This window comes from Seriola dumerili, unplaced genomic scaffold, assembly GCF_002260705.1.
Source record: "Seriola dumerili isolate Sdu_G_001 unplaced genomic scaffold, Sdu_1.0 BDQW01000110.1, whole genome shotgun sequence".
In the NCBI taxonomy this organism is placed as follows: Eukaryota; Metazoa; Chordata; class Actinopteri; order Carangiformes; family Carangidae; genus Seriola; species Seriola dumerili.
Genome location: NW_019174365.1, coordinates 8,811,510 through 8,872,457, shown reverse-complemented (window position 1 = coordinate 8,872,457; position 60,948 = coordinate 8,811,510). Strand labels below are relative to the sequence as shown.

The 60,948-nt window shown below is 39.3% G+C and overlaps 5 protein-coding genes and 1 long non-coding RNA gene across 8 annotated transcripts; 4 read left to right on the top strand and 2 right to left on the bottom strand.

Moving 5' to 3' along the window:
- Window positions 1-530: 530 nt before the first annotated feature.
- On the top strand, window positions 531-8,626 carry cndp2 (carnosine dipeptidase 2). 3 transcript variants are annotated; one of them, XM_022747602.1, is made up of 12 exons: window positions 531-570; window positions 1,761-1,841; window positions 2,222-2,365; window positions 2,624-2,786; window positions 4,465-4,553; window positions 5,971-6,171; window positions 6,348-6,432; window positions 6,571-6,731; window positions 6,839-7,003; window positions 7,510-7,651; window positions 8,006-8,153; window positions 8,426-8,626. In XM_022747602.1, the coding sequence occupies exons 2-12, from the start codon at window positions 1,782-1,784 to the stop codon at window positions 8,490-8,492; spliced, it is 1,425 nt and encodes a 474-aa protein (XP_022603323.1). In that variant the 5' UTR covers window positions 531-570; window positions 1,761-1,781; the 3' UTR covers window positions 8,493-8,626. The 3 variants fall into 3 exon arrangements, with proteins under 3 accessions (XP_022603323.1, XP_022603321.1, XP_022603322.1); XM_022747600.1 differs by having other exon boundaries at window positions 532-668; XM_022747601.1 differs by having other exon boundaries at window positions 532-713.
- Window positions 8,627-10,100: 1,474 nt separating this feature from the next.
- recql4 (RecQ like helicase 4) lies at window positions 10,101-22,876 on the top strand. Its single transcript, XM_022747150.1, has 28 exons — window positions 10,101-10,184; window positions 10,929-10,962; window positions 11,093-11,190; window positions 11,295-11,438; window positions 11,555-11,712; window positions 12,366-13,434; window positions 13,565-13,647; window positions 13,748-13,844; window positions 14,133-14,298; window positions 14,806-14,916; window positions 15,031-15,195; window positions 15,298-15,390; window positions 15,513-15,649; window positions 15,802-15,885; window positions 16,291-16,479; window positions 16,700-16,882; window positions 16,992-17,193; window positions 17,391-17,584; window positions 17,953-18,036; window positions 18,449-18,586; window positions 18,729-18,830; window positions 19,071-19,344; window positions 19,721-19,850; window positions 20,035-20,213; window positions 20,410-20,587; window positions 20,996-21,149; window positions 21,258-21,366; window positions 22,569-22,876. The coding sequence occupies exons 1-28, from the start codon at window positions 10,101-10,103 to the stop codon at window positions 22,688-22,690; spliced, it is 4,761 nt and encodes a 1,586-aa protein (XP_022602871.1). The 3' UTR covers window positions 22,691-22,876.
- Window positions 22,877-27,292: 4,416 nt separating this feature from the next.
- LOC111223283 (zinc transporter ZIP4-like) lies at window positions 27,293-30,361 on the bottom strand. Its single transcript, XM_022747371.1, has 7 exons — window positions 30,036-30,361; window positions 29,669-29,863; window positions 29,260-29,358; window positions 28,999-29,053; window positions 28,725-28,877; window positions 28,442-28,629; window positions 27,293-28,346 (listed from the first exon to the last, which is right to left on the bottom strand). The coding sequence occupies exons 1-7, from the start codon at window positions 30,180-30,182 to the stop codon at window positions 28,218-28,220; spliced, it is 966 nt and encodes a 321-aa protein (XP_022603092.1). The 5' UTR covers window positions 30,183-30,361; the 3' UTR covers window positions 27,293-28,217.
- Window positions 28,253-30,083, top strand: LOC111223284. The gene is made up of 3 exons (XR_002665165.1): window positions 28,253-28,363; window positions 29,263-29,463; window positions 30,018-30,083. It is a non-coding gene; the product is annotated as an uncharacterized LOC111223284 (long non-coding RNA).
- An 862-nt stretch (window positions 30,362-31,223) lies between the features above and the next one.
- LOC111223121 (zinc transporter ZIP4-like) lies at window positions 31,224-36,091 on the bottom strand. The gene is made up of 4 exons (XM_022747149.1): window positions 35,882-36,091; window positions 33,470-33,826; window positions 31,883-32,084; window positions 31,224-31,465 (listed from the first exon to the last, which is right to left on the bottom strand). Exons 1-4 carry the CDS (start codon window positions 36,089-36,091, stop codon window positions 31,224-31,226), a joined length of 1,011 nt encoding a protein of 336 aa, XP_022602870.1.
- Window positions 36,092-48,816: 12,725 nt separating this feature from the next.
- On the top strand, window positions 48,817-50,993 carry LOC111223363 (CD59 glycoprotein-like). Its single transcript, XM_022747470.1, has 3 exons — window positions 48,817-48,921; window positions 50,258-50,365; window positions 50,709-50,993. Exons 1-3 carry the CDS (start codon window positions 48,867-48,869, stop codon window positions 50,870-50,872), a joined length of 327 nt encoding a protein of 108 aa, XP_022603191.1. The 5' UTR covers window positions 48,817-48,866; the 3' UTR covers window positions 50,873-50,993.
- The last annotated feature ends 9,955 nt before the right edge of the window (window positions 50,994-60,948 follow it).

Genomic DNA, 60,948 nt, shown 5'->3' with positions numbered 1-60,948 from the left:
GCATTCAAAATCTTCTTGAATGAATCATTGAAATCATTAGCAGCAATATATACTTACAGTCCCAAAAGTAAAAGTACTAATTTTTCAGATTGGCCCATTTCAAATTAATATGAAATGTAGATTTTATTGTTTTACAATTTTTGATGCAATAACGTGTTCGTCGCTTTAATGTTGTTAAAGTTAATTATATATTCTGCTTGTGCATTTCCCTTGTGGATCAATCAAATATTTTCTCATCTACAATGATACAAATTCATGTGTGAATTGTCAAATAAATGTAGTGGAGTAAGAATGACAGTAATTGGAAATACTTAATATAATATATGAAAAAACTCAAAGTAGGCTACAAGTATGTGAATATTTTACTTAGTACAGTGTTTGGTTACTTTTCATTACTGCCTGACGGAACAGCTTCCTCCTCATCGGTAAATGTAGGGTAATTTTCCAGAGACGACAGCTCTCCTCCGTAAAACGTCTCTGAACCACATAATATGGATCAACGTGACGAGGCAGTTACCGCTGACCCACAATTCTTTGCGCCTAAGCATCCACTGTGTATGCGCTGGCTAGGTGAGTCGTCGGTTCAATAACAGTTTCAATAAAGGATTGTGTCAAAGTTTAAGAAACAGCGCTGTCCGTCGGTAACAAACACAGGAGCCGTGTGTCAGGTGAGTGGAGTCACATGTGGTCAGCTGTGCGGGGACAATTAGGAAGTGAGTCCTGACAACTGAACATGCAGTTTCAATGATTGTTCATGCGTTTCAGAATATAGCCGGAAAGGCCAGTTCTCACTTAATGAAATCTTAAGTTACACAGCTTCTGTTATACAGTTGCCTGCCAGCTAATATCACATGTCTGCTTTCTGCTTTGCCTTCTCAGTTAGGTCGAGATTTGTTGATCTAGGCCTGTTTTTTAAAGCTTTGTGTTAGTACGGTATGTACGGTATGTACCAGCAAACAGAAACTACTTATGTGTTATGATGTGAAGGTTTACAAACAAATGACTCTCACAGTTAAAATGCAACTTTCATTTCATCTAACCTGAAACTACTTCAATTTAAGTTTAAAATTGTTGTGATCCATGCTTGCCTCATTAAATAAGGAGCTCCACACCCTAGAAAACGTCAGCTGTATGTCCACATCTGTGATTTTATGTGCTTTTTACTGATTGATTAATTACGGGGGAAGTTTGCCTTAAGGTCTCTCTGACAGAGAGCCTTGCTGGCTGCAAGACTGTTCGGCTTTCACAACTTTAACCAGTGCAAAGACTTTCAAGTTTCTTCAATGTGTGGTCATGCAAACTCCAGTATTTCAAGGCATGATATACATTAAATATGTAAATGAGTAATGGTCTCTTAACAGAAGTATGAATAATATCAAAGGTGTGCACAAATTTGTAGGCTATATTTATGTTCTAAATATATATATATGTTGTAAATATACAGTATTATTCTTATTCTATTGAACCTGACATTTACACTTTCTGGTGTTCATTTAAAAAACCTACAATATCGAAATTGCAAGATGCACAAAGTAGCTAGGGCCAGTCAGCTGTGTTTATAGTGTTGCAAAATTACATCAGCACAACTTCCTGATCTGAATCTCTCTCTTCTGTCACCCGCATAGCTCATGTGCATGAGAGAAGAGCTGTGCATACAGCAGCAGTCAGCAGTTAGCAGGAGGGTGTGCTCTTTGTCCTTCCATAAAATAGCAGAGAGTTTGAAGTAGACTCTCACACCATTCTGCCTGTTAAACCCTCAGCTCCTCCTGTCACTGGCAAAGATGGCTCATCTCACAGCGCTTTTCAAGTATGTGGACGAACACCAGGATCTGTATGTGGAGGTAAGATCATTCTGGCAGAGGATTTGACATAATAATTCAATGTAGGATAACTCCCTGTAAGACTTCTTGCTGTTTTGATCAGCTAATCATTGCAGTGATTAGACTGCAGCCAAATACCTCTCTTGACTTGATCAAATGGTGTTCTGTTGTCTTTAATACTGATGAGTAACTCATTCATTTGAGTTACAGTGTGTGCCAAATGTCATAAATGCTGAGCCAGTGGACGTCATGAAATCACAGCAGATTCAGTGGCATGTTAACTGTAGCTATAGTTTAACGTAATGGAAACCCTAAGAAACACTCACTCTGGCTCCATTTTACTGGTTTGAATGAAACCTGGACAATATTAAAAATGAATGTGAATTTTTCTTGTTTCTTAGCGTCTCGCTGAATGGGTGGGAGTCCAGAGTGTTTCTGCTTGGCCAGAGAAGCGTGGGGAGATCAAGAAGATGATGGAGATGGCAGCCAAGGACATTGAGAGGCTGGGGGGCACAGTAGAGATGGTGGACATTGGCAACCAGACGGTAAGACCGCGTGAGGGGGTGCTGTTGAGCTGTTAGTTTCAGTAATTTGTTACTTGCTGTGCCAGTTAGCTCGTATGTCAAAGTGAGTAATGGATAACTTTTATGTTGATTTTATCATATAATCTGTGTTTAGGGGATCATGCTGCTTTTGAATAAGTCACTTTTTTTTTAGAAACCTGGACCTTTCCTCAGATCTACACCATTTCTCTACAGCTATTGCATTTTATAGTCATTATATTGAACATTTTGTTCATACAGCTTCCCTCCGGAGAGGAGATCCCCCTGCCTCCTATCGTCCTGGGGCGTCTGGGGTCAGATCCGGGTAAGAAGACTGTGTGCATCTACGGCCACCTTGATGTCCAGCCAGCCAATATTGATGACGGCTGGGATACAGAGCCTTTCACTCTGGTGGAGAAAGATGGTAAGAGCCGAACATATGCAGCAACATTTGGTATAAAATTACCATTAAGCTGTTTTGTTAGTGTCTGTAAAGTTTGAAAAATTAAACCACTTAAATGGAAGTTATTGGAGGAGACTTGAATGCAAGTTGAAACATGATCATAGTCTCTGTTCCCAGTCTGCTATGTCATGATTACACCACTTTCGTTTTTGGCTTTGCAAACTTATGACATCAAAACTGAATTACATGACTAACATTTCCTTTTGACAAGTGAAGTGGAGAGTAGAATTAATAAAATGTGGTAAAAAAGGTAGTTTGGCATCAGAACCATTTATCATAAGCTGCGTAATGTCATTTACACCCCAGCATCACATAATAATATCATCAAATTCCTTCTTTGGTGAGCAGAGAAGTTCTTTTCATCATAATAACTTAAAAGTAACTTTGTTCTTTGAGCTTTTATCAGCTTTGTACTTGTGAGCGTATCACCGCTGGCTACATATTTCCAAAGTCCATCCTAGCTACGATAGAGCCGTGTTCTTAATCAAACCTTATCTGCAAACCTCACTTGTCAAATTGAACCAGTGCTGTTGTTTTTATGAAGAATCAGTGATAACCTCAGCTTTTCAAAGGGCTCAAGTGAAACATTTATATAGTAAATACAGTATATTGTTCAATGATAGATGTTGGTATTTGGTACTTTTTGTGTATACTTATTTTCCATATTTATTATTTAAGCACCTTCTACTTCACTTGACACAGTCTGGAGTGTGACTTAACAAATCCCTTGTTTTGTTTTTGCATGACTAACACTGTGAGACACATGAATGCAAATGCTGTAGTGGAATGTCTTGCCGTTTATCACGTGTTCAGCAACGCCCACTGACTTGACTCTACTGTGTGTGAACTATAAAAGATGTAACCAAGTGTATTAGCACAAATTGACCTTCACCTTCCTTTTTCCCCGTTGTTCTTCCTCGATAGATAGAGCAGTACAGATTAGGACTGTCACATTATTAATCCACTTTTATTGGAAGTTTATTTCTAACAGATATTGGGACAGCGTTTTACCCCCTTCCTTCTTCTGTTTGTTGGATTTTTTTGTGCTGCTAATACCAATACCCAAATGGTCTTGTGTATTTTCTGGTGATAGTCAGCTGACAGAAAGCACCACATCCACTTCCTCTTGTCTCATTCCTGTCTGTTCAGCTCTATTCTTGCTTATGTCATGTCTTGGGATAGTTGCTAAAGTCTTTGACTCAGATGCTGACAGACACCATAGAGCTGCCTTCCATGTTTTATCATGTGGGAGCATTCTTTAACTTTGCATGTATCACTATCTAGTCAGTAGCTAAATCACCCAAGTGAGTGTTTTATTTGATGATAATAAGAGTTTTATTACACACCAGAGAACAAAGTTGTTGGATTGAGTAAAAAAAAAAGAAAAGATGGATGGATAGATAACTTTTGTCATGTCTAAGAAGAGTAGGGTGGCACATGAGGAAAAAAATGACATGTTACCTGAAGTTTCTCTTGGACAGTGGTTCTCAGATCTCAGACTGAGCTTGTCAGGCTCAGCTCTGTGTGATCACACCTGTTTTCAGTGTAAACTTGAACTGAACTGAAAGAAAGACGCTTAGATCACAAGCAAATTCTTCTCACGTGAGCTTTAAACGAAAACATCGTTCTCTCTTTGCAGGTAAGCTCTATGGAAGAGGTTCAACTGACGACAAGGGTCCAGTGTTGGCCTGGTTTAACTGCATTGAGGCCTACCAGAAGATCCAGCAGGTGAAGTTACTGTCACAGTTTGGCTTTTACTCCTGTTTTAATGAGAATCTGAAACTCTCTGCACTAGAGACTCCACAGTGATACGCTGTGCAACAAGTAAATCAGACCTTTCACTTTGAGCCCGACAGCACCTCTTTCAGTGTCTGGGTAGTTGCCTGTGCTTACCCATCCATACACTCACAAACCATGCTTTGTCTCTTCTATATGCCAAGACAAATGGCTTAAATGATCAGAAATAATGCACTGATGTGAGAGTCAGAGCTTGCAAACATGACTGTGTGTCATCTTGATGTCCAGCCAGCCAGTAACTATAATGGCAGTGTTTCACAGCCTTTTTACTCTGGGGATGGTGAGAGCAAACCTATTGTGGTTTCTGTTTATTTTTTGTTTTTGTTTTTTTGCCCAAAAATAACCTGAAGCTGCTTATGTATGACTGTGGTTTGACAGTGATGTGATGGGAAACATCAACAATGATCAGAATTCACTGATTGGAATGCTGTTTGAATTGCGAGGTGGAGATATACAAAGGTGTGTTGATTTATTTCAGTGTTATTATTGTTTGGTCCCTATACAAAGTGAATGGAATGATAATTACATCCATTACATCCATCTCTTGGGTGCTTTCCTTTTCAAAGATGCATTTTGAAGAGCTTGCATTGTTGTAGATAGTCATTTCAGGTTTTTGGGTTTAATACTGTTCTATATGTGCTTTTTTTGTGCATATAAAAGTGATAATTTATTGTGGCGAACATGCATTTTTTTTAAAGTGTTGTGGCAAATAGTGGTTTCCTTGTGATTAGGTAGTTTCAGTATAAGGATCAGACAACACAGTCTGGTATTGATATTAAAGAAAAAACTATAGACAAGGAATATTCGGATACAGCACAGTGGATCTGAGGGACCGCTTTTCCAGAGTGACTCTGCATCACTCTGAGAAATGAATTATCTCCGTTTTAAAGTACAGAGCTGATTTGTAAATTACCTGTTGATCACTTTAGAGCCGTCAGCAGGATAAGAAGTCAAAGGTCTCTGAATGAAATGGTTAATAGTGTTGCGTGTTTTATCAATCCATGACTTAATGATTAAACCAAGTCAAGTTTTTTGGAATCACTTGTCCCTGAAACAGTATTTGACAAGTGAAATAGTTTGTCTCAGGAAAAAAATCACAATGATATGGGATATATTGTACATGAATTAAGATGCTCCAGTCAACCCAGCAAAGATCTATTCTATGATTAGAAATTAAAGGGTTACTTTCCACATGAAAATCAACTCTAGAAAGAGAGGATATGTTGTTTGAACAGCCTCAAAACGATCGACTTAAACTGGTCTTTCATCCGTCTGATCTTTATTGTTGTGCACAGCGATGCCTGGTGATGATGTTTTAACAGAGTTTTCTTTTTTTTTCATGTTGCAGGAGCTTCCCATCAACATCAAGTTCTGCTTCGAGGGGATGGAGGAGTCTGGATCTGAGGGCCTGGATGAACTGGTGTTTTCTCGAAAAGACACCTTCTTAAAAGACGTGGACTATGTCTGCATCTCTGACAACTACTGGCTGGGCAAGACCAAACCCTGCATCACCTACGGGCTGAGAGGAATCTGCTACTTCTTCATTGAGGTGGAGTCGGATTGTAGTGACTCCATTTTTTGCATAATCAGTTAAACTGTTGGGAAAAGGAACCTAGTCCTACTGTATTGCAGTGTTTCAGTATTAACACCAGTGTACTCCAGCATTTTGTGAAATTGTGTTTTGATGCAGCACATTAAAATGACGGTTTATTCTTAACTTTAAAGGTGGAGTGCTGTGAGAAGGACCTACACTCAGGGGTGTTTGGTGGCTCTGTTCATGAGGCCATGACTGACCTTATTGCACTTATGGGTAAGCGAAGCTGATTACTGAATATAAATTGAATATAAAACCCATTTCAGTGCAGTTTTAGAGGCAAACTCTGGTCACAAATGTGTGCTTCTCTGAACTGTAGGAGTTTTAATCTCTTGTTTGTCATTTCCCAAACAGGCTCCCTGGTAGACAGGAAGGGGAAGATTTTGGTCCCTGGGTTGTACGACGACGTGGCCCCTCTGACAGAAGAGGAGAAGAAGCTGTATGAGAAAATTGAGTTTGACTTGGATGAGTACTGCAAAGATGTTGGAGTTAAACATCTGCTGCATGACACCAAGGCAAGGAACTGATTTCTGCTCTTTACATCACTGCTGCACTACTCTGAGTTTCCTAATGGCAGTTCATCCTAATTTAAGCTGTCCTGTTCTTCATTTTTGCCGTGCAGGAGCAAATCCTAATGCACCGCTGGAGGTACCCATCTCTTTCTCTTCATGGCATTGAGGGGGCTTTCGCTGAAGCAGGAGCCAAGACTGTTATCCCCCGCAAGGTCATCGGCAAGTTCTCCATCCGCCTCGTCCCTGACATGGACCCCAAAGATGTGGAGAAGCAGGTAACCCTGACTCTGATTATATCATCTGGGGGTGTTCATGTGACTAGAATCCTGTAAAGGTCATTGTGTGGAAAATATTAAAGTCTCTGCAAGTGAAATTTATTTGCTTGAAGACTTTGCAAACCACTTCCTCATTCCTGGTTGTGTGTCACACAGATGAGTCGCTCAGTCATGCTGCTTTGGAAAGAATATCGCATCTACAGCTACATTTGTGCCAGTAAAGCAGATTTACAGAGCAACCTAAATTGTTGTTTAGATTTTGATTAAATGTATAAAATTAAAAAATGTTGACAAATGAATTGTAATATAGGTTGATAAATTGTAATCAGCCTGAAAACGACAGGTGTGAATGACAGAGTGTCAATCAGCTCTAGCTTGAGCCTGGACTATGTTTAATAACCTCTTAGATAAAGCTAAAATGTCAAACATTTGTCCTCACAAACAAAGTTCATGACAATCTTCTTGGTGTTTTGGGTTCACTAATGTTTTTATTTTTTATTTTCAAGGTTATCGGCCATCTGCAGAAGAAATTTGCTGAGCTGGGAACCCCCAACAAACTGAAAGTGTACATGGGCCACGGAGCCAGGGCCTGGGTCTCTGACTTCAACCACCCACACTACATGGCTGGTCGGAAGGCCATGAAAACAGGTACAAAGACAGAGTGACAGGAGAATGACAGATAATTGATGTACATGATTAAAAAAATCAATTCACTCAAAATACTAAACATACTCCTACTTACTCCCACGGTTATTTAGCCTTGTAGATAGTTTTGGTTTTATAGGCTTACAGAGTTTCTAAAATTGACATTGAATATTAAAATTTACATTGTATATTGTTTTTTTTTTCACTACAACGGATTATTGTTAAAGAGGGAGATAATGGATAAGTATGAAAATAGCAGTCCACAAGTTGTTTTCATTTTAACACATTTTACTCATATTGACTGTTCTTCTCTTTGTCTTTGTGTGTCTTTGTCTCGTCCTCCTTGCGGTGCTGTAGTCTTTGGTGTCGAGCCCGACTTGACACGTGAGGGTGGAAGCATTCCTGTCACTCTGACTTTCCAGGAGGCCACAGGGCGTAACGTTATGCTGCTTCCAGTTGGATCCTCTGATGATGGAGCTCACTCCCAGAATGAGAAACTCAACAGGTATGTCACAGTCCACAGTTGAATCTCCAAGGGACTGAAAAGTTGGACACAGAAAAACTATTCAGGCTGTTTTAAGGCTGTTGATTACTGTCAACCACCTCCACATCTTATTTTGTGTTAAATTTTGTGATAGTTCAATTACCAATATAAGTTCTTGTTTTCCACCCAAAAGTTAGAATTAAAATTTTGAGTATTTTATTGTAGCTTGAAATATTGATGATGATCCACTGATTTAAACAAGCTCATCAGTGTTTTCATGTTTCGTTTTTCAGATCCAACTACATTCAGGGAATCAAGATGCTGGGTGCATATTTCCACGAGGTTTCCCAACTGGAATGAAGTGATGTCTCATCATGAAAAATGTAAAATAATGTCCATCCTAACTATCAGAGCCATAGTCTTTGTAGCATGATAGACCTCCCACAGTAAACATATACACTGCCTCCTAATAATAAAAGTGTTTTTCTTTGTTACTGTTGTTGTTCTATGTCATTAACACCTTCATAGGTTTTGCTGTTGCTTTAATGCATAACATCAATTATCTGCTTATGGTTAACTCTCACCCTGTTTACACCTGGTATTAAAATGTGATCTATATCTGGACAAGATGCATATTAATGCAAAGTGAAAATGCGTTTCAATCATCAGTGTGTTTTTTTTTTTTTTTGTATATTGGTATCTACCAATACATAGCTCTGTACACACTGTACATTACTGTAGGAACACAAAATGGGTAAAAGTATTTTTCTTTTCAGTGTCTTTAAATAAAAAAAACACAACAGGGCACTGATGGTACAGTATATTATATTATATGAAATTTTGAAGCACGACTGTATGCAGGATGATATTGTGACAAGTCAAATGTGTTTTGTCAAAAAGTTTTAATCATTAAGGAAATTTCTGCTTGTGTTATAAGCATAGATCTGACATGGATCATACTGTAAGCAGAAAGGCCTTTTTCGGGCCATCCCTGTCCCTTTAATGAAGGAGGCTGGGTGTGTGGAGCCTGAAAGAGGAGGTCCTGCTCAGGGTTGCCAGATCTCCGGTTTTACCACGGAATTGGGCTACTTTTGAAGTGTTGCTGGTTGGGTAGACCTGTTATGCATGCAAATTACAGTACAGATAGCTATATTTTATTTATGATAATATATTGTATCTAATTACGCAAGGCAATTGTAGGAGCAAGGTGAAAGCTATTCAGGGAATACTGCTTTTAATGCTGACACATTTAACGTTAATGTTGACATTTACGTTTTTATACTATAGATATTACAATGTATTTCGCTAAAATAACAATGCTGTTGGACCAAATAAGCAGTGCAGGGCCATAGGGTTTGGCAGAGGCATATTTTGAGTTGTGGTATTGTGCCTGTTGGGCAGGTGTTGATTGGCCATGGTTTTGTCACGCAGATATGGCAACCTTGCAAAGGCGTTTTATTGTAATGATATCCCTACATATTACATAAAGCCCTTTTCTCTTTCTTATTTATCTCGGTCACCTTAATGTTCATCGTTAGTCTTTCATAAAATCACAACACAATTTTCACCACGGAAAAGAAGCGCGTGTTTTGTGAGATTGGGGGATATATGAGGAAACCTGGCAACACAAATTGTCATTTTTCCGGCGCGGGAAAATCGTAAACAACACACAGCGGAAGAAGCTCTTTACGACAGTCCCTTAATATGATTGTTATGGACTACAAATGTAACAGTAACTTTTATTAAAGGAGGACACATTAATTAAGTCAGGGTTACTAAATACACGAAGGTTTTCACTTCCGGATTCAGAAAGCACGCGAACAATTACGTTGCGTTTATAAAAATTTCTTGTTAAAACTTACGTGTCGATGCAGCTTTCGCCTGAAGTCATGCCTCACACCATCTACGCATTGTTAGAAAGATAGGTCTGTCAGAAAGTCGGAGTATTTTGTCGACCCTGCAGTCACCATGGACCGCTACAAAGAGGTGAAGCTTCTGCTGAAAGGCTGGGAGCAGGGGTTTGTCAAACAGCACCAGAGGAAACCTAACAAGGTGATTTAAATGTTAGCACACCGTTAGCTGCGAATGAAGCGTTCAACAACAATGACATGATATTTTGTATGTTTTTATATTGTTTATTTCATTATTGTTTTGTTTATACACAGGGCAAACACGTATCTTACTGGCGAATATGCTGTTGCTGTCAGTGTGTTTCCCTTTTTCTTAAAATTCATATTTCTTTATTTTGCTTTATTGAACGATACATTTATAAACAGCAATGCAGGTGAACCACGGTGTTAAAAATCCTTGGCTTGTGTCTGAGCGGAGTAGGAGAAAAAAATCAAAACAATTAAACAAAACAGACATTGTAACGAATACGAAATAAACAACACGATAAGTGAATCCAAAATGTAAATTAAAGGTTAGTAATTTCAGGTTCAAGTTGTACATCAGTTCTTTTGCAGATTTTGAGTTTCTACATTTGTTTATATATTGTATTAATCAGCAGATTTTCCAGTTTCTGAACCACTCCATCGTTGTGGTTTGAGTTCAACTTATATATTATTTTGTTTAAACCATTCTTACATTTGTTTCCATTACAGCTGGGAATGATGACAAAAAAGACAATATTCTCTGTTGATTCAATGTCTATATTGCAAAAGGAGCCGATATTACTTTCGCAATTGAATCTTAATCTAAGGAATTGAATAATTAATTGGTAAATTTGAAATTATTTAATTCAGTTTTGACTAATGATAATAAAAGTTGAATATTATAATGCTCTTTAATTTCCAGGAGGACATTGACCAAGCTCCAGAAGAGACCAGGAGTGAGTACTGCCATTCAGTTGCGTTACAGATAAACGGATATATTTCCTTGATCCATACATTTAATCCAACTGCAGCATAAATCATCGGTTTAGAGACAGGAGAGAATCACTTTGTGTGTGTGTATTTCAGAGCTGTATAAAGAGTATCGCACTTTAAAACAAGCCAAAGAGAACAGCAGCAGTGATGCAGCCAGCGAACACGCTGAACAGTCCAGATCTACAGCTAAGGTCAGACGTCTAAATGGTATTTCTCTTTGTTATTTCCCACCATTGCTTCTCCCTGTCTCATCCATTTGCTTACTGTCTTTGTGTGTCATCTGTCTGTTCAGGAGTCAGACAGCTGGGGTGCCCATCTGAATCGTAGTATGTTGCCGGTGTCTTCTCCTAGACTAACATCCCAGGACAGAGACAGTCTTAAGGCCTCGGCCCAATACTATGGCCTAAAACTTAAAAACAACCTAGCCACACTCAGTAAGGTGAGGGGACACTTTGAAAAAAGGCTGACCAAAGTCACTTATGTACACATTGAGGATGGATTGGTCACGGTAACAGCCACTTTGGTTTTTGTACTGATTTCCTTTTGTTATTCCAGGAGAAACCTGTCTCACTGAAGAAATCGGCCCTTCCTGGTCGTGTGCCTCTTAACTCCTTAAAAGGTGGACTGACTGGTCAGACAAACAGCCCTGTTGCTGCTGCTGCCACTGACAAGACCACGTCCACTGACCCCAAATCCAGCCCCTTCTCACCAAGGTAATTAAATTAAAGAGAGCATTTAAATGGTAGCTCCATATTATCAATGCATAATTCACAGTAAGATATATAACCAAATTTTGCTGAATTCAGTTCAGGCTGCAGCTAATGATTATTGTCATTATTTATTAATTGTTTAGTCTTTGAATTGTCAAAATGTATTTTAGAGTCCAAGGTGACGTCTTATTATCTTATTTTATCCAACCAACTGTCTAAAACCCAAATAAGTCCAGTTTACAATGATACGAAAAAAAGAAAAGCAGAAAATCTTCACATCGTTGGAGTCACACCAGAAAATAGTTTTGGTATTTTTGCCTCATAAATGACTGAAACATTTAATCAGTGATCAAGATAGTTTCCAGTTATTTTTGTTTCCATTGATGAATCAAATAAGTGTTTAAGTTTGACTTGTAATGTTATATGTCAGTACAGTACACAGACACAGATTTTTTTTTTGATTTTTCAGTTTTATTTTATGTCTTATGTTATTCATTTAAAACACCAGAGTGATGAAATAATTGTAGCCCAGCTTTGTGCTCCCATATCCCTGTGTATTGCATCAGCCATCTTAAATATACAAGCTATGTAAAAACTTTAATTTGAATGGAAGAACCAATAATGAGTCCTCCTTGTAACCGTGTCTTTGTTCACAGAAGAGTAACGACTTTCCCACGGCCCCTGGCTTCAAAGACACTACATCCAGTGGAGCCTGAAGAGCAGTTTGAACCAGTTGAGCCTGTTGGAAAGTTTAGCGATGAACTTTCAGATGCTGCCAATAGTTGTGGTAGTAATGTTAGTAGTAGAAGTTGTACCAGTAATGTCATTAGCTCACAAAATCAAAATGCCTCGAGTCTAGCTCCCTCTGCAGCCAGATCTTCTGCCTTGTTGTCGCTGTCTCCACCGTGTAGCGTTGAAACTTCAAGAGAAGATGTTGGAACCACAGGGAAGTTAGATGACAGTATAGGAGCTTCAGGAGAGAAAAAAGTGAATTCTGAGACATTAGGAACTCCACATAGGGGTATGTTTCCTTTGAGAGGGAGCCCACAGTTCCTCGGAGGTGTCAGAGGAGGAGTGGGAGGTAACGGTACTGGAGGAAGGCCCTCTCCTGCCAGCAGGCTGGGTTTTGTTGATAGGAAGTGGTTAGAGAGGTGTCAGGTGTTTGGGGAGATGGGGGCAGCGGAGACGCCTGGGGCAGGTAACCAGGAGATAGACAAAAAAATAGAGAGAAAAACAGAAGGAGAAATACAGGGGGGTGAAAGAGTAGCAAAAGGAGAAATAGAGACAGGGGGAGAAAGAAGAGAAACAATAGACATGGGGAGAGATGAAGGCTTTAAGGGTATTCCCAGTGACACAATGTGCAGTGATAGTGCACCAAAACCTCCCCGAAAACCCACTAGAAAAAACAAAGGGAAGGGAGGTGAGGAGTTGCAAGGAGGGCAGGCGCCACCTCCAACACCAGAGGGTGATGGTGAGACTAGTCCCAAGCCCAAAGGTACAAAGAAGAGAGGGAGGAAGAGGCAGAGAGAGGGAGAGGACATGGAGGGAGAGATGACACAGGAGGGAGGAGTGAAAAAGAAGAGGAGGAATGGCAAAAAGAAAGAGGAGAGCTCCGGGTTGAACTCTGGCCCGGCTCGAGGAGAAGGGAAGAAAAGGAGAACCAAGAAAAATGGAGAGGAAGATGGAGAGGGAGGAGAGGAGAAACAAAGCAAGGTACCAAAAAAGGTAAGGAGTTAGGTTTGTGTCCATCTTAGATCATACTGTATGTTGTTTCATATTATTTTTGTGCAAATGCATTAAGTGAAGATAAACATAGTATGATGGTATAATTAAATGTGGTATAATTTTTGTCAAGGTGCCTCAGGAGAACCTGTTAGGAGAAATAGAGGAGGAATTTGTGACTAAGAGAATGTATCACACTCAGCCTGTCAGAGCCAGGTGAGATCGAACGTAACCCCACACTGCAAAATAGTGCTGCAGCGTCTCTTTTTGGAGCCTGTGTTTTTAAATTAAATTTTTCAATTTATTTTGACAACAGCATGAAAGGTGCAGAGGGTAACTTTGTGAAGATAAATCTGAAGAAGAAATCTCATGTCAAAGGATATGCACTCAGAGGGGTAGCTCTCCGCAAACAGGTGAGTTTTGTGTATGTGTGTGTTGGATTGTGTGTTGGACTTCAGTTGTCCTGCTCAGGATAGAAATGTTAAGATGAACAAGTCTGACCAATCAGCTTTGTTTATTACTAAATATACAAAACCTGTCTTCAAAATCCTAGCAAGGAATGGATGTATTTGTGTAACTCTGTCCCAGAAAACCTATACATGCATCCTGTTCCACATGACTCCAGAGGAACAAAGATGTGTCTGTATTAATGTATTTATTTATTTATTTTTTTACATGTAAACCTATTGTATATGTTTCAGTTGTACATGCAGAAATTCCAGCTGAAAGGCGAGCGTTTTGGTGGAGGTGCTGGATATTTTGGCAGAGGAAGGAGAGGAGGCTTCAGAGGGGGGCTCAGTCGCCAGGGTGACACCTGCTACAAGTGTGGAGGGACTGGACACTGGGCCATCGACTGCAAGGGACGAGGTAATACAGAGTGAAACATGTAACGACTTATTAATTTCCTTACACAATGGCTGGCAAATGTAAATTCCAGGAAAATTCTAGGGGAAAAAACACATTTCCTCTTGGCACAATGCATATTAATGTGCACGGTGCCTGTTAGATAAACCAATAAATGAATAAATAAATGAAGTTGCACATAGGGTGTCATAGTGTGAGTGATACATTTGGGTGTTTTGTTTGTACTACACTACAGACCCCTCTGTAGAAACTGGTGAGCGTGAACACTGACGAGTCAGATGTTTGTGTTACTATGATTAAAACTCTTTTACCTTTAATTAGTTGCTTGAAAAATACATGAAAACTGAGGGTTTGCCTCCATGTTTTTCCTCATCTTGTCATCTCACTTTGTCATATTTAATTCCATTCACATTCTTCAGCTGTAGTTATGTGCACTATGTTACACACATGGTATCATGTCTGAGAAGCTGTACTGATGAACAACAAATACCTCTGAACTCTGTTTTGTAGCCCCCCCTCCTCCTGTTCCTGAGGAGCAACCTGTTGAAGAGGAGCCCTTTGAGCTGCCAACTCTGGAGGAGGTTGCCAGGGCAACGGGAACACTGCGACCTCAGCCGCTCGGTACTTTACAAAGTTCATCACAACTTTGGAAAAATCGTGCTGCAAATACAAGAAACTCACAAGTACTTGTGTGTTTGTCGTGTTTGTGTGTATCCTGATGTTTGTGTGTTCCAGTGTCTTCTCCCAGCGTCAACGAGGAGCAGCACCAAGAAAATGAAGCGGATCATAAGCATCAAGATGAGGTGTTGTTGAATGTGATTCGTCCTGACTATGAGCGGCCCGCTCCTCCCCCACCAATGGCACCACTGTATGATCTCACAGATGATGGAAAAGTCCAGGGTAAACACACGCGGAACTCCTTAAAAACAGGGTGAATGGAAATAAACAGATTTTTTCAAACATTAACTCATTAACTCTTCGTCTGTGTGTATGTGTGTTCAGCAACACCCGCTGATGTGTATGCAGCTCTGCAAGACCTCGGCTATAAGTCATTTAGACCAGGACAGGAGGAGGCCATCATGAGGATCCTGTCAGGTACGGACATACACAAAACACACAACACAGACTCTCTATTTTTATCTGTGCAGCTATAATCTGTATTCATGTTTCTCTCTCTCTCTCTCTCTCTCTCTCTCTCTCTCTCTGTCTCTCTTTAGGTCTCTCTACCCTCGTAGTGTTGTCAACAGGGATGGGTAAATCGTTGTGCTATCAGCTTCCAGCCTACCTGTATGCTCAGAGGTCAAAGTGCATCACACTGGTCATTTCACCTCTTGTCTCACTGATGGATGATCAGGTAATCACAACTTCACATTAAGAAAATCAGCCAACATTTTGTCATTGCTTAATCATAATTGCAGGGCACAGAGCAAACATACCCTCTCACTGTGAACAGTGACGCAGCTGTTGTGATACATTTTACTGTGAATTGTACTTGTGTGTTTCCAGCTGTCTGGCCTGCCAGCCAAGCTGAAGGCAGCCTGTATCCACTCCAACATGACGATGAAACAGAGAGAAGCTGCGATAGAAAAGGTAACACGCATAATCAGAGTCTCCACAGTCACCACTGTTCTCCCTCTCAGTTGTGGATGAGTTTAATGTAAAAATCACAAATTGTTCCTTTTTTAAGTTTTAATCCAGTTCATTGACATCTAGTCTAGTAATTCTCTTTTCCTGTAAAAATGTATTTGACGGTGTCAATCACAATTTCACCTCTAGGTGCATTTAGTGGCTGTTCTGGAGCTTTTGATTAATCACATGATCTTCATCAGCAGATGAGTTTTTTTGAGCAAAAAAACCCCTCAATTGTACAGAAGTGTTTTGATAGTTCAGTAATGCAGTTTAAGCAAAAGAGAAATCTTGGCTTGAACTGGAAATGTCATATGTTCAGTCGTATTTTCAGCCCAGGCTGTGTGCTCTTTTCCTCTGTTTGTCCAGGTGAAGTCAGGCCAGGTGTGTGTGTTGCTGCTCTCTCCAGAGGCTTTGGTTGGTGGAGGTGGCTCAGGAGCAGGGTGTCTGCCCTCCGCTCAGGAGCTCCCTCCTGTGGCCTTCGCTTGTATCGACGAAGCTCATTGTGTCTCTGAGTGGTCACACAACTTCAGACCCTGTTACCTGAGGCTCTGTAAGGTGGGTGAATGATGTGTGTGTGTGTGTGTGTGTGTGTGTGTGTGCGCTAATAATTTTCATTGCCTGGCATTTTGATCTCAGCCTTTTCTCCTGATCATAGCTGAAATCTTGAGCGCCACTGTTGGTTTATTACACACACACATTGATGTATATATGTACCACTAATTGCTACAACACAGTCTGATGAGTCATAGATAAGTGTGTGTGTGTGTTTTTGTAGGTGCTAAGGGAGCGTTTGGGAGTGCAGTGCTTACTGGGACTTACTGCTACGGCCACACTGTCTACTGCTCTGGACATCGCTCAGCATCTGGACATCACTGATCAAGATGGCATTGCAGTCAGATCTGCAGCAGTTCCTCCTAACCTGCGTCTGTCTGTGTCCATGGATAGAGAGAAGGATCAGGTGTGATGATTTATATGTGTCCCTGTGCGTGTGACTATGCATAGTTGAAATCATCATCCTAGATTTCTCTTACTTTTTATCTGCATCTCTCCTGTCTTCACATTTTAAGGCTTTGGTGTCCTTGTTGAGAGGTGATCGTTTTGGTTGTCTGGACTCCGTCATTGTCTACTGCACCAGAAGAGAGGAGACCACTCGTGTGGCAGCTCTCCTCAGGACCTGCCTGCAGGGAGTGCTGGTTAAAGAAAACAAGCAAATCAGCAGCAGCAGCCAGACACAAAACAACCCTGTAGGACAGAGAAAGAAAGAGCTGGGTGAGGGCACAATAATTTGTGTTTTCAACTTTCTCACTAAAATGGAGAGAGAAATGTCAGGGGAAGAGGTAAAATGTAAAATAACAAGACATGCTAAACTTCAGCCAACAACATGGCATGGGTAAGCTGCTGTATTACCTTAATCAAAAATCATTCTCCCTATTGTTTTTCGCAATGTCATGTCTTTCTGTGCTCAGCAAGGAAGAAGATTCGTAAACCACTGAAATGGCAGGCTGAGTCGTACCATGCCGGCCTCTCGGCATCAGAGCGCCGTCGTGTCCAGAACAACTTCATGTGCGGGGAGCTTAGAATAGTGGTGGCCACTGTGGCGTTTGGCATGGGCCTCGATAAATCTGACGTCCGTGGTATCATCCACTACAACATGCCAAAGGTGGGTCGTCGCTCTTGTGGCTCTTGAAACTTTGTAATCCCAGTGAAACTTCAGCTCTCACTTGGTGTGCGACTAGTAAACTTCTTGCTTCTAATTTGCAACCATATTATCAACAGTGGTAATGTTTGTGGCCATGAGCATTACATAAAACATAAAAAGAGATTTCATTTGATCTTAAACCCAGACATCACAACAAACTCTGGCAAGAATAAGGAACTCATTGTTTCTGTAGAAGTTTGCTTTTTAACAATTCTGTTGCATGATTGCAGGATCTAATTAGACCAAACTTTGTTAGATATACGTGTTTATCTATCATGGCCAAGGTCCTGTTTGTATCAGTATTCCCTTACTGGTAATTGTGTTTCCAGAGCTTCGAGAGCTACGTTCAGGAGATTGGGAGGGCAGGGAGAGACGGAGAACCGGCCCACTGTCACCTCTTCCTGGACCCTGAGGTGAGAATTAAACTGTTCATTTAAGAAGGGACTAACCTGACTCTAATTGTTTCTGTGCTCACACCTCAAAACACGGGATTTGTTATTGGATAATAACAATGCTATCTTACTGTTAAAAGAAACAATAAATACAAATTGATTGGCTGTATTTGATAAAAGTTTTTATTTACCTCCTTTATCGTGCTTTGAATCTATTTTTTGTCGTATTCATTTACCACTCAGTATATTATATTAGTAATCTGGAAATATATAAGATTATTTAATAGAGGAATTTGTAAAGTCCCGCCCCATTCACACACCAGTATTCTCGAGAGCTGTCTGTTTTAATTTTCTTTCTCTGTGGCTCTCTGCTGGTTTATGTGTTGGTCCAGTGTTGCAAGTATAAGTGAATTCACTGTGTATTTGTGTGCAGGGTGGAGACCTCCATGAGCTCCGTCGTCATATCTATGCAGACACAGTGGACTACTACACAGTAAAGAGGCTGGTGCAGAAAGTTTTCCCTCCATGCAAATGTAAACGGATACACCAGAAACAACAGGAACTCATCAAGGTAACTGTCTCCTGTTCTGTGTGTGTGCATCTGTAGTCCACATGCTGTTCCAAGAAGTGTTTTTGAGTCCATGTTACTCAAACTAAAACTTTCTATAAAGTAAAAAATAAAACAAAAATGGTGTATCTGTCCATACGTGTAGGACGTTGAAGACGCTGAGCTGTTGGAGATGATGGATGCGTGTGATCAGGAGAGCAACCTTAACCCTCCTAGTCACCCTAATCCAGAATCTGCTGATGCACAGGTGATTAAAATGCTCTTTAATATCGTTTATTCTTTCTTTTTAACCATTTAACCTGATAAAACAGTTAAAATGCAGGTTATGCTTAAGAAAATAAGGAAACTGAAAAACTAAAGTTAAAAGCAGTGTATGGTTGTTAATTTATAGTTAATTTAACAAGGACACATTTTACAAAGTGATATTAGTGGGGACCACTATTTTAGGCAAAACGAGTGCATTATGTGACCTTGTTCTCACTGCAAGGAGTCGTCACATCCTGATTCAGTGGAGTTACCTGTCCAAGAAGGCAGCGATGAAAGAAAGGAGGAGGAGGAGAAGAAAGAGGAGCAGGTTGTAAAAGATGAGGGAGCTGATGGTTTGGTGAAAAACCAGGATGTGGAGGTGAAGGCGGCCGGTGATTCGCCGAGGGATTACGAAAGAGAGAGCAAAGATTGGCCCAGAGAGCGAGTGTGTCACACGCACGAGAGAGCGATTCCCATCCAGCAGACTGTCGAGGCTCTGGATATCACAGAGGAAGGTAAGCAGAAACACGCACAAGCACATATACACAAATAAAGCAATTAAAACAAAAAGTAAAACAGTGTGGTAGTAGGATGATAAATGCAGTATGTAGCAGTATTTATTTATTTATAACGAAGTATTTCATTACAGATTTAAGCCAGATTCAGCCCAGAAAAGATGGGTTCAGTCAAGTCTTATGAAGTGAGAACATGGCATGTTTAGCTTTACGGTGCATTCAGAACAAAGTAGAATCTAGTGACTGTGACAAATTAAATGCACTAACTACAGTGAAAAATCAGTAATAGGACAATCACTAAACAAGACCACACAAGTAGAGCAAAACATAATTGATTAACTTTTTCTCTCGCTCTCTTTCTTTGTGTGTATTTCAGGAGTGGAAACATTGCTGTGCTATCTGGAGCTGCATCCTCAGCGCTTCGTCGAACTTCTGCACCCCACCATGTCTGTGTGTAAAGTCAGCTGCTATGATGGACCGAGGCAGCTCCAGAAAATCATGAAAATGTATGAAATGTTTGACGGTATTAAAGATGTTCTTAAAAAGCTACACACTCTGTATGTGCCACTTTATACCGTGTGTGCATGACTGTGTCTCATTTTACACAAAGATATAGAACTGAAGTTATTTATCATTAGATAAATTAAAACGAAATCAGGTTTAATTTATTTTACTTTTTCCTCTCCACAGCTGTCCTCCTGTTGCTGTGGTTCTGGCCCGAAGGCGGATGGCGGGCGAGCGAGTGGAGACGTGTGATCAGCTGGAGTTTGATGTTGTCGAGGTTGCGGACACTATGGGGTGGCAGCTTCCTCTTGTGAAGAGAGGACTCAGACAGCTGCAGTGGAGCACTGATAGAGGTTTGTTTACGAGCGTGTTTGTGAGCTTGGGGCAGCCCTCCTTCTTTTATTATCATCACAGCAAATGTTGTAAGTGACTTGGTTTGTGAGTTTGACGATGTTGATGTTGATGTCCTGTCCTTACTGTCATTGTCTGATGAAGGCAGCAATGCTGAAAAATTGACCAATGATACACAGAAACAATTGGTCATCGATATTTGTGTTTCAGCTGGCGGGCGTAGCGGCATCCTCGTTGAATTCTCCTCCCCATCCTTCTACTTCCGCTCCTATGGAGACCTTAGCGATGAGGAGATGGACAGAGTTTGTCAGTTCCTCCATAATCGCGTGCAGGACCAAGAGAGAACACAGCTCTACCAGCTGACCACCTGTTTTAAGTCCTTCAAGAGGTACACACTGTTTTTAAAAGTTGCAATTCTTCACCCTCCAGTTAAATTCATCTATATCTATATTATTCCACTTAAAAATGGATTTGTTCACACCTGTGAAAGAGAAATTGGTAGAATGGTTACAGATCGTTTAATGGGATGTCAATGCTTGCATTGGTCTTAGATGGTTGTAGTTTATTCTGTTCTTTGCGACTGACATTACCTAATCTGTTTTGCTTTGGTCATTCCAGTAAGTATTATTTATACCCTTATTCCACTATCAAACCATCCACATCATTATCATTCAAATCTAAACCAGAAGAGAACCTGCAAAAATCTCAACTAATAGTTGAGCAACATTCAAACAATCTCTTATGGGGCTTTTGAGGGTTAAGAGGACTTACTCAAAACTGTACGTGGTTTTCCCAGTGTTGCTTTTCAAAGCGTTTTGTCCTGCGTTGATGATTTGGATGTGAGCCGCAGTCTGCAGCTGAAAAACCTTCTCTCTGAGTACTTTGACAAGAGGCGAGACCGAGCCCACACACTCAGACCAGTGGACATTGAGGAGCTCGACAAGTATAAGGTAAAACCCACAGGATGGCTATCAGGACTTTCAGCTGAATATGTGTCTTGAATGCTCTGAATATTCTGTTTGACTTGCGTGTTTGTTTGTTTGTTTGTTTGTTTGTAGCTGCTGGACTGGGAAAGCCAGATCAGAGCGGACATCAGAAGTTTTCTATCCAACCGCAGTGATGAGAAATTTTCTGGAAGAGCTGTTGCTAGAATCCTCCATGGCATAGGTGAGAGCACACAAACACACCAGATCATCCGGTGACAGTGACCATGGAAACTCTGCACCTCTAGAGGGCGGTATAGGACTAATGGGAAAATTGTGAGATTGACAGTGTTTCGAATCTCTAAGACAGGGTTCTGGAGGACGTTTAAAAAATATATCCAGGTTCAAAGATTATATTCTCTCAATTTACAAACATATTTAATTAAAAAAACGATCAATGCGCCTTTTATACATGCTCATTGAGCAGGTGTGGTCACATCTCCATAGGCTTTTACCTCCTCTCAGCTGACCAAATTGCCATTTGGTGAACAAATGAAGTGATTGATTTAAGATTATCTAATAATTGTCCCAGGCCCCAGACCACATACAGATGTTGCCAGAATTATTGGTACCCATCTGCTTAACAAAGAAAAGTTTCTCTGAAACTGGCAAAAGCATCTGGCTCTGGCTCCACTATTTTCTATTCTTTTTCTATATTTTTATGTTTTCAATGAAACATCATTTTAAATAATACAAAAAATGATGCAACCCATAACCTAATGTTCTGAGGTCAGTTTTGCTCTTATGGCCACATCGAGGGAGGTTGGCTACGGCGCCTTGGACCTTAAACATGTTAATAATATTAGCAGCTGTGGTCACAGGAGCATTGAGCTGCTTAGAAATGATCTTGTAACCTTTACCTTGACCACGGTTTCCAATTATTTTCTTTCTTATCTCCTCAGACAACTCCCTTGTTTTCTGTCTCTCATCCATATTCAGTGTGGAGCACACAATGAGGACCTTTCTCCATATAAATAGGCTGAATTGTAAGATTGAAGACACCTGTGATACTAACTGAAGACAATAGTCTGCTTGAAATATCACTACAACCCACTTATTTATCCCGATTTCCATTTTAGGAAGGTTTTTGTAGAATAAGGAAGAATTCAGCTCTTTCGACAGCTTCTTTGTTTTGCTTTATAGCAAACCAAAGCCGTGCAGGTGACAAAAGAGCTTTTAATTTCAATACCTCTCAGGAAGAACAGAGTTTTGTTTCAACGAGGTGTAGGGGTGCCAACACTTGCCATGTCTGTATTTTCCTGGATTGTCGACAGAGATGAATCAGGGGTAAATTCAATCTGAGTCTTAACTGCATTCATGAGCATGGTGAGCATCGATGCCTAATTTAAGGACGTGCATATACCTAAACTGAAACCTGTCTTTCAGGCAGTCCGTGCTATCCTGCTCAGACCTACGGCAGAGACAGACGCTACTGGAGGAAGTACATCCAGTTTGACTTCAACCAGCTCATCAGACTGGCCACTCAGGAGATCATTCACTTCAAGTGACCAACCAAACATGCACACACGCAGATCTGCACATGCACACCACACTCACATCCGTGGATTTTTACCCAAAGCAGCGGAGGTCTGTTTGGATAAATTTTTTTTAAATGTAACTTTTCTTCCGTCATGTTGAATCATTTAACTTAAGCTGTTTTCTACAATGTTAGGTTTTTGTATTTGTGTTAAAAAGTTTTTCTTGGTTGGTTGTAATTAAATAAAATCTTTCTATTTTTCTAGCTTGGTCTTGCAGTGACATCTATTTGAAATATCTCAAGAATATCTTTTCAGAAAGCTGCGAGGCAAGGAAGGTTATTTTTTACTTTTCTTTGAATTTTTTTTTTCACATAAATGAAAAACACTTGGCCCAAGATAAGAGAAGTCCTGACCCAGAAATGACCTGATATGAGGAAGTAAAAATATAAGAACAAAAACAAAAAGGTGGTGGCGGTGGGATTTCTCCTCCCACCACCACCACCTGTGTCCATGAGGCAAGACGCACTGGACAAGAATGCAAATATTGACTTGCTTTGACTGGATTACCTAATGACTAATGTCTTAGGGTGAGTCACTTCCTGAAGTTGTGTGTGGGATTTTCCACAAATCGTTTGTCTCACCTTTTGTTAAACATTTTCTCAACTTCAGCAGACACACATGGGACTTGTGAATCATAAACTTTAACAGCACATGGTTTAAATGTCGTGTTACTGTGAAGAGCAGTTGTGGAGTAAGTGAGAAAATCAGTTTATTACAGTTAAATTAAGCATGATTCTGCAACTGCATGACCTGATTATTGCTGTTAATATATGTATTTTTCGGAACAGTCGCCATGTTTTTCTTGTTTGAAAATTTAAAAGCAAGTTACTATCAGGGCCCAGTGGCCGGTGCATCACTGGAAAATGGAAAATGGCTTAGAAAAATTTTCTTACATAAAGAAATAGGTTCGATGTTTTGGGAAAGAGCCTTATTTGCTTAATGGTTGAGCGTTAGATGAAAAGATCAATACCTCTCTTATGTCTGTATGTTAAATATAAAGCTATAGCTAGCAGACGGTTAGCTTAGCTTGAATACAAAGACTGAAGGGGGGTGGGGGGGCTAGCATGACTTTTAAAATGTGCCTACCAGGTCACTGTCTCCTGACGGCAGCTTCATATTTACTGCTCAGACATGAGAGTGGTATTGATCCTCTCATTAGAGAAATGGCATACAGCCTGATTAAAATGATTTTCTAATGCAGAAGACAAAGATGAAAGATAAAACGTGCTCTTTAGAATGAGGCAAGTGAAACACAACAATGCCAACATTCAGGAGGAAAACCAGCGATGCTGCTGCACGGGTGAGGTGACAGCCTGAGCTTCTTTCTTCATTGTGTCTTTACACTGGACTCTGACTTTTGAATATCTGCTTTGACTTTGACATCATGTCATAAAATGTCAAGAAATCTGTCCACTGAGCATATATACAGTATATATGTATATACACTGGGGAGTGAAATGCAGTTCCCATGGTTGTCTTTCCACGACCTATTAATGTTAGAGGATGGGTAATTTAACTAGGGTGCTGCAATAATACTTAAAACACTTTTTTGAATGTTACAGACATGCTAACCCTATAATAAATACAAGGTTTTAAATAAGAAGTGCTCCTTTAGCTTGCTTCACCCAGTGGCCAACACAAGAAGACCAAAAGAAGATCTTACTGGACTTAGCTTCCATGTAATAATATACTGTGGGTGCAGCAAGGAAATACTGGGTCATTAACTCAGCCTTTTCCCGAAAGGTTAGGTAAAGAAGGTTAGGTGATTCACAATAAACAGCAACTCCTGGTGAATGTTTATTCTTGAAAAAGACTGGCTCTTCAGATAAATACAGAAATGACATTTATTTCTTATTTTCTCCTCAACGGATCAACGAACACACAGTGAGCTGGTAGAGACAAAAAACTTAGCAGTATGTACACTTTAGTTTATCAATATAACATCAGCAGCATTTTGTGTTGTTACTGAATATTGTATTCCATATATGTTTGATAAATGTTTTTATGCCTCATCGCTGGCGACATTTTGTTTTCGGGTTGCTCGTCCCATTATCATTAACACGATAAGTTAGGAATGCCTCAAGGGAATTTCTTCAAATTTGGCACTAACATTCATTTACCACATTGGTGGTCAAAGGTCATGGTCACGGTGACCTCACAAAACATGGTTTTGACCTTGTGAATGTGATATATCTGGGACTCCTCCAGGGAATCCCTTCAAATTTGGCACAAATGTCCATTTGGATCCAACAAACAACTGATTAGATTTTGGTGGTCAAAGTCAAACAGGCTGTTAAAATGACTATATATATATATATACATATATATATACTGTATGTGACACAGGGAGACATACATTTTTCTAACTTTATTAAGTGAGGTTCCTCAGGAAACAACATTTGGAAGAACAAGTAACACAGTAGTATGGAAATGTTGTTTTGTTGGCAGGAGAGAGAGACAGAGGGCTTAGTGCAACTTTCATCTTTCTATGTCACTGGATTACTGCCTGACACACTTCTTTATGACGCTGTAAAACTTCCCATCCAGAATTACAGCGTAACCCAACTAGGTAGTCTCTCTGTCTTGGTCTTTCTCTAGTCTGTCTTGGTTCATTTTCTGTCTGTAAAATCAGATTGTATCTGTCAACACTACTGTAAAAGACATTATTATCTATATAATGCTCAGCTCAAAGGTCCAGTTTTACATGTAATTGTCAAGTGTTTTATTAGTAAAGTTACAGGACTCTAGAGACTCATTAAAACCCTTAAAATGTTCTGTGGAAGTTGAGAGTGATGGATGGCAGGTTGGAAAGCTGACTTCAGGAAAATCCAGTTCTCCTCCGTCAGCAGCCACGTGCTGTAATCTCTGTAATTTGTTTTTTACGGCATATGCTTAAAGGATCAGTGCACAGCCTACATGTTGTCATTAAATGGGTCATTTATCTGAGACAAAATGCACACTAGTCATGACTAAGCATTCATACTGTATATGCTGACTTATCCCCACCCCTTATCCACATTTTGTTGTGTTGCAGCCTTATGCTTAAATTGTTTAAATTCATTTCTCCCTCATCAATCTACATCTATGAAATAACCCATAAATAAAGAGGATTTTAGATTATTTTTGCAAATTTATCACAAAGGAAAATCTGAAATATCACCTTGATATAAGTATTCAGGCGCTTTACTGTGACACTTGAATTTTAGCTCAGGTGCCTCGTCTTTCTACACCTTGACTGGAATCCACCTGAGGTAAATTCAACTGATTGGACGTGGTTTGGAAAGGCACACACCTGTCTATATAAGGTCTCAAAGCTGACAATGCATATTACAGCAAAAACCAGGCCATGAGGTCAAAGGATAAATCAGTGACGTCTCCTTTGCTCTGAAAACAGCCCCAACTTTTCACGTGATGGAGTCCACAAGATGTTGAGAACACTTACATTTACTCGTTAAGCAGACACTTTTATCCAAAGCAACTTACAAGTGAGATTCTTGTCCTTGTTGATGTGATTGCTTCACATCATTTCTGCAGATTTGTCCGCTGCACATTCATACTGCCAGTCTCCCGTTCCACCACACCCCAAAGATTCAGATCTGTTTGATTCAGATCTGGTGACTGGGGAGGAAAAACTGAAGTTCACTGAACTCATTGTCATCTTCATGAAGATAGTTTGAGATGACTTTTGCTTTGTGACATGGTGCATTATCATGCTGGAAGTAACCGTTAGAAGGTGGTAAATTGTGGCCCTAAAGAGATGCAAATGGTCAGCAGCACTCAGATAGGCTGAGATTCACATTATATCACATTTGTTCTCGGTTCTAAAATTTGATGTGAACATTAACAGAAGCTCCTGACCTGTATCTGCATAATTCTAATGCGCTGCACTGCTGCCACAGGATTGGCTGATTTTATAATTGCATGAATAAGCAGGTGTTCAGGTGTTCCTTATAAAGTGCTCATTGAATGTATCTCTCTCTCTCTCTTTGTGCGATAAGTTGTCAGTGGACTCTGTCCCTAATGAAGACAATCACATAACCTCTAAGTCGAGAAGATTAGATGAGACGGATAAAAACAGTCACAGTTTCCACTGTACCTCCGGCTTCATTCACACAAAGATTACAAATTGATTTATTTTTGGCTTTTAATTTTTCATGTTACCTGGGGTTCAAAGTCAAAACCATGATCTAATGCAAGAGGAAAGGATAAATCCACCTCTAAAATTAGTTAGAGCACAGATTCACTCCCAAATGGATAGTACTTTAATTTCAGACTAAAACTACTAAATGTCAGTGATGAAAGTTTTTCTGATACTTGTTTCCAACCATTTTATAGAGAGCTCTCAGTGCCAACATTAAGATCTAAATTTATAATCAAAGGCCAAAAGGCCCAAACCACTGCTGGAAGTGAGTGAAAGCTGTTTTTCCTCCTCATCTCCAAAGTTGAACGGTAAATGTGTTTTAAGTTTTCATGCACCAACTGCTTAGGCAGAAGAAAAAAAAAATAGAGTAAGTTTTAATTTCTTTATTTTCAATTTTCAAATACAGCAAAAATACAAAAGATGTACCACACTGTATATCCCAACATATTAACACTTTTATTTATACGTTTACATTCATCATAGTTAGTGTTGTGAGATTTTTAGTTTAGTCAGTATCATTTCTCTATTGTTTCCCTTTTTCTTTAGTGAATGTGACATTTTCCTGATGACTCTGCAACAGATACACTTAAGAAAAAGCACAAAAAGAACAACTCTGTACAAAGCTGTATGATGCAAGTATATCACTAAGGAATTCAAGGGGAACCAACACATGTACAGCATATTCTGAAATTCGCTGTGCTGTTTATCATTTGACACTTATCATTGCTGCAAAATACAATCTGACAACAGCTATGGGTCGCTGTGGACTTAAACCGTCCGAAATCAATTCTAATTTCATGATTAAGTAACTTTAACCTGTAAAAAGACTGTAAAACGTCAGCTGAAGATGACGTGTGTGGATGTGTCACCAGCCACAAAATGCTTCATAAAATGTGAGGAAAAACCATACAGGGTGAGCTAATGTCAGCATTGGTAAAAAAAAAAAAATGTTAACTTCTTTTTTTTTTTTTATATATGTTCTATAGACTGAGAGTTAAGTTTAATAGTCTCTCCTTCCTACAGCCAATGCAGTCCACTGCAGAGGTTCATCATATTCAGGTTTTGTTGAGACTGTCAGAGGAGTGTTATTTTCAGCTCTCCTGCCGGCTGATTATGGTGTTGTTGTACCAGATTGCATTATGTGGTAAGACGCTCCCCACCACTATTTTGTGTATCTAATAAAATGGAAACCTACTGCATTGAACATACAGGAAAAGGTCACAGGGAGGCCAAAATGTTCCCATATATATTGCTCGTTCATCGATATTACATTCTGCTGAGATTATACCTGGAGCTAGGCACACCGACTGAGCGGGTCAATGTGCTGGCGTATGTGTCTTGACATGAATCTGTGTATTAAAAGCTGATGCTCTCTTCGTAAAGGGACAGCACCATCATAATACCCCACCCGGTTAGGAGGCCGACGTTCTGCAGCAGAAACATCAGCCAGGGTCTCTTGTTGCTGATGTGGACCATGGTGGGGAGCTGGAGAGGAGATGGAGGTATCATCTTTCTCTGCATATCATTTATTCACGACTCATTCTGTTGTCTTTCAATGTCTGTAAAACACAAACACTCACCATGTCAGCCAGTCCCACGTACAGGAAGAGCCCTGCAGTGATGGCAGCTATCCACTGTTTGGTTGCGAGGTCGGTGGCGATGGACAGGGCGATGTACAGGCCGATGAACGAGGTCATGGCGCTGCCGACGTTTAAAAGCAACGCCCTGCGGACGGACACGCCGCTGTGCAGCAGAATGGCGAAATCACCTGGGGAGAAACAAATGCAACGGGACGATGTTAAGAAATCATTAATGAAAAATGAGCATACCAGACGCTTCCCTGCCTTTGGGTGTGTTCTTTACCCAGTTCATGTGGTAGCTCATGGCAGAGCACGGCCAGTGATGTGGCCAAGCCAGACTTCCATGACAGAGAGAAAGCTGCACCCATGGCTAAGCCGTCCGCAAAGTTGTGGATCCCGTCACCGATAGTTATCATATAAGGCAGCAGACGTTGTTCTGCAGAGGCAGGCAGACAAAGTTAACAATTATCATAGTTCTCGCAGCCACAGTGATGAGCACCATTATCACAGCTTGATGATATCATGCTTGTTTTCGTGTTGGAAACTACTTTACTCACCTCTGGTGAGCTCCTTTGGTTCTGAAAGTGATTTCACGTTTTCCTCACAGCCAACCTGAAAAGTAGATGAACTCAAATTTAATTGTATACCAACAACATTCAGTAATCCGTCCTATTATTGACGTAAAATATGTTTGTCTTTGGACACAGCTTCTTTACTGGTTCTAATTTTTCCAAATTGTTGGCTGAAGCATCTGAACTGTTTCGGTTTTGATCAGTATTCCACCTTAAAACGTCAAATGTTAATGTTATGTTTCTCACCAGGTCTGCTTTTGATGCCGACTTGTCTTTTCGCTTCCTTTCCTGTTGATACATCTCTAAAACTCCCCCATGGTCACAGTGGTGAGGCTCTGCTTCTTCCTGAAGAGACAGGAAGTGAGAAAACTGGTTAAAGACGGAGGAAAAAGGGTAAAAGGAAAGACTGCAACAGGAGGAATGAGCAGAGGAAGAAAAGTCATCCAACAGGTATTCACCTTCATGCAGCACAAATAATTGAGAGTGAAAATAAAATCCTTTGAGACAGTTTTTGCATGAATAAAATCTTTGAACACTGCTGCACAATGTGGAATATAAAAATTCAGAAAATGGTTCGTAAGCAATATGTTCTGTCTATAGTTATACTACTAATAGGTACAGTTTTACCTGTAGTGGTATGTTTTTGTTTTCTTACCGCATGATGGTGTTGGTGATGGTGGTGATTATCTTTATATGTGACCAGAGAGAAGATTGTTTCCATCAGGTAAAAGTAGTAAATCCCGGCCAACACGACCAACATCTTGTAAATGTAGTCTGGAGTTTCTTCGTGATGATTCTCTGAGTGCTTGTGGCTGCTGCCGTCGTGTGAGTGCACATGTAAGCCTAGAAACTGCACACAGACGCCGGAAGTAGTCACACAAAAATGAAGAATACTCTACATTATAACTGTAAAGTCTCCAAACCAAAACTAAAATCTAAGTGAATATTGGATGTTTTACAGTTTTACCAAACTCCTAGTGGTCTGAAACAATCTCTCCCTGCAGCTTTAAAACGGTGCTCACCATGGGAAGCAGGTGCATTAAGGCGTCTCCAGTCAGTGAACCTACAGCCAGACTGACGCAAAACTGGATGCACATTTGGAACACATCGGTGCAGGCGGTACACAGCAGCACCACGATGCCAAACATGGACGTCAGTGTTACCACCATGTTGGCGAGGGTTGCATAGAGGTATCCTGCAACAGGAGGACAGAACAGAGAAAGGGGTCGGGGTCAACAACATGATGAACAAGAGCGAAGTACGATCCTGAGAAAGAGGAGCCAGATGTTGTTCTTTATCTTTGGATGTTTTACCTTTGTTAATGTTTTGCAACAAAATAAAACACAGAAATGCAGCTGAAGGAAAGTTAACGTAAATTGAATTATATTATGTATAAAAAATATAATATAAAAAATGAACGCAATCTGCCTCAAAACGTAGAAACCAAGTTCACTCCTCTGATAACAACTTGAAGGGACATTCAAGTGCAACATCTGCATCTTCTATGTCTAATATTACTACTTGTAGAGGCAGGATCACTGTTCATCACTCGAGTCCACACACACACACACACACACACACACACACACACACACACACACACACCCACACACCCACACACACACACACACACTTACTCTCAGTCTTGGTGAGCCCATCTGGTTTCGCTTCTTCTGTGATGTCTTCGCAGGCTCCGCTCAGGATCTGTTGGACCAATGCCGGACTGAGCCGAGCCACGTCAGACCGGCCCAGACCGGAGGAGGCAGAGCTGTTGTCTGCCAGACCAAAGATCAGGACCAGTTCTTCAGCCGAGAAACAGCGCTGGGAGAAATCACAACGTTTAAGCTTTGGTTGGTAGCTGCCTGATGATCTATGAGGGACTGTAGTAAAATCTGACCCTGGCTGCTCCTCACATACTGTGTGTTTTTCTGTAGTTATGTCAGCTATTGTGTTATTTCATATCAGTTTATTATTGTTAGGGCTACAATTAATAATAAAATTAATTATCTGATTAACAGTTTTGTCAATAGAAAGTCAGAAAATAGCATCACAGAAATATCAAATATACAATAATATTAAAACAGAGGAAAGTGGCAATCCTCAAAGAACAGATCATGATAAAGATTATGTCTATCAACTAACTAATTGACTAATGATTGCAGTTTTAATTACATTATTTTTTGTTACAACTTTCTACTTTGACTGGTGACTTATTCTCCTATGCACCTGTCTGAAGTCAGGTGTGAACAGATCACGTCTTCTGCACTCTGTGTTGGCATATATACCTGATCCCAGCTGGTGTTTCCTCCGTGCCCCACATGATGTTCATGGCTGCTCCTCTTCTGCCGTCTTGCGCCGCTGTGATCGTGATCGGTGTGTTCGTCCTCCTGGTGGTGGTGCTCATGTTCATGCGCAGGCCCTACGTTCAGACTCCGCATCAGAGCCTCCAGATCTACACAGCACAAATGTAAACAACCATCAGATTCACGTTGGTTTCCAGGTGACATGACTGACCGTCATAAAGAAAGAAAATATAGAAAATGAAGACGTGTGTTGATATAAAAAATAAAAAAAAAATCAATGACATTGAAATATTTCAGTGGAACCAACAGTCACAATTTTTTGCACACAAAAGTACTCCTGGAAAATATGCATATTATTATAATAAATGAAATTCTGCAGTTTAAATCAGTTTTACTTGCTACATTTACACATTGGGTTATTTCAAAGGAGTGGCTCTCTCCCATGTGCTGAACAAGACAGTAAAAATAGGATCTGGGTTTTTGAGTGATTGTTATTTCTGCAGCCCTGTGTGTGTCCATGTATCTGTGTCGGTGTTTTTTTTTTTTTTTTTGTGCTGGACATTTACCCCCGACAGTAAAGTTCTCTGACCCCAGACGCTCCATGATGAAGTCCAGGAAGAAGCTCTCCTCAGGCAGGGACTGGGTGATGAAGCAGTGCCCTTTCAGAGCGTGATACAGGACGCGGCCCAAAGCTGCACCCACTTCCTGCCTCTGGTCTGGTGATGATGCGTTGACCTCTGTCATGATGTCACTGGCTGCTACACAGCTCTGGTTACCGTGGTGAAGAGGAAGGATGAGGAGAATGGGTAAGACAGAGAGTTTTATTAATTCACGCAACTGCATAAGATTTGTCGACAGTACACTGTTCATATTTTATTTTTTTTTGTTTTAATCAAGCAGTTGCAGTTTAATTGTCAGCATGACTCGTTAGTTGTTGATTGAACTTAATATCTTAATTTCATTGAACTGATTTTCTTAGGTTCAGTTAACAGAGTTGATTTTACATTTACAAAACCGATAAAAGCAACTTTGAACTAATTATTCACCCTGAGTTCAATTAACTGAGATGTCAAGGTTTATTAATAACAGTTACAAGAACGTGTATTGTTGTTAAGGATTCCTGATTGTTTTGTCAGTGTTGTCTTAACTTTGCTTAAGTAGTTATACACGAATGTTATTGTCCATATTATGAAGAATTGTCTTCACCATACAACGTTTAAAACAAAATACATTTGACAACAGGAAACAATAGATGAAGACAAGCGACATAAACATAATATCAACAAACAACATCATCTAAGAAAAAAAAAAGAAATACAGGAAGGGCTAGGTGTTGGTGAAATCATAAGCTGGCTATGCATTCAGCAAGAAAATGGAAAATCCTCCAGGAAGAGGAAGAAAATGTGTTCCGCAAACTGATCACAAGCTTCCTTCCTTCTGACATACAAATGACATCTTTTTATTGTGATGACTAGTGTGACGGTGATGTGGCTGAGTACAGGGCAAAGCCTAGTAGGTCTAACTGCAGGCATCACCCAAGTATGATAAGATATGTTGAGTGGTAAATACTGCAGGGGACCAGGAGCAAGAGTAAAGTATAGCTGAATTACTACTGTCAATCTGCATGTGCATGACTGATGTCTGGACAGTCTTATAGTTACACATGAATAAATACGAAAAATCACATTGTGGAAACCAAGTCCATGTGGAGTGAAATAAAACTGAACAGACATTTTTTTTTACATCTGACATTTTGGTGAAACACTTAACATTAATTACTCTATTACACTCTATAATTGCTGGAACTGACCCTTAATTATTAATGTTAGCAGTTCCAGCTGTGCTTTTCCTGCTCCGTCAAGCCTAAATGTCTGCTGTGAAAAAGATGTATTGTTGTGATTAATTGCTCTGATGCTGGCTCATCAGATTTGTTCGCAAGTCAGAAAGATTAGGGATGGACAAGATGGACAGATGTTTGACAGGGAAAAGAAAAACATTCTTGCAAAAGGGGGCATGACAGAAAAGATTGGGACCAACACAGGGTCTCCTAAAATGACACAGGTATGAACAGACCACAGATGAACAAATACTCAATTTTTCTTTAGTTTTTAATGTTTTATTTTGTTTTCTTTTGATGTAGCCCATAAACTCACCTCACTGTGTGATGGCTCGTAGTGGTCGTGAAGCTCTTGAAGCAGAGCCTCTAATCCATGAACGTCGAGGTGTTCATGGTCGTGGTCGTGGCGTGCCCCGCTCTTCTCATGCTGGTGTTCGTGGTGGTCCTGATGTGTGATTTTGTGCAGGAAATGTTCGGTCTCCTCTCCCCACCTCCCCTGCCTTACCGCGGCGCAGACCAGGCCAGGAGAAGCTAGGTACAGGACGCAGCCGGCAGCAAAGTCAGTGAACTGAGATACAGTGATGGTTACATTTCCTCTGCCTTCTGCGGTGTTGCCCTCTCCGTGGATGGAGTGATTGCTGATCAGCTGGTGAACGGCATCTGTTAGATCACACTGCGCAGACAGCAGAGCATATACACACACACACACACACACACACACACATACAGACGCAAGTAACACAATGTAGTTACTAATTCAGTCATTTCCATATATAAAAACACTTCTATAAAAAAATGCACATGCAGAAAAAAAAAAAAAAACATTTGCTGGAACAATTAAATCAAAGTTTATTTATTTCTTTGTTTTACTTTATTATTGTTGTACAAAATGGGTAAACCTTTGTTAAATTCAACATTAAAATCAACATTCACATAATTAACAGTAATCTAAAGTGAAACCATATGAGCTCTTTTATTGCCTTTTTTTTTAGAAAACAACCTTTTCAGATAACAAGAAGATTACAAGATAACAAGAAAGAATATGGGCTACAATATAAATGGAAGAAAACACCATAAAATAATGACAACCATCTATCCTGAACTAGAAACTCTGAGATGGGGAGAGGATTAAAAAAAACATGCAGTTATTAAACGTTATTCATTAGTTTGACTTTATTAAATGGGTTTTTATCAAATGTTTGCTTCACCCAAATGACAAAATAAACATATTTTCTTATACATATTTTGCCTTTCAGATACGTGTCTGTAAGATTTCCGGCTCCACCCCAAATACCTTAAAGATGAATAGAATTTTGATTGTAGTGAGTTTTCTAGCAAGAAGCTTTGCTGATGGACTTTTAAATGTAATTTCATAAATACAGTTTCATTCGCCTTTATTGTATTTGGAGTGGCGATAGAGGAAGACTTCTGATATCTCAGAACCTGGGCACATAAAAAAACCAAAACTGTCTGTGGCTACAAACCAGCAGATGTAAGTGAGAAAAAATGTTTTTTTAATTACTTTTGTAATTTGGGTGAACCTGCCCTTTCAACAGTCAAAACAGGAAACAAAGGGTGTAATCAATATGACCCAACAAGGTGAAAGTACAGGACTCCTTGACATTTTGTTAATGTCAGTGTCAAAGAGACACTATAATCTTTTATTGTGGGTCAGACAAGGTTTATTATTTTATTGGATCTGTTTCAAGTTTGCCTGTTACGTGTTATAACACTACTGGCAATCTGTAATTTACAATATATTACAACTTTGTCACTACTGAAAACTCTCACTGCTTCTTTTGATATCAGAACTTTATCAAAAGTCAAATAATCTGTGTCATCACCTGCATAGTAAAGCCGTTTTTCATATTTTTCATTTGCCAGCCAGTTGTTAACACTTGACACTTCAATCATGTACTGTGGCTTTATCCAGGTTGCCTGCAAATACATAAAAGTGCCCTTCATAAAATGAGCATATGGACCAGTGCTACAATAATGACTTTAGTTTATGAATTGAAACTGTTATTAAAGTTATTATTAATGTAATTAAAGTTTACAGAGTAACATGTATCAATAAAACAAAATGATAGGATAGCTTCTTGTATTAACGTGTATTCTTTTTGATGCCTTTACAATGTTTGAGAGTCCCTTTTGTCAAACATTTGCCCAGATAAAGTGACTGAGAGCTTGGCTTTATTATTAAATATTTGCATTGGATTGCAGAACCACCCTGCCTCCATAGACTTAATTAATAATTTCAAATAACTCCTGATTAATAGAGAGGGAAAAAAAATCTTAACAAAATTCAACAGGACCTCACGAGATTACAGCGTACTAAATATTTCAGGTTTCAGCGAGAAACCTGTGAAATGACGCTGGTTAATTCAGGTGCGCACCGCACACAGCAAATCAGAAACAACTTGTGACAAACAAATAGGCCACATATAGCCATAATTAAACACATAACTTGTCACAAATAAACAATGAGTGATTTTGAAGTTTTGGCTGGAACTCTAATTTTTAATTAATCAATACATTTTTATAGTAAAATTCAGATGATAAAGTAACTTAGTAAGTATTGAAAGATCCCCGAAATCGAGTTTATCAGTGTGGTTATAGGAAGAACAGGAAAAGCTGGTTGATAGCTGTTGGACCTTGATCTCTCTACACAGACCCTGCAGTCCGCCACCTGGCTCTCTAACCTGCCTGCAGAGTTAATAAACCTTACCTTTTCACACGACACTTCACCGCACTGCACACGTTTCTCCAGTGTATTAAAGAGGGAGCGAAGGGACTCCTCAGTCAGAAACTGCTGTCCTGGAGACACGATGCTGACCACATCCCTGTAGGCTTCCTCCACAGCGGGAGAGCCCGAAACAGAACCAAACAAACCAGAACCAGCAAACAGAGAGAAAAGGACCAGCGCAGAGGATAACATCTTAAAACTTAATATAAAAACGACTTTTTAATACTAAGAACTAAGTAATAAAACTGAGAAAAACAGGGCAAAATAGGCAGATAGAGGCTGATACAGTCCCAAGGTATTTCTACAGACACATTGAGCTTTATAGAGCTCAGCTCTCAACTGTTATCAGTTTAAAACCACTGCAGTTTCACTGCACTTGCACTCTGGCTTGTGATTGGCTGAGACTCGTGGTTCGTGTTGTCCTATACCTGTCTATTAAACCTATTGACACCTGTACAGGACAGAGGAAATCTCTACATCACCTCTAGGGGAGACTGGGGACTATTTGGAGTAGACGAACCAAACTTTAATTTATTGAACTTACATCTTTCTGCTAATTATACATACTATTTAAAGATAATTACATGTATCACTCACAATACTTATTTGAATGGAAGAATTCTGATTGTTGCCATCGACCCCAACCTTGAACCCCAAAATACATTTTACTAATGAACTCTTTGTCTCAACAAGCATAGTCTTATGAAAACATGCACGATTTTACAATCATAAAGTATGATTTATTTTTTACAATAATATTATGATATTTATTTATTTAATAATGTTTATTAAAGAACAGTTATTGAGTTCTATTTTGCTTAGACCATAGGCCTACCAGTCAAAATGGGAAGAATTGATCAATTTTAGCCAAATATATTGTAAGACCATGAGAGGCTACCAAATAATTCCCCAAATAACTTGTTTATATTCTTTTATGCGTTAAAATGAGCAATCATTGTTGCATCTGTTGCGCAATGGGACAAAATTAGCTGCATGTCACTGTTGAAAAATACTGCTGTGTGATCAACTTGTAACTCTACCAGCCATGACAGAACAAAAGGTGCTAGCTAGACATGCTGACTTTGACACGTGCTAACCACGTCAACATAACAAAGAGTCAAACTAAGTTTTGATTATTTTGATTATTTCACTACGAAAGGTCAGGACAAAAATACAGCTCATGAAAAAAAAAAAAAAAATTCACAACTCCAAAACTGTGTGTCTTCTGTCTTCCTGGTGGAGGGAAGGTCTAACCGAGCATGTGCAGTGTGAGTGTCATCAGTATCCATTGTTGAAATTAAATTTCATCAGTTTGTTTGTTTTGTTTTATTCATGTCAGAAATGCACACATTTACCTTTATGGTCATTCTGTGTCTTTTAACTGAGCTCTATGACTTTCAATCCAGAAATATTAACAGTCACTTCATACTTGGGGTAGGGGTCTCCCTGTCCTCTTGAGCCCCTGGGTCTGTGACCAGTAGACCCCTTCTGTAATTCATCCATGTGTCCCATGTGCCCGGTGACACTGAGGTCTGGAGGATGTTTTATGGATTCAATGAGGACGTAAATCTGAAAAATAGTTTTATGTTAGTGCCAAGCAATCTTTAACATGCCATTGTTCTAATGTGTGCTTTTGGTTTGGGGCTGATTTTCATGGTTTGGATTAGGACTCTTAGTTCCCATTAAGTATTGCAAAGTGAGGCCTTATCATCCAACATCAGAGTTGGACCTCACAAATGCTCTTTTGGCTGAATGAGTGTAAATCCCTGCAGGCAGGTAGAGGGCCTTCCCCAGAAGCTGCTGTAGAGGAAGATTTACATCCGTGGTTTTGGAGTGTGATATTCAACAGTTACATATGGGGATAATATCATGATGTGCACAATATTTGTGGCCACAACATTAAAGGCACTTACCTGTTTTAGGCCACTGATTCAGGTGATATTCGGTCTTGTTAAACCACTAAATCAATGGTTACAGGAAGAAGAGGCCATTGAGATGCTTAACCTTCCACCCTAATCCGCAATAATATTTTAAATATGATGTAAGCTAAGTGAGATGTGAATAGATTGTTGCACCTGTAGTGGAAACTAAAGGTGTAACATCATCTCAGAGAGCTTTTGTGTGATTATGACTGGGTCTAAGGACAGACAGACAGGTGATATGTTGTGAATCTTGATAGCCTGACATTAAATACTGAGGTACTTCAAACATGAACATGTGGTTTTAAAGTCAGTTTGTACATTTGCAAGATGATAGTTTTGTTCCCGTTTTGCTGGCAACAATTTAAGGCAAAGCGCTTTCCGTCCTAGAAGTTCATCAAACTAAATGTCAGCCATAAAAACCAGGGTACAGGGGTTAAAGAGTGCCGGGTTATTGTCTCTCGTAAGGATTTAATGTTGGGTTGGTGGTACGGTACAAGAATAAATGCTCTTTATCATGAAAAGCCTAAATGTAGTCAAGTTTTAGCCCAAGGAATTTACAGACATTGACAAATTTGCCCATGAGTGAACCACAGAAACACTGACTCAGCATTTTGACTGACAGTCTGTGCACAAGAACATGTACACCAAGCACATGACAAGAAAATAAACCTTATGAATGTGGTTTCACAGCTCAATTGAGACATCATGACTTAAAATGTGAACAATACTGCCTTTGTATTTCTTTATCATACTGGATTACAGATCCCAGAGACAACATACAATCATGTTAAACCTGTCAGTCACAAGTCTGTGCTGGCTTTTTTTTTTTTGTGTGCGGGGGGCAGGGGGTTATTTAACTTTTAAAATCAAATTGTCCAGCTCTATCCAAGCTGTTTATGGAGTCACAGACACCACACACTTTTTCTCACATAAAATGCAACACACAGTCTCTCACGTAAAAGCAAATAATGATGACATTTACAATAAAACAAGGATAAATACATACATTAAATAGTATAGTATAACTAATAGAGACAGTTGACAGAACATATTCATCTTCTAGAATAGAAACAGTAAACATCCATCTTCCTCTGTTAACACACACTCAATATATATATCTACTGTACTGACATTACAGTCTAATCAATAGATTTGAAACGTGTGTGTGTGTGTGTGTTTTGCTGTATCAACCACTAGATGGTGCAGTTGCTTTGTGTAATGTCACAGCCATTCATATATCTGTGTTTTGCAGTCCTGTGTGAAACCTTTTTGTTGTGCCCAAAACCAAAATCTTTATAAGCTGATAACATCTCTGATAAAACATACATACTCAATTAATTAATCATTTTTAAATTAATAAGCAGGAAAAAGTGTTCAAGGTTTGAATTGAATTTGTTTTATTTTATCATGTGATTTAAGACTTATTTTGAAATTGAAAATGCTGCCTCTAAATGATTACGCAAACAATAAGTAATTAATAATTACACAAAATGAAAATTTCTCCCAAACGAAACAGTGCAGTCGAAAACAAAACACACACACACTGAAACAGAAAAAAGTTCAGCCTTTACCTGTCATTTAATTTCTTCAACTTCACTTTCACATCTTACTGACACTTCATTACAACATGGAATTATGAAGCCACTTTACATGTGTGAGGTAAGATTAGAGGGAAAAGCTGCTTCTCTCAGTTCTGTGGTCATTTAGCTGTAAAATGACAAACAACAGCAGAGCTCGGTGTTGTAATCTATTCTAAAACTTCTGTTCAGCTCTGTAGCATTGCCAAAATTGCTTTCATTGCTAAGTCTCATTCTCTGTTGTTGTCAAAATTTGCCTGCACATGAGTGACCAGCCAGTTCATTTCCCTGGAGTTTGGTTTGAAACAAGTTGTCAGGAAAAAGAAAACAGCAAGAAATGTGTTTGTGGAATTAATCTTTTAATTGTCTCAAGAAATGTATCAGTCCATGGCTGCTACAGTGTTGTTTTTGTTGTACTTTCAGAGTGGTGAGCTTCACAAATCCTGACTTTTTCCGCTGTTGCTTGAGGCCTGAGACATGAAACATGAGCTGAAATCATGTCAACAGTGACTCGCTGTCGGCCGTACAAATCACTGAAGAGAAGGACATTGAGTTGATTGGCTGCACGTCACTTCATACACATGAACAGACAGCAACGCACACACACGCTCGCTTATGGCATGGGACCCTGGACATCTGCCCCTGTGTACACACACACACACACACACACACACACACACACACACACACACACACACACAGACATGGGTGACCCTTGCTCTGCCAATTTTTGAGACAAAACACACACTGTCCAGTGACCTGTTTTCACACCCCCCATCGTCATGTCACTCTCTGTTACGTTGTCTGTCAAGCAAACCTGTAGATGTTCTCAACACACACATTCATCAAGTCCCACACATACACACACACACACACACACACACACATACTCCCTTTTTCTCCTTTGTCTTAACTGATGTTCAGTTGCATTATGGGAAGTGTAGTTTTTCTTTCTTTTTTAAAGAAAAAGTTTGTTTTTTTTTACTTTTTTTGACTGATATTAGGGCCTGAATATCAGGACACGTCGGCAAGTTCTGCACAGATTTTGCCCATTTAATTGTCCAATTGGAAATTGTCCAAGTTTATAGAAGTGCAATCAATTGCTGAATACAACTTTAACCACCTCTTATCCTACATACTGTATGATATTCATATTTCATACATTAAGTCCCCACATAATAAAGTGCAAACACATTCCCACCTATCAGCTTTAACAAACTTCTCCTACATTTCAAGATGCTTGTTTGGTGTCATTATAACTGCGTCTTTCCAAAGTATTTCAGGAACAGACCTTTCTCACAGCAGACACTATGACTTGTTATAGCAGGGAAAGTGCAGGCGTTAAGTCATGACAGTGTTGCTTTCTAGGAAACTTATATAAATTGGAATGAATGGACCTATTGAATAAAGCATCATCAAAGATTTCTACCCAAATACAGTTTCGATACTGCTGTTTGAAGTAAAGACGAAGCTGAAAAACATTTTGGAGAAAGAGGTTCCTCTCACAGAATACACGACTTACCCCCCCCCCTTCTCCCCCTTGTCTCATACACACCCACTGCCTGGCCACAGCCCTACTTTCTTTCTGAAGCTGATGTTTCCATTACAAAAATAAAAGCATGACGGCTAATCCAGTTATATGTACCCTGGACGACACACACACCCACACATACACATGCATGCACACACACACCCGAATGCACATTATGCTTACACACACGCGCACATGTGCACACACACACACACATGCGCACACATGTGCACACACGCACACACACACACACGCACACACATGTACACACACTGACACACAAACTGCTGAAACACAAGAAAGCAAGTTCAAAGACACACACATGTTGCAACTGGGCAAATATGAACACACACACACACACACACACACACACACACACACACACACACACACACACACACACACACACACACACACACACACACACACACACACACAAGGCACAAGGACTCTAACACAGGGGGCATGTGATTGAAGCAAGACCTCCTGTTGAGAAAAAGTCAAACTGAGCTTTCTGGAGCTCTGGAAATAAATACCAAACATTGGTAATCCACATACACACGCACGCACGCACGCACGCACGCACGCACGCACGCAGACACACAGATAATCTACCAAGACAGTTTCCCATGGAGCTGCACATCCTTCTCCAACGGAGTGAAAATATAGGGGAGAAACTAAATCTATAGACCTGATCCTGATCTCCTACTCTTAACTTCTTCTTCTCTTTAATTCATAAAGAAGATCATTTAGAGTTTATCTAGTTATTCAGATCTATTTACGCAGAGGCAGGAGAATCAGCCCCATCATGACTACATGATATTTGTCCTGATAACAACAGGGCAGCTGCTTTTCTCTCTTTTTCAAATTATGATATTATATATGATAATATTAAGAATTGAAAGAGTACTCCTGCAATTTAGTGATGTACTTCTATAAAGTTGGTGGACTCACAAGGGACAGATTTTAAAAAGAATGATCACATAGTTGAATTGTAGTTTTGGATTTAGCCATATGTCTTTATTTTGGTCACATGTCAAACACGATGATGAATAAGGCACATTGAGTAACTCTAGTCTTGCCCTGAGAGCCTGAACCTCAATCTTCCATGGCTCAGTTGCTCAGTTGTTCTCTATGGTGTATACTATTACAGTGCATATTTAACATCCTCCCGTCATAACACAAGGACTCAGATCTACCCTGGATTTCATGCCTTAAGGAGAAGAACATTTCAGTTGTACACAACATGAGACCCATTTCTTTCCCATTTGGGAGACGATGTGATTGGGACTTTAAAGGGAGAACTTTGTGGACTTGCATGGGAATGGCTGGTTGGAGCAGATTGCTCTGTGGACTCATTTCCATCTGAATGACCACAAGCAGTCTTTCTTTTATGTATTTCTCGATGAAGGTTGGACAGTGATGGGTTGAGAGAGTTATTGAGGTGTTTCAGCGTGGAAGAACAATGAAGATGGAGGGAGGAGAAGACGAGAGAGGAGGTAAAAAAAAACTGAGATTCAGAGAGAGAAAGAGAGAGAGAGAGAGAGAGAGAGCAGATATGTCTTACATGCATGGACACTCAGGTCACTCCAGATAATTATACTACCTATGGCACTTTCTCTCTCTCTCTGTCAACCCCTATACAGTTATTAATTTACTGTATTAACCCTCACACGCCCGACCACAAGTTTGTTCTCAGGACATAAGATAATAAAAACATAGGTCTCTCTCTCTCTCTCTCTTACACACACACACACACACACACACACACACTGCACTACTACAACTGTTGTACATGTATGTGAAGTTTAATTGGTAATTCAGTGCTCTTTAGCGTTCATTGATTGAGTTAATTACGTCCTTAATGAGGACACTATTTCTTCCTATATCTAATTAAAGGGTAGTTACACCGCTTAATTGTGAGTGTCCTGAAAATGACCGGACAAGTTGAAAACTGCTGTCCTGTGGGATCTGAGTGTCTGATTGGACGTCCTTATAGCCTCTCAGCGAGCAGGGGCCTCTGTGTCACACACGCTGGTGTATGCATGCATGCGTGCTGAAGTAGGACATCACAGGTAATATGACCTTGTGAGTGTAAGGGGAAGGTTATGACGTTCACTTTTTGTTGCAACTGTTTTAGAGAGGTGCTGATTCACCTGTCTGATCGTTCTGGAGGCTGTAGTTTGCGGTGCTGTTGAATTGCATTGCGTTATACTCACAAGTGTTTTCTGTTATTCTGTCCACCCCGTTTATATCAGTGAGGTTACACTCGAACACGAGATGCACAAAACATAAGAATATATATAATATTATGTCATATACATACACAGTATTATAGAAATATGTTAAGCGTGGTAGAATGACGTATGCAAGATAACAAAAAAACAGTTCAGATGAAGGGACATCATAATATAAACCCTATCCAAAAGTCTTTGTTGTCATCTCATTGTGAGTATTTCACAGTTTGATGTCAGGACAAATGAGATAATCTTTCACTCTCTCACTCTTTGTCCAGAGGGAAGAAGCTCAGACTCACAATACAATATATTTATTACTCACTTATTTCACTCCAGCCTCTGAAATTGCTGCTTTGTAGAACTATACAGTATGTGATATTGCCAGGCGTTGTCACATGTCAAGAACTACCATAGAAAATGTTAAAGTGGACATAATCTATATTTTTATAATAACAATGCATGGGGGGGGGGGGGGCTCTGAAAACCCTCTGTACACCACCTGCTCGGCACAAAATGGCCAACAGATACAGTTAGTGATTAGCTCGTGAACACAATGGAGCATTTAGCAGCTAAAGAGCCAGATATTTCCCTCAGGAGTTGGCGATAATGTTGCTGCTGGATGTGTGAAGAGGCAACTGTGTGCGAAGAAGTTCGCCGTCCCAACTTAAAGGTTGACGATTTGTTAATATTATGCGCACAACCTCTTTCCGCTGCCCTCAAGTGGCCAAGAAAAAAAAAAGAAAAAAAAATCAGTTATTGCAGGTTTTATGATTCAGTCTTCCATGAAATTATAAGAGTGCCATGGGTTTGCACACAACTCAAACAACGGGAAGTACAATCATTCCTGATTCCTGATCTATACTTTTTTTTTTTATTCTACCTTGCTGCTGCTGCATCATTTATCCAAAAACTGCAGACCCCCCCGTCTCTGCACATGGTATCTCAAACACTCACCGCTCACTTTGAATCTGCTCCACGGGGTGAGTTCCAACATGTGTGTTTTCCTCGCTGGATGAGGTGAGTAATTTTACCCGGTTGGAGCACGATTTGCATAATACATGTAGTTTGTGCAAATCTGCATGCTTTTAGGATTTCTTATGGAACCTCTTTCATTTAGAGTTTCTCATGGATCATCCGAGTGGAAAAAAAATACTTCACAGCACTTGTGTGTGCACATACACAGTGGATGGTTTCTTAATTCATGGTAGGCTCTTTTTTTTTTTATTTTTTAAAGAATCCTCCAAAACGCACCCATGCACACACACACACACACACACACACACACACACACACACACACACACACACACACACACACACACACACTTGGTCAAATGTTAATGATTTATTAATTCATGGTTTTAAATCTCAAGGTGCTGAAACCTTGCAGATGGACAGAATACTGACTGAGACAGAGAGAGAATAAAAAGATGTAGAGGGAGGGAAAAAGAGAACAAATGGTAATGACAGAGAGAGAGTGAGAGAGAGAGAGAGAGAAAGAGAGAGAGAGGGAATTAAAAAAATCAGTTAAAAATAATAACCATGTCATGGCCTGATTGGTTTGGTTTTCCCATATTTAACTCAGTGGACTGGGAAATGAGAGAAAGACAGAGAGAAATGGTGGCAGATTGAAGGAGAGGGAGGGGAGAGATGTAAAAAGAGTGAAGAAAAAAATTAAACAAGGCAGTGACTCAATGAATGAAGGACAAGATGAGAAAAAAGGAAAGGGGGAGGGGAAAAGAAAAGAAGGAGAGAAAAATAAAGGGAACATGGATTGAGAACAGAAGCGAGAGCGAGGAGAGAGAGGGGAAATTTATGACAGTTTGAAGTTAATTTCCTCTGTTTTATCCCTTGTCCGTGAATGTGTTACTAATCAATAACCGCATCAATCTGTAAAATACTTCAGTTCAGTTGAAACTGATCAGTTACACAGGTCATCGTTCGTGACTGAAGGAGCTGCTCCGCTGTTTGTGTGAGTCAGAGTTGAACTGTGCAGTTGTCCTGAACCTGCCATGATGAATGTGAACGCTACTTACAATAGGGAAACTGGTCGTTATGGTAATGCTAATATGCCTGACAGGTGTAGCAACAGTAACTAAAGGGAAGCGTGGCTTAGCTTAGCGAAGAGTCATCTACACATGTCCTGATCTGGCTGCAAACCTGCTGCAGTATATGAATGAGATCAACTTTTTTTTTTTCAGCATTCAATTCTGTCATGATTGGAAAAAAAAAACAAAGATATTATTCTTGCATCACAGTGTCTTTTTGAAATTTTGACATCAAGGTAGCTAAGGAGTTCTGACCTTTTCATGAAACCATTGATTCGCTTCAGGTTTTACTTTACAATCAGCTGTGCCCTTTATGGAAAAAAACAAAGTATTCACATAATGCCAGTGTCAACAGTTTTCACATGAAACTAGAAAAGTAGAAAATCCTGCCTGCTGAGGTGTGAGCCCTGCAGAGGTACAAAGAAAAACCACACTGAAGCTGGAGTCGGCACCAGAAACAAATGAAAGAGCCGGTTTGCCTCATTACACCAGCCTTTAGCCCGGTCTCAGACAAGAAGTAATGAGCAGCAGGACAGCCAGTCATTAACCTAAATAGCTGCAATGGCAAAGGAAAGTCATGTTGCTTTGAGATGGCGACGTTTAAACCTCTGTGAGAAAATGTGGAGCTTCCCCCTGGGAAAAATGATACACAATTATACTTCAGACTCCTCTGAATTAAACATAACACGAGCTGGATTCCCAAATAAAATCATTCTTTTTTATTGATTCTTATTACTCATAGATCTGTAAAGACACAACTTTTAAAGGTTTTAGTACTATAAACTTTTACAGGTTATAATATATTCTTATCTATTATACATTGAAATGATCTCTCTTCCTTTAAGCACCGAGGCTAAAACTGATTCAAAAAGCTGCAGGTCCATAAAGAAAATACTTAGAGTGGAAAAACTGTAACATGAACTTGATTTCATGCTTCTGGTTCATGCATATGAGTGTGTGTGTCTCTGAACTCTGATTCCACGCCTCCAGCAGGCTCTGAAGCTTACAATAGAGAGAGAGAGAGAGAGAGAGAGAGAGAGAGAGAGAGAGAGAACAGGAAGAAAGAGGAGGTAATATGAATTCAGGATTATGGAACTCATAACACCCGCAGCAGAGTTTCAGTCCTGATTGAATGTTTATTGACATAAAACTTGTGTCACTGCTGACAGCGGTGGGAGGTTGAGTCATTTTACAGAGTAAAAACTTCACAATAAAAAAAAAAAAACAGCTCTCCTGGCAGTTTTCATTGTTAATAGAAAACACAGCATGAAACTATTTGTCTCAGACGGACTTTGATGGGGTTGAGGTCTGTTGGTTTTCTAATCTTGAGGACCTGACGAGTCCTGACTCAGGTCTTGAATCTTCATCAACACTGATGAAAACCACTGGGTCTTATTGTCAATAAAGCTCATGAATAGACTAAAAGCAGCAACTCATTGGTCTGTCTCTGAATACTTTCCAACGTCCTTATTCTGTCTGTTTCATACAGCACCATGTCCATTTGTTTCCACCGAAGATGTAAATCTTATGATAATATTTGGTTTTATTTTAAGAAGTAGTTTTTTGAACTGCTTGGCACTTTAGCTACATGAACAGAAGTAAATTGAACCTTTGTCGGGGACTATTTTCAGCTGCGAATGAAAACACATTTCTGGTGATAGTGTTTACAGCAGCAGGACAACGCGTGTGGGATTGATTCAAAATAAAACTATCATGTTGATCATGTTCTTGGTAGTGAACGAACGTGTGACTCACCGTGTTTTAATAGTTTTTGGACAATTTCTGTTTTTGTCATGTGTTACTTTGAGCAACGTTACAATCTCCTCATCTCTCCACTCAGATCCTTTTTCATTTTTTTGTTTCTTCGGGGAAAAACTTCAGTCACAAGCTTCATTGAATCTCTTGGTTGCATTTTGCTTTTATCTTATTGTTGCAATATTTTGTGATTTTTCTTTTTTATTTCTGGTGTTTTTTTCTTTTTGTCTTCTGTTTTTTTCTTCTTCTTTAAAAAAAAAAAAATCCCTTTATGAAGTGAAAGCACAATAAAAAATGGTGGTTGGAAACCAAGCTTGTCTAGTTTTGGTATTTTCATGAGATTCATTGAAGAATAAGACAAACATATCACCACACTTACTCTTTGAATTGAAAAAGTCCTCATCAGAGCCTGCTCATATTGTAAGAAACATTACACAGCACCACGAGGCACATAAAACACACACATCCTTTGTTCATGTTATTTTTTTTATTTTTATAGCTTCACTTGAAAGTTTTCAGTTTTTTTTTCTTCCTCCTGAAGGTGTCTGTTATAAATTCAGCAGCATTACACTGATTCATTTCAGCCTCTCTCTGCAGAAATGTGCTGACCCTCCTCCTCCTGTGATGGACAGAGATATTGCACTTATCTGACTTTAAGGGTGAGTCCTTCAGCAATAACAGCTTACCAGCTCACAGCACATGACTCCTCTGTCCAGGCAGAGTGGATGTGTTATGGACTGATGCAGAACACAAACCTTAAGTTGCATTATAAACAATGGCCTCACACTGTTAAACTTTATTCTCTTTCTCTGCCTTTCTTTCATGCTATTCATCTGCTCCTCTTTTGTCTCTATTTTCTTAATCTCTGTTGAACCAACTTCCTGTCTTGCATGACTTTTCCTTTCCTTATTTTTCTCTTACTCCACTCCTCCTTGCTTTTTCGTTAAATCTCTCTCTTTCCTCTCTCTGTCATTATGAAATCTCTGGTTAAATATTGTAATAAGATCATTGTGTTTTTTCCACAAACCGAATTACCGTAATTGTGTAATATGTCACCGGTCACTTCCCTGCCTGTCCTCATTTACTCTCTATTTACTGCTGTGTCATCTGTCCACTTCCAATCTACATAGGTTCTTTCTTGATGCAAGGAACATGTAGACCTTTTTTTTTTTTAAATAAGAAATAAAGATAAGCATTAGAATATATAAATATGTCCTAATGTCCTCACAGAAACCTGTATCTTGTTTCTCTGTGTTATGGAAACATTGCACCATATTGGCCAATTTGTAAACATCTGAATCAAATCCATACATAGACTCTGAACCCAAACAAATGGGTTGTTTATTTTGTCTGCTGGCCCAGTTACAAAAAGCCTCCTCTTCACAAGCTGAAAGTCACTTTCCTCACATTCACAGGTGAGTGTTAGACCACTACCAATTTGTGGTGAAAATGTTTATTTCATAGATAAATCAGTAAATATTAATAATCAAAAAATATTCACCTTCTCTCCTGAATTGTTATATGTTACGTCCTACTTTCTGTCTGTCTTATTCTCTTAAGTCAATTATAGATCTTATTTTGTTAGTTAATGGAAGCTATTTCAAATCATTTAGTTTTGTTCAGCCAAACAACGTTAATACTTAACTCCAGACAATCAGTGAAAGTGAAAAATAACATGCGCACCTATAAACCAGGCTGACATTGCTTTGTGTAAAATCTCTTCATCAAACTGTAACAGCAAGAAAGATGCCGAAGTGGTATTTTGCTTCTTGACTCCCTGCATGTGTTATTCCTTTTTTTACTTCCACAAAGTTAATTCCCAGCTTTTTATCCAGCTGTGACAAAATTGGAAACTGCTTTTTGTTTTGATTTTCAGACTGACAGTGCTTCCAGTCACCATGAGGAGCTCTGTGGTGTTTTGCCTGGCTGTCAGCTTTGCCATGTTTGGATTTGGTAAGAAAAAAGGGAGGCTGAAGAAGAAACTCTTTCATTAATGCTGACTCTTTTTTTTTCTTTCTTTCTTTTTTTTTTTTTTTTTTTTTTTTACCCTGAAAAGCGCAGCCAAGTGGGGCTAAGTCAGAGAGATTACATGTTTCGCAAAGAGGACACATAACAGCCTGAGGGAACGTTTTGGCAGATCAGTGCGTAGTTTGCATGTGCTGCTGTTGTGTCATGTGCTTCCAGTTCACAGTCGTGATAAATATTCATTCATGATATTTGCTATGATGTTTCGGAACATGCAGTTTGCGCTGTGCACAGTTGTGTCATATTTGGTTTGGTTTATTGAAATACAACATATCAGGCATGTTTTTTGTTTCATCGTTGTTGAGGTTTTAACAGTCTGCCATCCTTTTAGTATTAAGGTGGAGACAGGCATTCAGTGACGTTTACACTATAACAGTTCGACAGTAAGTTCAGCACAGGAAAGTAAAATGTTCAGACATTTCCACTATGCCTTCTATAGTATGCAATAGGTTTCGATTAAAGTTACACTTCCCAATATTAAATCCCACAATTTCATCAACCAAAACCAAAATATACATGTACTCACAAACTCCTCAATGTCTGACATTAAGATACAGGAGGAAACGACAAAATTGGTAAGGTAAAGGTAAAAAGCTTCATGGACATAAAGTCACATCATAAAAGACAATGATTGTATTACTTAGTTCAATATGTAAATACCAATTAATTAAAAAGCAAAACATATAGGAGCTATAGTTTAGCCTTTTCATTGAAGGAATAGTTTGATATTTGGGGAAATACACTTGCAGAGAGAGAGAGAGAGAGAGAGATTAACTCTCTCATGTCTGTTCAGCAAATAAGAAGCTAGAGCCAGAAGCTGGTTAGCTTAGCTTAGCATAAAGAGGGGGAGACGGTTAACAAACTAACTAAGGTTAGGAATTAACTACACAGCACATAACCCTGTATAACACCACTTTTCATTCATACACTTTGATTTTTGTATGGATTAAACAAAACGAGGTATAATGTGTTAAATGGAGCTTTAGAGGCGCTGGCAGGTGGACTTTGGACAAAGCCAAATAAACAGATTTCACCTGTTTCCACTCTCTGTGCTAAGACAACCTCCTGCTGGCCATAAAGCTTCACATTGAAATACATAACGATGGTATCAATTTTCTCATTTAACATTCACCAAAATCAAACTACTCCTTTAACGGATGATTATATTTATTTATTTATTTATTTATTTATATGAGAATAGAGAATAAATGAGGAAACTCACAGTGAATGTTTATGTAATCATGTAATCATGTGAACTCTCCAGGCGTCTCGCTGCAGTGTTACTCCTGCCCTGATGGCACCTCCAGCAGCTGTGAAGTCAAGCAGCAGTGTAACCAGGGTGAAGACAGCTGCATCAAAATCACCAGTGGAGGTAAGTGGAGTAAAGGAAACAAAACTCGAGAAGTACTTAATCCAATGATATTGAAATTCACCATTAAATGACAGTTTTAAGAAGAAATAACAGCAAAAAAAAGTTTCATATGACTGGAGGGATGGAGACGGGAAATGTGACGGCATTGAATGGATGTTTTTCGTGTTCTAACCCTTCGTCCTCTGGACAAATAACAAGACACTGGGGGTTATTTTAGGGGGAAAACGTCTCTGAATTTCTCTGTTATTAGTTTTTCTCTGAAATGTGCAGTGCAGGCCTTGTTTTCGGTTATAATAAAGCCCACAAAACTGCATGCTGTGCTTCTCACGCTTTCTCCACTCAGAAACGATCTACACCAGATGCATTAGCTACGCAGACTGTGAGTTCAGGACTCTGGCTGTCAGATACCCCATCCCTCAATTCACCTTCTCCTGCTGTCAGTCCGAACTCTGCAACGGCCAAGAAAAAAGTGTTTTTCAGAAATTAAAGGATTTCTTTAAGAATTAAGAAGAAGAAGTCCTGATTTCAGACTGTTGATTTCATTCATAGCACTTAATTGTTCTCCTGCTGTAAACATTTTTAAACACTCAACAATAAAGTCTTATCCTAATAAAATGTGTGCACTCACCTTGCTGGATTCATGAAGCAGTCATTCTGGGGGAGTTTGCTGCAGACCATTTGTCTGTCTACATTTAGCCACGCTGCAAAAATCTTCAAAAATTCCCAAAAGAGATTCAACCATAGCCATTAAATGTAGAAAAGTTAATAAATATTTACTATTTGTTTATAAATTCATTATAAGCATGAATAAGGACAAAATCCAAGTTGCCCTCATTCTACTTTGAACTATGAGCTGACAATGATCACTTACCGTGTTGATAATGACTGCAGTGGTTCAAAATCCTATCAACTTTTTAGCGACATTTATAACAGTGTAATTACCAAACAGAAAGGATAAAGCAAAAGGATTTTTTAAAAGGAGTCCATAGCCATTTAGTAAAAGGTTTATTACACACTATAATGTAGTTGTACACAGATTTAAGTGTTAAATGTTAACAACTGTAGCCCACACGTGGAGGCTGGTGACAGATATTAAATGACAATAAAATATAAATGAAAATAAAATAAGACACTTAAGAATGTCCTAAAATATGTTTATAACTACATCAACCATTTATATAATGGTTATTATTATAAATTATAACCATGTGGCTACAGCTCTTCTTCTTAAGGCTTGTAACTGACCATTAATTAAGCAATTAGTTACAAATTTATAGAGGGCACCTTATTAGGATGTCATTTTTTGTACATCTTTAGATGTATGTCAGATTTTAGTGCAGTATTTCAAGACAGCTTTGATCTGAAACAATTAAGGAACAGTCACAATCTCCAGTGATTCACTTTTCCATACATCTCTGGCATTAATAACGTCAAATAAAAGTTTAGCCATAAAAAAGTATTTGTTGAAGATAAAATATATCCCTTTTCTCCAGACCACGTGTGAAAAGACTGAGAGGGAGGGAGAGACAAAGGAAAACAAATCATGCAGAGAGCTGGGTCAACACCATGATGCTCTTTGTGGCTCACTGGGCTGAAGCACAAACCATCAGTCCCATGTGTGATGGCTGGATTGAAACCTGTGATTTCAAAAGCTCTCAATAAGAGCCTTAAACCCGCTGACGCACAACAACAATAGTCTGAAAACAGTCTGAAGAACAACATCAAAGTCCAGGACTGTATAAGTGTCTGCTGCTGTCCTTGAATAATAATTAAAATCTCACTGAGTTTCTAAACAAGCTGCAGTGTTCCCCTACAGCCAATTATAGAGTAATGCAGAGAGGACAGAAGTGAATGTGTGTTGGGGCCTGTTTCTGCAGCAGTGAGTAAGTACAATGTCTTAATTTATTGTCTTTAATTAAAAGAAGGACAACATCTGTTACCTGAAACAATGTGTGCGTGCGTGTATGTGTTTGTGTGCATGTGCATGTGTGTGTTATTCTATCCTCCTGAGGTCCTGACAACTACAAAATGAGTTTGAGTGAGGACATTTATTTTGGAAAATATATATATTTTTAATTTTAACCATGGGTTATAGGATTTTCTTATACATCAGTGTGCATTGAAGCATGATCACATTGTGTGCAAAATGTGTGTGTGTGTGTGTGTTGGTATGTGCACGTGGTACAACCCAGTCCAGGTGGCTAGATAATTAAAAACATTTCTCATACTTGATTTTACATCGAAATCTCAATGCTAACATCTGGCCAAGCAAGGGAGCAAAAGACCAGGTGTGTGTGTGTGTGTGTGTGTGTGTGTGTGAAAACGGGACTAAGGTGGCCTGTATTGGATGGAATCAGTGTTCCTGTGGTTATGTAATCAGAATATAAGAAAGATTAATCAAAAACATATTACAAAGTACAATGATAATAATAATGGAATTGCTATTTTATCTGTTTGAGTTCTATATCTTGTGATTATCAGCTGAGAAAGAAGAACTGCTTATATGGTCCCTTTCTCTCCTAAACAATTAGCCAGGGCAGAGCCAAACTTCTAATTTAAGAAGGTAAATTGATTTAAAAAAAGTTATTTTCATCAATAAACATCAAAATTACAAAGACGATGTAAATTATAGCTTTGTTAACAAACTATATAATTGCTCCAAATCAGACTAATACTGTATTCTCACAGTATATTAAAATTTATGTTCACCCCCACAGTCATGGTATAACCCATGACATCACTGATGACATCAGCAAGGTAGTAAAACAAGGAAGTGGTTTGGCTGCCACCCTCTTTTTTAAACTCCTGGAGTCCATGGTGAGTATGAAGGATCAAGGTGCTCAGATTAAATCAATGAAGTGTAGTGGAACTGTATTTAACTCAATCTAGTGTCGGTCAGTGTAAGAAAACACAATGTTAACCACAAACAGTCCTGTCATACTGTTTCCAGTGCTAAAGAGTAAGGTGGACATCTGCCTAAACAAAGCATGAGATTTGTGCTCTTTGCTGTGTACACAAACACAAACACAAACACACAAGTGCAAGTGACATTAGCTACTAACTTTCGGACATTACAAGGTTAACATTAAGCTTTATTTAACAGTGTCAGTAACATTAGCCGCTTACCTTTGTCTTTATAAATTTAAAGGTAAGATACAATGAAAACGTGTCAGTATCATTAGTAACTTGCATGAAACTGAAAGCATGGGTGTCCATTGTCAGTTACTTTACCATGTTGAAATAAAACAAAAGCTTAAATGTCTCTATTTGTTATCTCACTCAGCATCAAATTAGTTACCTTTTATACCTTTTTAGACCTTTTCATTATAATAAGCTACGCAATCAACACAGGTATACTGTAGGTACCAATCAGCACCAGGGCAGAATAGTCACAAATACTGCTTCAGAAATATCAATTGTCATAAATAACATACTATTTGAATGTTGATGCAACAATATGTTTTCTGCTTAAATTGTTAAAATTGCAAAAGGTGAGAGAGCTCTGGATGTCCTGCCGACTCTGCTCCACACATCCGTCTAGAAGAGAGGAGGAAAAGTCTTAAGACCCAGCACTGAGAAGTCCCACAGGTGATTTACTGACATGCAGCCTGTAAGTTTTGCTTTTTGTTTTTCTACTTCAGAAAGGGTGGACGTTTGCACGGCTTGATAAGGTAATTTAGGGACAGAAGCATTTCTTTCTAAATGCTGCACATTGTGTGTACCCTTGCTTTTTAAACAAATGTGTTGAATGCATTTCCCTCCTCATAACACACTGCATTACATAACATTTTAAGTCTGTATATTTGTTAGCAGTATTTTTCCTTATAGCCTTTGTTGTTGCATTTTTTTGAAATCAAATGTTGTGTGGCTGAATAGCGGTGAAGCAGCTACAGGAATAGGTATCGCTTGTCCTGTGAGCTTGTGTGCAAGCCTTTGCGTCCTTGTGTGTTTGCATGAGAGAAAAAAACAAAATGGAGACCCACTCGTAAAAATACTGCTTAACAGAGCTATACGTTGTCAGAAATCTTTAAGTTGCACTGTGTTGAACTTTAGGGGCCACTGGAAATAGACCTTAAAACTACAATCTAGTCACGAAGGAACAGAATAGAATAGAACAGAATAGGAAATGCGTCATATTTCAGCAAATACAGAGTAGTTTCTTGTTGATTTGGGGGTGGGAGGGGTGGAGGTGTATCTGCTTGTCCTGGGTACAAGTGTCTGTGTTCAAAAATCCTCTGTAAAGACTGAAGAATATATTTCAGAAGCAATGAGGGGAAAAACAGGAAAAACTGATGTCTCAGCCTGTCTGATCAGCCTGTAAGAGTGACAGAAAGGAAGGCTTGCTGCTTCAGAGTCAAGTGCATTTCACAGACAAACCGGCGGTGTGACGCCGATGGAAAAACACAAGAGCTGACAGGTTGTAGAGCCTTTGTTCAAGCACTGGAATATATACAGAGGTGGATTTGAAAGAAGCCTAAAGCAGCACATGCGGGTATTTTAGCTGAGATTCGTAAACAGCAACCGCAGTGAGACAAAGAATTAGCAGCTTCTTGAAAGGTGGAAACCTGTTTTTAATTAAGAGCAGATGGTTTTTAGGTGTTGAAACAAGAGGATGCCTCAGCGAATAACTGAAGTTTAACATTTCAGAGAAGTGTTCTTGTGCAGACTGTGTGACGCCTCGGGAGCTTTCTGTTTCTCGCCACACTCCTGCTCTCCTCTCTCTCTCTCTTGTTGAATTTCAACTTAGTTTGTATTTTGGATAGAAAACTTTTTTTTTTTTTCTAATGTCAATGACTACAAATGTTTAGCATCATGAGATTGTTAGTGTGTTGTCTTCTGCCATCATGTTCAGTGGCTTGAAAAAGAAATTAATCCTCCCACTGCTGACCAGTTTTTTCTTTATTAATGAATCCAATTAAATTTGATTTTATGGCAATGTTTTCTCTAAAAAAAAAAAAAAAAAAACCCAAAAAACAAAATACTATTTAAAACTTTTTGTGTTTTTAGTATTGTTGAGTGTCATAATAGTGTCATAATTTCTTTTCTTTTTTTTCATCATTCATCTCGTGTATCATTTACAAATAACATTTAACAGAAAACTCCTCCTGATTTAATAGGAATAAAGTTTCCCCATGAGTCCGGTCATTAAATACTCTGTATTAGTAGTGTAACATGTAAGCTAACAAAATGTACTGTTAATTGGCTTAGAGGCCTAATTAAAGGAATAGTTCAACGTTTTGGGCAATGTACCGATTCACCTTCTTGCCAAGGATTAGACGAGAATACCACTCTCACGTCGGTATGGTAAATATGGCACTGGAGTCAGGAGTTGATTAGCTTAAAGTCGGTCTGAATGCTCATTAATTAGCATGTTATATGTTTGTTTAACCTGTACAAAAACAGAAATATAAAAAGCCCTAACATATTGTGAGCTTTACAGGTGGTAGTAGCTGTTTTTCTTCGCTGCTTCATACTTAAGACATGAAGGTGGTGTTAATCTTCTCACCTAACTCCTGGCATGAAAGAGCATAAGTGTATTTCCCAAAACACCAAGCAGCAAGTTCAATTTAACTTTTATTGTTACCCGCACATATTTCCGTAAAATGTCTTTGATGTAGCATGCATCATGATAATTAAGGAAATAAGAGAAGTTTTATTTTCTTACCAAGACAAGCAGATAAACAGTATAAACAGTAGGATACACACTCTTTTCTTAATTTTACATTGGACTATGCAGCGTGGTTGCCTGGTGACAACAGGCCGTTAAACAGTTGCAGCAAAGCCACCGGTTCACCACCTGTGTGGATCTGTAATGAGCTTTACTGTTCCTGTTTCTGTCTTGTACGACCGGTTTGTAACTGTGTCATTCTGGTAATCAAGGCAGCAACTGGTTTTGTTTTCTGTCCCTGTTGCACTGTTGCACATCAGACTATCGCCATGGAAACCAGACCTCTGGAGGGCTTTGTATAATTTTTGTGTATTTTTTATATATAATCTCCTTTAATCCTGGACCAATTAGTTTCAGACCAGGACAGAGAGAAGGAACATCTCTCTCTCTCTCTCTCTCTCCCTCTCCCCTTCCCTCTCTTTGAAGGTTTTCTCTTGTCTTCATTCCTCCTTTCTCCAAATCTGCCTCTCTCTCTCTACCTCACTGTCCATCTAAATCTGTTTTCATTTCTTTCAGCGTATTTTTCTCCGGCTTGTTTTTCCACAGCTACTGCTATACACAGACACGCACACACGCACACATGAACACCCATACGCCAGATCATCCAACATTAATTTAGCTTCCTATTAATCCAATTAGTTCGAAGAAATTGTTGATGTGGCGTCATGTTCTGTCCTCTTGTCGCTGTTTTTTTTCGTGCCCTCCTTTTAGTCCTTCCTTGGTTTCCCCAGAAAAGCCCACTACTGTGACCACTGCCTTCACTTCTACTACCACCAACAATAATAATAACTTTGGAATACCAACACAAACTACAACAATCTGTGCCTGGTTTTCAGAATCACCCGCAGATTGAGTTTCGTGGATTTTTTAAAACTATTTTTTTCTATCCATTTATCCCTCTCTCTCTCTCCCTCTCTTTCTCTCTCTTGGGGGCCCTCGGGCATATGTGTGTCAGAGATCCCATGGTGTGTGTGTGTGTGTGTGTGTGTGTGTGTGTGTGTGTGTGTGTGTGTGTGTGTGTGTGTGTGTGTGTGTGTGTGTGTGTGTGTGTGTGTGTGTCCTGGGGATCCACGACATGCACACACGGGGAAGACACAACACACACATACACTCATTGTCCCAGTCAGGGGTACAGGCTGAGATCTGGGTAGAGGGGAGCACAGTGGGAGGACAAGGGGAAAAGATTATATCTCTGAAGCTGACACACACACAAACACGCACATAAATGAACCACACACTGAACTCACACACAAACCAAACCCTGAACTTTGAAAAATTACAATGCATTTCCATTATAGTAACCCTGAAACTGACTCAAGGTGTTGTGACAAGCTACCTAGGCCACTGCAGCAAGTTTTAGTAAGGTATTGCTAAATCTAGCAAACCACCTTCCACGTTTTATCAAAGCTTGGTAGAGTAAACAAATATTGGACATCTGAGGTTTCCAAAAGCCCTTTGTGCCTTGCTGTCACTTTCAGCTCTTGGATGGATTTTAAACTCCTCAGTCAACCAGTCCAACCTTCTAGCTCAGTGATAAAAAGTCATAGTTACCTACATAAAACTGAAGGGGAAACATGTCAAGTCCAAAGGAGCAGTGCGATTAAAAAACCTGACCTGACTGAAAGTGGCTGGAGGTTAGAGGATGAAGTCTGAATCATTTTGTTTTTGAATTCTGTCAGTTCAGGGGACTATGGTGCAGTTTGTTTTTTTTCCAAGCGCAAGATTTTTCTGTAAAGAAGCAACAATATTCATAGAAAAAAGGCCACAGTAACTACAACCTTATAGTATTACCAGGAAAGGAGTATGAGTATTGAGTACTGAGTATGAGTACTTCTGGTATACATTTACACAGTGTTCATAAAATGTAAGAATTGATATGTGTATGAATGGCTGGTTGATGAAGCTTAATTGGCAAATAAATTGTTAATAATGTTTCTATTTTCCTGTGTTGAGGAAATGAGCAAAACATGTGATTTAGGGCAGGAAAAATACTTGAATGAATCAGGAGCTCAGCCCATATTCCTCCTCTATTAGTCTCACACAGTTTTATTTGTTAATGACTGTGAGAATCATTGTGGGTGTCCCTTACATATACCACCTGCAGGCAGTTTAAATAATCCCCTACAGTTTCTATCCAGTGAGCGTCATCTGGCTGGCAATTTAGATGTGTTTGCTAAAAAAATTCAAATACAGATTTTAAAAAGAAGAACCTCCACCATGAGTTTCCTTGGATTAAAGAGTGTCGTTGTTTAGTTTTAATTGTTCAGGGTAACAGTAAGATTTATTAACCTTATACACACTTCAACTCACCCATATACAGATACATTCTCTTTCTCTCTCTCTCTCTTTGTGTCAGACACAGACAGATTTCCTCTTTGTCTTGGTGATATGTAATGACCACTCAAGCATGGAGGGCCAAAAGATCTGAGGTCAAGGGTGAATAAGGGGCAGGGGGTTGCCGGTTCAGCAGCGCGTGCACATGTGTGTGTGTGTGTGTGTGAGAGAGTATACTTGGTTTTCCCTTGGTGAACACATCCCTTCTGAAGACACCAAACACACTGTGGATCGACAAAGAACATCAGTGTGCTTGCTGACATTGCTTATCAGCACTGAACTCAGATCAGTTCTCACGATGAATCAATGCAAGAGTCGCGTCAACTGAACCGTGAGACGACATGTCATATTTGTTGCTGAAACTGCAGCCACATGTTGTCAGTGATCACACGATCACATCCACTGTCAAATAAACACAAAGAAGAGATGGAATATAACGTATTTTAAAACAGTATTATTAACATGTGTTTTCTGTTTATTACTAAGATGTTGTCATAGAGTAACTGACCTTTGAGAACAATTTGCCAACATAAATCAAATGATATGATGATATGATAATAATAATGATAAATGAGCAAATAACCTTTTAAAATGCAAGAATTATTTATATTGCAGTTGGTCTCAAAGAAAGTAAAATCTTTCATTTTAAGCAAACTCAAGTTTTGAGTTAAACTGAAAATAAAAGATTACAAAAAAAATTAAAGTGAAAAATCTCTAATTTAATGTGAAAAATGAGACTGATGTACTAAGAGGAAAAAAAATATTTTGTGCTGATTTAAGCACTGATCATGTAGAGAATATTACACACAGAGAATATCTTTTCTATTTTAGTAAAATTGAAAGGAAACAGCTAGAAATTCAAAGTGTACTCCAAATACCAGTTTCATTTTTTCTTTTACGTGAAAAGTGTTTTAATGCAAAATGTCTGGTTCATTACACCACTTACAGATTGCATCTTGTGCTTAATTTTATCCAGAAACATTGATTGAATTTAGACATAGAACTAGTAGTATTTACTACATGGTGATCAAACCAAACATTGATAATTTACTGCAGTTCATACACTTGTTGTCATGCAAATAGGACAGTGGTTTAATAGGTTTAGTTTCTTTACATGTATCTATTCTTACACAGGGTTTTTTTTTTTTTCTACACACATACTGTATATTTATTGGATTAAAGATACAATGTCTTTGTTTAAAACAGCTACGAGTCAAATTCTCCAAAGACATGTTAACATTGACAACAATTAGCTTCTGGATAGCATTGTGAAATGTAATTGTTCCTTAGTTGTATGTGACAACAAAGAGAGGTGACGTCCTAGCATGGCACACATGCACTCCCACCCTCGTCTAGTCCCCATATGGACCCTCTCCTTCAAGAGAAAGCTATCAGGGAGTATGTGTGTTTTTTATGGTGTGTGTGTGTGTGTGTGTGTGTGTGTGTGTGTGTGTGTGTGTGTGTGTGTGTGTGAGAGAGAGGGAGGCCAGTGCACCAGTCTGGAAATAGGGGACACATTAATCTTATTTGTCATAACCTGTCCCTTGAGACGCTTGGACCCCCCCTGTCCCCATACCCACCCACACAGACACACATACAAAACAAACACACACACACACATATACATTCCTACCTTACTAATAGTGGACTATTTGTTTACATAACCAAGTGTGGACCACTATTTCTAATCATTCAAAACAAATACAAAAGAGATTAAGAGATTTAAGATCTTTTATAATATATGTGCCAAACTGCTTGTGTAATTTTCTGTTAGAAATAGTCAGCAGGGGACTGGCAACCCTGGCTGATGGCCACCTACCAGAGAAGGGACCTCCATATGGAGTCATAGCCTAAAGTGACTTGCCTTTGACAAGTCAACCTGCACACTTGATCCAGCAGGCAGAGGCAGTGTTGAGTATGACCTTAAACACTCAAACACCTGCAGGTCTCCTCTTGCTAATTTTTAAAAAATAAATTACACATAATTATAGAACACAAGGCATGACAAAAAGTGGACAGTGAAATGTCCCCTATTGGTCTACTGGTGATGCACAATTATGGGGAGGACCACTGTTGGATAGGTATGCAAACACACGCACACACACACACACACACACACACACACACACACACACACACACACACACACACACACACAGTGACCCCCTCCTGTGTGCTATCGGTATCTGCAATGGACAGAGAGGGTGAGGCTAATTACATGTGAGAGTTAAGACGGTGGAAACAAGACAAAGACTGTGCTTGTGTGTGTGTGTGTGTGTGTGTGTGTGTGTGTGTGTGTGTGTGTGTGTGTGTGTGTGTGTGTGAGCCCATGTGAGTGTGTGAGCCCATGTGAGTGTGTGCATGCCCTTTGTTTGCTTTACATTCATTTTGTGTCCTTTGCTGTTACCATATCTCAGTAACACAAATTACTCTTACCTCTCATTAGTCCATGTTGGTGTCCAAACTTTGAGTGTCCATCTCATTATGTGTGGGCAGGACAAAGACTCATTATACAGGCTTCTCTCCACTCTCTCCACTTTGTCACGGTGCTGTTGTCCGTGCTCTGAAACCTACAGCAACC

Coding starts and splice junctions, on each gene's coding strand:
- cndp2 (XM_022747602.1), top strand. CDS start 1,782: ATGGCTCATCTCACAGCGCTTTTCAAGTATGTGGACGAACACCAGGAT. Junction 2,787..4,464: donor CACTCTGGTGGAGAAAGATG/GTAAGAGCCGAA, acceptor CTCTCTTTGCAG/GTAAGCTCTATGGAAGAGGT. Junction 8,154..8,425: donor CAGAATGAGAAACTCAACAG/GTATGTCACAGT, acceptor TTCGTTTTTCAG/ATCCAACTACATTCAGGGAA.
- recql4 (XM_022747150.1), top strand. CDS start 10,101: ATGGACCGCTACAAAGAGGTGAAGCTTCTGCTGAAAGGCTGGGAGCAG. Junction 13,435..13,564: donor AAAGCAAGGTACCAAAAAAG/GTAAGGAGTTAG, acceptor ATTTTTGTCAAG/GTGCCTCAGGAGAACCTGTT. Junction 20,214..20,409: donor TGATAGAGGTTTGTTTACGA/GCGTGTTTGTGA, acceptor TTTGTGTTTCAG/CTGGCGGGCGTAGCGGCATC.
- LOC111223283 (XM_022747371.1), bottom strand. CDS start 30,182: ATGGTGGTAACACTGACGTCCATGTTTGGCATCGTGGTGCTGCTGTGT. Junction 29,054..29,259: donor CGGCATCAAAAGCAGACCTG/GTGAGAAACATA, acceptor TCTACTTTTCAG/GTTGGCTGTGAGGAAAACGT. Junction 28,630..28,724: donor TGAGCTACCACATGAACTGG/GTAAAGAACACA, acceptor GTTTCTCCCCAG/GTGATTTCGCCATTCTGCTG.
- LOC111223121 (XM_022747149.1), bottom strand. CDS start 36,091: ATGTTATCCTCTGCGCTGGTCCTTTTCTCTCTGTTTGCTGGTTCTGGT. Junction 33,827..35,881: donor GTGAAGTGTCGTGTGAAAAG/GTAAGGTTTATT, acceptor CTGTCTGCGCAG/TGTGATCTAACAGATGCCGT. Junction 31,466..31,882: donor AGAGAACTTTACTGTCGGGG/GTAAATGTCCAG, acceptor TGTGCTGTGTAG/ATCTGGAGGCTCTGATGCGG.
- LOC111223363 (XM_022747470.1), top strand. CDS start 48,867: ATGAGGAGCTCTGTGGTGTTTTGCCTGGCTGTCAGCTTTGCCATGTTT. Junction 48,922..50,257: donor CTTTGCCATGTTTGGATTTG/GTAAGAAAAAAG, acceptor TGAACTCTCCAG/GCGTCTCGCTGCAGTGTTAC. Junction 50,366..50,708: donor CATCAAAATCACCAGTGGAG/GTAAGTGGAGTA, acceptor TTCTCCACTCAG/AAACGATCTACACCAGATGC.